The sequence below is a fragment of the Thalia democratica genome, chromosome 3 (assembly GCF_965202585.1).
Source record: "Thalia democratica chromosome 3, ktThaDemo2.hap1.1, whole genome shotgun sequence".
NCBI classification, from domain to species: Eukaryota; Metazoa; Chordata; class Thaliacea; order Salpida; family Salpidae; genus Thalia; species Thalia democratica.
Window position 1 is genome coordinate 31,959,242 of NC_139167.1, and position 72,089 is coordinate 32,031,330.

Below are 72,089 nucleotides of genomic sequence, written 5' to 3' on the forward strand. Positions count from 1 at the left end.
ATAATCCAACAAAGAGTTGTGATAATCGGGGTATTCTTTCAACATACAATGTTGCAAAAGCTAGAGTTGGGATATTTGTTAACTTTGTGTGAAATAAGATCAAACTAAAGTACAATTTTAATAGTTTTTAAATAAGGTGCTAATACGTTTTGTTTGTAGACGTTGTCCTAAGTAAAAAAATCAACAAAACATTATTCTTCCAAAAGATATCTTTGTAACATTTAATGCTTAACACGTTAACTTCACAAGAAGTTCCTGCAATTCGCCAACTGATCTGTACTGGGGTAAATGTACAGATCAGTTTGTACATAGTTCTGTTGTAAATGATCGGGGTGACGGATGGTACTTCTTCAACATACGCTGTTGATTCGTGCAAGAAACGACAAAATTATAAAACAGTTTGTAAAAGAATGTTTTTATGAGGTAACACGATTTAGTTGTATAAATATTTTTAAATAAATCTATTTCCCAAAATTATTTTACACTTAAAAAAATGTAAATGATGCATGACACGCTAACTTTACCGAGGTTACGTATTTCACCAACTGGTTCGTATTGGGGTAATACCCATCATCGCAAATATAATCTTCCTAGGTGTTGTTAGTGATCTATCAACGTACGCAGTTGAAAAAGCTACAGTTTACATTTTACTGTACTCTGAAAATTTTTTTATCTAACTAAAGAACGGGTTGTGAAATTAAACTTTAAAGCGGTAATACGATTTAGTTTTTAAAGTTGAAAGAATCACACTAAATATATTTAATCCAAAATAATACCAACGTAAAATATGATACTCGATACGTTTATTTTCAACGAAATTCCTGCACTTCGCCGACTGTAATCGGGGAATATCAATCATCGCAAACGTAATCAGCTTGGTATTTTTAGTGATCGGGGTGACGGGTGGTATCCTATAAACATACACAAAACCTACAGTTGGGATGTTACTGCACTCTGTGTGGAATACTACTAAATTAAATTACTGATTATGAAAGAGTAATTTTTAAATCTATACGTTTCATCTAAAGTAGTTTTTTTTAAGTAATTTAAAATGCATAAAATATAATTTAAGCAAAAGATATGCTTGTAACAGTTAATTCTTAACACGTCTGATTTGTACTAAAGAGAATAAAAATCTATATTCTAGTACATTCTGTTTTTAAAACGACAAAATTTTAAAACCGGTTGTTAAATAGTGTAGAAGTCCTACACTCCGCCGACTAATTTGTACTTGGGGAATACCCATATTCGCGAACATTATCCACCTGAGTTGATGCAAGTGATCGAGGTGACGGGTCAACCATCAACATACGCTTCTGCAGAAGCTATAGTTGGTATGCTGCTTTACTCTGTGTGAAAAACGAATAAATTAAGAAACCGGTAAAACGATAAACTTACAGATGTAAATGTTAACTATAAAAGTATATTTTTTACTAATAAAATTTTCTAAAGGTAGCGCAGGTGGTTGCTTAGCAACATGTTCTTGCATAGCAACTTGTTGAGAGCTAGCATTTTTTTTCTTGCTTAGGAACTTGCATCTGTCTTGTTGTTGGTTGTTGTAGATCGATCTCTAGTTGTGTTTTCTGTTGTAGTGTAGCAGTTTGTGGTTGATCAGTAGATTATTGTTACCTTGAAGTTTGTGGTTGTCAAGTAGCTTCTTGTTGCCTATCAACTTGTGATTGTCCACTAGCTTGTTTTTGCCTTAGAATTTGTGGTAGTCAAATAGCTTGTTGTTGCCTTGAAGTTTGTGGTTGACCAGAAAAATGAGGTCGTGCAGCTGTTTGTATTTGCATAGTATTATTCTAGAATTGTCATTCTTTATTAGCCTTCTGTCGTCTGACTTTTAGTCTTAGGTTTCTAAACCAATTCTTAAGTTTTTATTATCAAAAATTAAAGAAATTTCTTTTAAATATAACGAGATACATTCACTACTAAAATTTAAATTGAAACAGCGTTTATATTTTATAATCATAGTTTATCATTTAGTTTTTACAAAAATAATCAGTACTTAGTATATGTAATCTTTAGGCTTTTTCAAAATCTACACATATATGTTTTTTGTTTAACTCCGTATTTAAACACTAGGTTGCTAAAGGATTATCTAACCTTGTTTTTCTTAATAAAAATATACTTAACTTAATGTGATGAAAAAACTTAATTAAAAAATAACATTAGTGCAACCTAATAACATCAACATAAGAACAGAATTAATGAACTTTAGCAGACGGGAACGGGTCACTTTTGCACGAGCGTCACTTTTGCACGAAGACACTTTTGCACGAGGGGACACTTTTGCACGGCGACTCTTTTGCACGAGCGACACTTTTGCACGAGGGGACATTTTTGCACGAGGTGAAACTTTTGCACGGAGGGTCACTTTTGCACGAAGTGACACTTTTGCACGAGAAGACACTTTTGCACGGCGACATTTTTTTTTAAATTATTATTTTTTTTTAACTTTAATAATATTCATATTTATTATTTATTTTATATTTATCTTTAATAATATTTTAATAATATTAATAAAGTTGTTTACACTAAATATAATGTGGTAGTTTTTTTAATGAACTTTTAATTTAAAGTTTTTATTTGAAGTTTTACGTAGAATAATATAATAACGTACCACAATTCATTAATTTACATATATTAGCTTAATTTAAATAAACTAGTTGAATACACAATTTTAGTTTTAAATAAAAACAATTTTGAATACATGAAATGAAAACAATCTAAATTTTGTTCTTTTTTAAACAGAAAGATAAACTTAATTTAGTAAGGCTTTAAAACACGAATTTTGAGTATTATATTTACTTATTTTCTTTTGATGTTGTAATTAACATTATATAGCTATTAAAAATATTTTAGATTTATTTGTATTTCAAACAGTTGTTATATTATAAAAGATTTAACTAGTTTATGAAGTGTAAGGTATTTCAGATTTTACCTGATGTTTACTTTTATTTTTTAATTTAGCGTCAGAATAAAAAAAACCAATAAAATAGCGCAATTTCATGGTTTAAACTTAGATTATTTCATTACAATAATGTTGCATGATCATGATAAGCAGAAGAGAGAGTAACATTTGGAAGTTTGAAATTATGTTCATCAAAATTATCAAGAGATGCTTAAACCAGCGTTCGATAATCCTGAAATAAGCCAATGAGAGCCTAACGTTAATGTCCTTGGAGCGTTAGGTTTTTATTTTTTTGTTAGTCAATGGATTTAAATACTTTATGTTGATCGTTCTACATCAAAGCGTAAATAAATATAAGTTTGTGATTAATATTTTGCTTTTTATGATAACCTGTAAATTTTATATCAAATTATGTTTTTATCTTTGTTATAATAAATAAATTATATGTGTTATTTTATTTTTTCTTTATGTGTCTTCCAGTTTAAGTGGTCTAGGTTTTGATGCCTAGGTTCATCATATGAACGATAAACTTGTAACCGTATAGTAAAATATATAAAAGGAATAGTTGTTGATAAATATATTAAAATTCAAAATAAACTAGAACAACTTACTTACACTTAAATTATTTTTGATCCTTTTTTATAAATAAATTAATTTTATTGTTCCTGGTATGAATCTTTTAAAATAGTCGTGGAGGTTTTTAAAAGTTTTAAAGTAACTAGTATACTGTTTTATTCAACTCTGAATTATTTAACCGTCACACGATTCTTTTTCACTCCAATTCGTGTTGCAATATTCCATCTACGAACAATATTTGGATTCGGATTTATCAAGAACTCACGTTCCAAAACATCCCTTTGTAAATAATTAAAGCGCTTCCTTTTATATGGCGTATGCCTTTTTGTGGGTGCTGTTATATTTTTTGGCGACCCTGTAGTCAATAAAATAAGTTTATTACTTCTTGTCATACCTTAAAAGTTTTAGAGCTCAGTAATTAAGACAGAATTGTTTTCATTAGTAGTTAATAAATGTATCAACAGTAAGAACACAGTGGCACTAATAAATTTTTGGTATTAGTATGTCGAAAATAGGAGTTTTGTAATTATAAATAAATATAAATGTAAATATCAAAAAATAACATAACAAACCTTATCAAAACATATTAAACTTTTCTTTTTTTCAAATAGTTATTTTAACTTCAAACTTATGATGTGTTTTCTAATTAAGTTAATTAAACAAACCAGTAATTGGATAATTAGAATGTTGAGAAACAAAATGTTTTTGATTTAGATTTGAACATTGTTGTCCAACATAGTCGGGTGAATTTAAACTCGCTGATGGGTAACCATGTAGGTGACTGATGTTGCTAGGAAGCCCTTGTTGTTGCCAGGAAAATGGATCTAAAGGAATCTGGTGAAAGTTTGGAGAGGTTGTTCGGGGCATTTGATTGAGCCCTGTGTTTGGATTCTGACAAAATTTGTGTTAGTAAGCTACAGATGAATTCTGCATATATAATTAAATAATTATATGACGTTATAGTCTATTAGAATTGCTTACTAATAAAGAAAAGATTTAAACTTCGAAAACAATTAGTCTGCTCAAATAAAAAACAAATAAATTGATCAAAAGTTCACCTGTGGCGTAGTAAAAGTTTGTCCAGCAAGAAAGTTACCGTGGTATTGGGGATTACCCTGATTAAAAGTAGAATTATCCTGGAAACCAGGATTTCTTATAATTTGAGGTCTGGGAGGCCGAAGAGGACTTCCACAAAGTAACATTCTTGGATTTGTTAAGTTGATGTTCTTGTGACAAATGCATTCAAATGGAAAACATTTTTTACAACCTTGTTCTTCCATGCTTTTGATTTTTAATCTCTTTTTTTATATTTATCTATAAAACACTCTGTTAATTGAACTTATTTTAATTTAAAAATACATTAATTTGTTACGTAAAAGCATGAGTAAGTTGTTAAAACAACAACTTTTAAATGGAAAGTAACTTACAAATATTAAAATTTTAACTCTACCAATAGTAAACTTATATGTATTTTGTAGTTTAAACATCTTAAAGGCAGTTTATACTTATCTAATTAATGTTATAGCAGTCTTTGACCTAAACCAATCATAAGTTATTTACTTTTTAACGTAAACTGCTACTAACTAGTTACTTGATTTTTAAACATCTTAAGTTTTGCTAAATATTATAATCATGTTATAAACTTTTCTCCATCTTGTAACTATCAAGTATGATAACAGTTTTGGAACTTATGAATAGCAGTTTTGTATATTATTTTATTATTTTATTATTTTTTATTTTTTTTGTATATCAAAAGTATAAACACTTATATTATTATTTTTAATCTTTTTTTGAAATTGTGCTTAGTAAATGTTTTACGTGAAAGATGATTTGTTATTGAAGCTTTTAAATTATCAAAAAGTATCTGTCATGCTTTTAGACTTGCAAATTTGTTACTTAAAATTATCTATCAATGCTATATAAATTAGTAAAAAAAATGTAGATGAGATATATTTATTTAAAATGTTTTTGTTATATATTTAAACGGTACTAAAATTTGTTTAAAACTATTATGAAACACTTCGATTTAGTTCTAAAAAAATTAAAAGATTAGAATACTTATAGTACACATAAAAAACACTGAGGAAACTTATATCATTTAAACTTATAAGACAAATGTATAAAGTTAAGCAAACTGTAAACTCGCTACTTTTTGAAATTTACTGATTTAAAGTATTTTTTTTTTGTCGCACAACTTTTTGTACTTTTTCAATTAATTATTGTTTTGCTTTTCGTTAAAACATTTTATTTTGATTTGTGTTTATAAAATTAAAATATTTAAAATAAAAAAAACAAACATTTTTATTTACTTTAAAGTAAATAAAAATATAACTCATTATCTTGGTAACGAAAATCGTTAAATGAATATAGTTTCGTTTTTTCGTAAACTTATTATTGGTAGGTATTCTCAGGTCAAGCTAAAATATTCAGACTCCGCGTTTAATTTTTCACAATAACAATTAGCATGTTCTATGACGTAACAGTTCAGGCGTAAGAAAATCAGAAAGACCACAGATTTTTTCGGTACGTTCTTTAACATCAGGGTTTTCACAATTTCATATTATTCTTCGTGCTACTTTTAATTAACTTTTTTTTTAATACAAATTTGCTGTTAATCATGATTTAAGTGTGCTCTTTTTAATCTTTAATTTTTAATCGTGTTTTTTCAATAAATAACAAATGTACGTGTTGTCAGACTGCTGCATCTTAAAATTTAATTAACATTTATAGTAGTGATCTACCGAGTCCAAAAATTTCGGATTCGGCCGAATCCGAATCTTATTTTCAAATTAGGATTCGGCTTAGTCCAAATCTGAATCTCAATTTTGAAATTTGGATTCGGCGGTATCCGAGTCCGAATCCGAGTAATAATTTTTTTATAAACTTTAGTTGCTTTTGTCTCAGAGTTTTATAGACTTATAATAATCAAGGCTAGTTTGTCTGACAGTTTCAAGCTTTATTTTCCTCGGAGGTTTGGGTGCAGTACAACTTCTACCTTTGTCTAAAGATTCACTTTGAGATTTTTTGTAACTCTCGCTGTGTTGAGTTTTTAAATGCTCCTGCATGGAAGAGGTAGTACAGACTTGGGCTTGCTACTTCCTCTTTTTATCTTTGCTCCGTAGATACTGCACACTGCGATGGAGTTATCTTCCTAACTTATTGTAAAATATTGCTAGACTGTTGAAGACATTATTAATACTGTAAAACAAAATCGACTATAGAATAATAATATGATAATATTTCAAAATTGAAATTCACTAAGTCTCAATTCTAAAAAGTAATTTAGTTTTTTTGTTGTGTAAACTATACTTTAATAAAGCTGTTAATATAGGTCGTAACAGTTTTGTTCTTAAATTATGTTTTCATTTAAATAAAACATTTTATGGATACAAAACAACTGTATTTTAAACTACAATGCAAAACATGATACTATAAAATACAAACCAATATATCTTCAAATAATTATTAAGCTAATGCTATTAGAAATGCTCAAGATTTATTTATACTGACCTTGTGAGTCAAACTTATTTCATAAAGTTAACAATTCAATTACAATATATTTTAGCATTTGTATGTATTAACATTTCTAACAGAATAAAAAATTAAATATAAGCATCATTATATAGAGCTAAAAATTTGCAAAAAACTGCTTCAATATAATTTATTTTTCTTATTTTAAGGAATAAATTTATTTATTTTGGCATAAATGTTTGACATTAAGTAAAAAACTCAAGTATAAATAAAATTTTTCTAAAATCTACTAACAGAATCTCAAAAATATAAAAATTAACAAAATAAGCTTTATAAAAAAGTGAGAATATATAAAAATATATTCATCATAAACAAAATACCAACAATAGCTACATTATTCAGGGTTGTCACTCTTTAAGTCTAAAAATCTGACCTGAGTTACCTTAAATTGTCCTGAGTCACCTCGAAATTTTTCAAATCCTTAGAAAAAAATTAACATCTTTTCGACATCAATAAAAATCAAGTTTTTAACAAATTTGGTAATAAAACAAAGCATTCAAACTAATTCAACTAAGTCTCATTTAATATATATGAATACTAGCCTAAAATTTGAAAGTCTTAAAACTACCCTGATGTATTTATTAAAAATTAAAACTACCCTGAGTATCCCAGAACCTCCTAGAGATTTTCAAAACTATTAGAATACCCTATGTTTCCTTGAGTACCCTGAGTGTTTGGCGACACTTGATTGCTGTAATTAATAAAAGATAAGAAACAAACCATTTAAAAATATATGGTTTTTGTAATCTATACTTCTGCACTAAAAAAAGTAAAAAATTAGCAAAATTATTTATATAAAGCTGTTGTCTTTAGAGATATATAACAAATAAAGGTCTCTACTTATTGCTAAAGACAGGGTTGCTAAATGTTTTTGGAAAATTTTCTCCAGGTTTTCTAAAATTCCTCCAGATTTTCGAAAGTACATGTTTTTGGGTCTATTCTTAGTTTAAAGTTTATTTTGAGAAAAACTAAGTTAAATTGTATGGAAACATTCAAAAAATACTGTAAAGCTACTTTAAAACTTTTTTTTATAAACAAAATTTCGATGATGCTAAAAAAATATCTATATGATAGATATAATTGTGTCAAATCAAAATTTTATTACTAAACATCTAAATATTGTTTAAATTCCAGGTTTTTATTAGTTTCACAAATTCAAGTTTTTTGCAGGTTTTCAAAGTCTAAATTGTCAAATTCCTGGGTTTCAGGTTTTTTGGCAACCGTGTAAAGAGAATGATACAACTATGATTATAATAAGATTTTGTTTTCATAACAATGTTTTACTCCAGAAAATAGAACATCAAATAAAAAAAATATGAACAGTTTTTGAGCTATGGATGTTGGTGGACCAACATCTAAAGTCTCAGATGGGTCTGGTTGACTGTCTGTGGGAAGATTGTCAACCTGGTCTTTTTGCCCATATTTTTCCTGCAGACTTGGTGACTTCCTAGCACGTTTGTGCTTAGGTCCCTCTTCGGGAAATTTCGTATTTATATTGTTTAAATTAGACGTAATAAAAACAAAATGCTTTTATACTAACTTATTATAATGTATCAGTGAATTTTATCTATCAATACTTAAGACTATCCTAGACTACTTTATACAAATTAGGCAATATAGTATAGGTGAAGTATCTATTATACAAAAGAACCACGCAACAATTTTATAAAACTTCTCAATCAAAAAATATAAACAACTTTTAAAACTCACATAAATCACTAGGCAAATGTTTTTCATCATTGATTTTAAGCCTTATTTCTCATAACTGCAGCAAGCTCTAAATATTCTTTTAATATTCAGAGTTCAACAATGAATAATGAAATTAGTTGCAGCAGTTCATTGCAAATAAATTAATTTTCTACTGTTAACATATTTTTTTTTACTTTTAGAACATTGTTTTATAATAAATTTAAAAATGTTTGAAGTTATAGCATACATATCATAAAAACTAAAATTATCAGTAAAATAAAATATATAATTTTAACAAAAAACGCATAGATAAAAGTATTTAAGTATCTTCTTTAATGTTTCTTATTTAAGTAGCATTTTTTTTCTTTCTTTAAACAATGCAGCAATTCATAGAACGAGCAAACATAAAAATACTAAACATATGATGAATAAATAAGAGCGGTTATCCATAAAGCTGAGATTAAACGCCTTAATTGTTTACTTAATTTTGTTTAAGAGTCTAACAAAAATAATATATCATAGTTTTTATACTGTGTGCGAAACTCTATATCAAAACTGATAATGCTTTTATAAGTGAGATAACCCATTTTCTTATCCATTAAAGCGTGAAATCATTAACTAGTTTTAAATTTCATTTAACTTTGACTAACAATTAAGTAAAATTCAAAAAGTTCAAAGTGGTCTACCGCAGACTTGTTAAAATGCTAACAATTACTATGGTAATTCAGCAATGAAGCGTATAAACTTTGGTTTGTTTTAAGTTAGTAATTTCACGCTCGAGTAAACAAAGCAGAGCTTTTTAACATGTCTGGTCTACCGAGTCCGAAACTTCGGAAATTATTTTGAAGTTAGGATTTAGCCGAATCCGAATCCAAGTCCGAATCTTGGATTCGGTAGATCACTAATTTATAGCGTACTTTTCTTATTTTTTATCTTGTATTATAACTACAGTTTTGTCAAATTTATGAGTTTTTTTAACTCTTACTACTTGTTGAAAAAAAAAAACAAAACAAATTAAAATTTATCCAAAATACATAAATATATATCAATTAACACACTACAACAAAAATATAGAAAAATAATAGTAATGAATAAAAACTTTTCTTTGTAAAATAAAACAAGCTTTTTAAGTATTATATATAAATATTTTCTTTTAATTAACGAATTTCTGAAAAATATAAATTTTACTTGAAACTGTATAAACAAGTAATAGATGTAGGCGATAAACATAAATAAAATTTAATAGGAATTTATGGTTATAAAAGAAACTTTAACTTATATTTTATACTTTTTACTTTAGTCATTATAAAGTAGGAAAAGAAAATTATAACTTTATTTACTTAAAATCAATCCTTATAACTAACTTCAGTAAAACTAAAATATTAGTTTTTTCTAAAAACTGTACAGTTATCTTAGAATTATGTGAATTAATTTAATATTTAATTAAATATATGAAAAACTAATTACGTAGTGCTTTACTACGTAATAAGTCTTAATATAACTGCTATAAAAAACGTTAATTTAAATTTGCACTGATTGAAGTTAAATTTAAGGTTTAGTAACTAACTATTTATATCGTTTTCCTACAAAAGAGAATACTTAATCGTAAGAAAGTATAGAAAAAAAAATACTGGTTTCAATTGCAATACAAACGTATAATTATATTATAGAACATATAACTAAATTAGTAATTGCACAGCGATTTACACTTCATATAACAGACATACCGACATTTAACCTACTTTTTAACTGCATTATGTAAAGTGTAAGTTTGATCGAATTATGTCAACATTTATCTGTAATTATATGAAATTGTTTAAACAATACACTTATTATATTGTTTAAAATGTTGTAATTTATAAGGTTTCTGAAAAGTGTAAAAAGAAATCAAAATAAAATTTGTCGATAAAAAACTATTAAATTCTAGGTTTATCTAATTATAATAAAACTAATATTCTTTATAATTGAAAAAAAAATTATAATTAACAGTGTTTTTTAATTTGAAAATAATTGCTCATAACAACAAATAGTTGTATAAATTTCTAAGAGTATATAGTAGTAATTACAAAATTTTAAACAGAGGTGTTAAAAATAAATAAATAAACTCAAGCGTAAAGTTAATCAATATGTAATAAAGAAAAACTTAAATTTTAAATTAAAAAACATTCTTATTTATATATTATAGCAAAAAGTTTAATACAAAAGAGTTGAGTATGTATAGCTAATAAAAAATTTTTAAATTATATTTAAATGTCATACAAACTTAAAATGTTAAATTTATATACAGTTTGGTCTTTTTGATTTTACTGCATTTAGAATTTTTTTAGACAAAAAAGTAATAGTTACTGACGCAATAGAAAAAACAAAAACAAAACGTCATTCCAAAAACAGACAAATCAAACTCAAATTTTCATAAATTTGATTTTAATGGGCAATACAACTGTTAATTTAATTATTTCATTTTAAAAATCAATAGTAAAGTAATTAAATGGAATAAGAAACACAAAAACCAAAAACTAGGTCAAAAGTAAATTTTTATCTGTGTGAAAATTTTCATGTGTAATAGTTGTTTATTTCAAAACTGCTTTTTTTTATTTGTACTCTTTTTTTATTTATATTTTATTCACAGACACATACATTGTTTATTAAAGTTATTTTTTTTGATTATTTCACGGACTTAAACTTAATTCTTTTTATTTATTTTATTTGTATTAGGTATTTATTTTTTAGAAAGTTGTGCTTTCTTTTTTTAAATTAATGAAATTAACAAGTTAAATAATATTTAGTCACGTTAGTTTTTAATAATTTAGAGTTTACTTTAAAAACAAAAAAGTTCAAGATTTTATAGTTTTTGTTCTTTGATTTTTATAAACCTATAATTATTAGTTTTTCACAATAGGCGAATTCTTTATATGTTCCTTATTGTTAACTAATTTCAAGTAGCTAAATATATATTTAAATTGTAAGTTGTTATATAATAAAGTTTTAAAATATTTTAAATTCACTTAAATACTTTACTTTTAATTTTTTTAGAACATTTATTTCTTGTTTTCTTTACATTTTATATTATACAGACTACATTATCTTGAACAATATTTTAAAATTTTATCTTAAAAGCGTAAATTTATACTAATAAAAAGTTATACAAGTTATTTAACAAAAATAAAATCACTTTAAGCTTTTCTGTATTGAAAGTATATGCTGAAAAAGTAGTTAATTAATTGAAAATAATCATGAAGTTCACATGCTAAGTTTAAAGGTTTAAAACATACTCACTTTTTTATAAGGTTTATCGATAAAATACGAACTGTTTCTAACTGTGTGGTCTATTAAAATACAATAAATAATTTATAAAAGTGTTATAATCAATTTTCTTTTCTATATAAATCGTAATATAATTTATTAGCGGTTAACCAGTCTAAACTAAAATCGGAAAACTTAATTATGATAAAAAAGGAAAAATATAGGAAAGCTTTAATTCGCATATTTTAAGTTCTAAAAATTTTTCTAATACGGTTTTAAATAATAATTGTTTTGCCTAAATAGATTGTTTGAAAATAAAATCGTTATTTGATTTTTGATTAACAAATTATCTTTAGTTGTATTTTAGTATGTGATTTAAAATTTATAAACTTTAAGTAAAACTTATTTTTAAATCTTTTTTAGAATGTTATTTGGAAAAAAAGTATTAAACTTTTGTATATATTTCGATGCCGTTAGTCATTATAAATGGTTGCATTTCTTGAATTTATCAAACTACAATAATAAAGTCGCATTTTTATATAGATTTTAAAGTTTTTAGATATATACTTTTCTGATTTTATATAATGTCTTAGCATTGTTAACATCTAGTATTCCGTATAAATTCTGCTAATAAATTTAAAAACACTTATTAAATATTTAAAAAAAGTTTACACTTATAGGACTTTTACCTTAATTTTGTTTAATATTACACATGAACTTTTTACAGTTAAGTAGTGTAATAGTATTTTTTGTCTAAGAACTACTGCAGAATAAAAAACAAGAAATCTTAAGCAAGTTTTAAAACTTAACCAGCCTTAAAACTGGTTAACCCTTGAAACTAACTCACAAACTCGGATAATTACGAAACTTTAAAAACTATACGTTGATTTTAGTAAAAGTAACTAAAAAAAATAGTGTAATAAGTCTGTTAATCTATAGCAATAATCAAGTCATAATTGTTTTCTAAGATTTTAAAGTAGAAGCTTAGAAGTAGTTCACAACCATAAAACTAGGTGAAAGGTGATTTATACATCTGTTTTGTGTGTAATTTGTCTGTACACCAGACTTAATTTTTCATTTAAATTCTTTGCGTTTTCAGTGACTTTTTTCGTTGTTTTCAGTAAACTTAAAAGTTTGTCTTTGTTGTTTTATTATTCGGATTTCGGAAAGTAAGAAAGCTTAGCAACTTTTAATATACTACAGCAGTTGAATTCTAATAAAAGTTCAAATTTCTTAAAGTTATTTACGAAATAGATTTTGTTTATTTTAGTTTTTAAGTATAGTTGTTTAACTTTGAAGTAAAGATATTCATCTAAAGAAAAAAAATTAACTTATTTATCAGTTAAAATTTTACTTTTATAAGTTACAGCGTGATTTAAAACTTTTTCAGTATTTGAGGTGGTAAATTTAGAAAAGTATGTTTTCAAAATTAATTAAACTTTGACCAAAATTTGCATAACAGTTTATTTTGAAAAATATGTTAGAAAACGTTTGAAAACCTTTTAAGGTAAAATCCATTTTTAAAATTTGGTTTAAGATTTTAGGTTCTCTTTCATTTTTTTTTCAAATTAATATTTGTTGTAACACAAGTTTAAATATTTTTTTGAGCTTTTAACCGATAATATAGAATACCTTTTATTTAATTTGAAACATATATATTGTAACTTTTCTTATTCTACAAACGACATCTTACAATAAACTATTATATGTAGTACTTCTGTCTTTTAAAAAAAACCTTTTATAAATATATTAAAATTTAAAAAAAGAGTTATTAGGTTAATTTGTAAAAAAGTTTCGTTAAGTTGTTATTACTTAATTACTTAATAAAAGTTTTAGAGATTAAATAAAAAATAAACTAAGCTATACTTAATATTTATTATTCAAGCTATAGTTAAAAACTTTATCGTTGTTTGATTCTTTTAGAACATATAAATAACCTTACATAATTGATTGAACATTTATCACAAAAAGCTTGGTCATAGTTTGGATTTTTCCTACAATTGTCAATCTTAAATGTTCTTTTAAAGGTTTGTTAATGTTTTTATTCAGTTCAGTTAACAATATTAATATAAACAAAAATTTACCTTACAATATGTATTTGTAAGTACAAAGTTTTATTTGGGCCCAATAAAACCTAAAATATATGTAAAATGGTTTTGATTTAGTGCTAGATTATCAATTTGTTCATCATGTACAAAAACAAGATTTGTTTTGTTAATTGTATAAAACGTGTTTGAATTTAAAATTTTTGGTTAACCGCGGAAATTGAAGTTTAATTACCATACAAATATTGCTCTGTACTATAAATAACAAAAAAGCTTTTTTGTTTTCTAAGAACAGTGTATAAAGTTTTTCTGAAGAAAGTAGATTCCCTCGAGTAAAAACATACTTAGCTGAACGAGTTTAAACATATGAAAAAAAGTAATTTTATATTTACTTTACTAACTTTGTCAATAGTTTTTTGTTAACTGTGTTAAAGTACAATCTCTCTTCTATACTATTTATAGAATAGAATTTATTTATATCTTTAATGATTTTTTCAAACATTACTCCTGTTACTGGTACTACTATAATTATATCGCTGTATTAATATAAGTTAAGTTAAAAACTTATGGGAAAAAAACCTTATAAGACTAAAGTTCTTAGGATAATCTGTATGAAATGATAGTTTATTGTTTAGACAACTGTTGAAAAATAATCTCACTTGAAAGCTATTCATAAAAGTTGTAAATAGAATATATACGAAAGAAACTCTAAATATGTAAAATTTGAACTGTTATTATTTAAAATAAGGTTAAAGTGTATGAATAAAATTGTTTATGTTTTTTTTTTTTTTAAATAAAGTAAATTTTTTTTAAGCAAAAAGGTAAAATCAAATAAATAGTTTTAAATGTGTATTGTTTTATTGTTGAAACTATTTGTAAATAAACGGATATAATTTCAACTTGTAGAAATACTTTAAATTATGAGCTTATAATTATATTTAAGCGCTTGCCTAAAATAAAAGAAAATGTATCATGAACATAAAAGTTGTAAAAAATAAGTAAACTTGTGGAAGAAAAACTTTTGCAGAAAGTTATTTACGTTGACATCTTTCGTAGAAACTTTTCATATTCTCCTTTGTAGTAGCTGTTTTCATTTTTAAGTGAATAATTTTCACTCTTCAGCTTCTTCATTTCTTTGTTTTCTACCTTCTCTTTATACTTTGAACTCAGCATAAGCATAACTCCAACAAAAGCTACCGTAAAAGCTCCCCAGACATTCAAAATGTTAGAGCTTGGATTGTTCATAACTCCCTTTTCAATAATAGAGTCTGCTGTTGAGCTATTTGTGTTTGGTTTTAAACAAATGAATCTTAGTTTATCACTCATGCCATAATCCGTAACTATAAAAAGCTTTTCAAAGTAAGGAGTATATGTGGCTCTGTTCGTGTCTTCCGACTTGTTTCCGTGCCACCTGTACAAATCACCATGCAGGGTCTTGTTCCAAACAACATTGTTGCTAAAAATTCGATGTATTCTCTTTCCGCATTTTTTAATATCAAGCCCTATATGGTACTTTCTATAACCCCAATGAAATTTACACGAGGGGTCCTCAATCTTTGCGATGCTCCTTAGAGCGTCGCGGTCCCGTGCGTTTGTAATAGGGGCCAATATCTGGCCCCTATTCGCACATTCTACCTTTGCCTGGCATGGAGTGACTGCTTTGCTGAAATACGTAAATGTTCCAGTTGGAGTTGTAATACTAGTACCACATGTAGGATTCTTATACCTCATTGGAAATATTTTGATGACTTAAAATAACACTGCTAAAATAAAAAAAATCTTATTAAATTATTAAATATCGTATAAAGCGTTTTTAAGTTTATAACTAAGGTAATTTCACAGACTAACTGCTATATTAAGTTATAACAAGTATTTATTTTCAGAGCTGCGAAACAGAGGAAACTTAGAATGGACGGAACTACAAAATGTATTATCTTTCTAATAATGTTACACGTTCTTTGTTCTAATGCAAAAAGTTAGTTTATTTGTTGTATTGTATTATATCCAAATTTAACATCAAGGTTTTTTTGTAACAAAAGCTGAATAAGATAACGTTAAAAATGCTTCATATTTAGCTGCACTTTTGTATAAAACATAAGTTTCAAAACTAACAATTTTTCTTACTTAATTATTTAAGTTGTCAAAAGGTGATAAAATAGTTTGAACATTTAATGATGAAATTATTATTAAAATAATTTTTAAAATACTTTTCAAAAATAAAACAGCCCAAGAATTAAAACTAGAATACTGTAACACTCAAATTGGTGACAAACATGTATTTTTAACTTATACCGAGGATGGTCATGGGAAAAACTGTCCAGAAAACACCCACCTTTCTGACATTGGACGACATGATATTTTAAATGTTTTAAAGTGTATTAAACGTATAGCAGCTACACAAAAAATTAAAAGTATAGAAGTTTTACCAGATAATAATAAGTGCGAAGAAAAATGCTTGCAAAAAAGCTGTAAACTTTATTACGACCTTAACATCCAAGGTTACATAGCAAGCTGCAAACCAAAAATATTGCAACAAAAAAGTTTTAGTCTTTGTACAAGAAAAGTTACGGACTCAAAAAGCAATGTTTTTGTTATTAGTGTGGTAAGTGTGATAGCCCTTTCAACACTAGTTGGCGCTCTGACATACATCTATCGAAGGCATAAAACTACAAATAGATTTGAAACGGTAAGTAAAATATTAACAACTATTTGTTTTACCACTGTTTTGGTTCATTTAGATTTTTAAATACAAATTTTTGAAAACTTTTTATTTTGTTACAGGCAACTGAAGAAGAAAGAAAAACTTTTATAATAGATAATGAAGAAACAGTTTTTGGTAATTTAGAAGGTGTGGCTTTGCTAAATAAAATGACTGACACATTTTTAGTGAAAGAAGATTCACCTAGTACATCAACTTTTAACTCAGGCCCACAACAAGTTAAACATAGAAATGTTAAAAATCAAATGAAGTCTAAAAATATCGTCAACTATGATAAACGTAAGTAATTTTTAACATAAAGTGACAAAAATTATAAAACTTGAAGCTGGTGTATAAATTAAATGAAAAATAAATTAAGTTTAACAACAAAAAAATAATAAACAACTTTTTGTATTTAAACAGCGTCTACTTCCGATTACACCTCAATGACATTACAAAAGTTTTTATCAATGAATGACTACTTTTTCCTATCGTATCATATCGTTTATCAGGTCAGAATTTTTTAAATTGTTTTTTTTTTTGCAACATTTTGTGACTTTAGATAATAAAACAATAAACCGTAGTTTTTGAAATTAATATGAGAGTAGAAGACGTAGATAAAGACTTTAGTCTGCAAAAAAATGTTAACAATCAAATTGATTTTATAGTTAAAATTACTCTATCGAAAATTCACAAATTTTTATCTATAAAACTACATTTTTCAAATGCAACATAAAACTAAAAAGTAAAAGTATGTTATTTTTTTTTACAGATAATCAAAAAAGTAAAAAAATGCCACAATAAACTTGTAATTTTGGGAACAAAACTCAATGTGAACAACATTAATTTGAAAATTAGGAAAAACCCGTTAAGAAATTCAAACTTTATTATCATTAGCTTCAGAAAGACAAAAAGTAATTACATGAATTTATTTAATAATTAATTAGACTATTTTCAGTATATGAAATTTTTGAAGATAATATAGTGTTATTTTGCAAAATCTTAAATTAAGTAATTTTAGAAAAAAAAATAAAATTCAACACGTTAAAGACAATCGATGAAAACAAAATACAAACAGATCCTAAGAAAAAGCTGACTAAAACGCTTAAAAATAAAAACAATCAGCTAAATTCAGTAAGTAAAAAACTAATATATTATTCATTGGAGCCTTTTGTTAATACAGTTATTTTTCTAAATAAATAGCTGGAATTATTCTACAGTAACCTCTCGCTTATTTACGCACATTGTGTCCACAGAAAAAGTGCGTAAAGATATGAGAGATCGTAAAGAAACGAGAGGTACCAAATATACTCACTATAATGGCTGTTTTTTAATATTGCTTCTAGTTAAAAGCAGACTGGGCACTTTTAACTATTTATTTATTTTCTTATAAATATGAAAACAACAGATAAAACTATACATATACTAAAAAAAAAAGGATTTGATTTGAATTTATATAAAATAATAAAACGACTAGAAATAATTTTACTATTTTAATAATAAGAAGAAATTATTTTTATTTATATGTGACATTTATATTCTATCCTACTTAGCAAATTCAATTTATAATTAAGTATTTCTTTACAATTATAAAATGGTGTTTATTAATATATAGCGCAAGACTGCTGTATTATTTCTTTGTGTTTTAAACTCTCATTATTTCATTATACTTTTATTATTTAACACAGTCATGTTTATTTCAGAATTTTGATTTAATCTCTTATTGTTAACAAAATTTCTGATATACTGAGGTATAACTAAATGTTTATCAATTAGTCAAGGAACATAAATTTACAAAGTCTAAAGATATAGAGAGGTGTGTTAGCATTCATAAACATATTTTAATTAAAAAATATACATTAAACCTAATTTGTACAATATTATAAAAAAATTAAAATTTTTATTTTCTGAATTTTATAGAATTCTGAAATACGTAACTAAACGAGAGTGCGTAACGTCACGAGTGCGTAAAGATCCGAGAGGTTACTGTATTTACAAAATAAGTTAAGTGTGTGTTTGAATCTTCTTAAGAGTTTTCAAACTAAATTATATTAAAAATATACAGCCAAAACTAACTTGAATTATTTTATAGTCCGAGAATTCCATCAAGCAAAACGATATATACTTACTGTCAAAACTTGTCTTAGACGTATTCTTGAATTACGTCAAGATAAAGTTTTCCATTGCTGACCCTGATTATTGTGCTAAGCAGAAAGAACTGTTGGAAGGAGAGGGCCTGTTTTGGCAAAAAGTCCCGAAGGAGTTACTACATTTAGTGGAAGGTGTTGAAATTTGGTTGACTGTTAGTTTATATTTTTGTGGTTTTTAATCAAAGTTCTGCTTAAAATAAAAGTTTCAAAAGTTAATTAAAGTTTTTATTGAGAAAAACGATTAAAATTTACATAATTTTTTTTTTTCACACCATAGTTTTCTTTGCGCTGTTGTTAAAAATTTCTTTTGTTCAAATAAAACGTTTGTTAGATGATTCTGATAATGGAAGGTTGTAGCGAGAAACCAAGTGAGAGGCCAGACATAAAAGAATTCGAAAAAAGATACGAAATGTTACAAGTAGAACTAAAAACACTCATTGAAGAGGGTCATAACAAATTCGAAAATAGCTTTCAGTGAAAATAAAACTCGATGGTTAAATGTTACTTTGTAAATGAGCTTAATTTTAAATAAGAAGTTGGAAAACCGTAAAAAAACCGTATTAGTTATAAACTTTTTTGTTTTGCTTAAGATACGTGCTTATGACATTTTTAAAATACATTTATTTTTATTCTTTTGGCTTTGGATGATATTCTGTTTTTGTATTTTAACTAGTAATTTTTATTTGTTTTAGTTGTTTTAAAACTAATAAAATACTTTATAATATACTAATGCATGCTCAAACTTATAAAATAATATTTAACTTAAGTTTTTTTTTTTTTACTTCAAGTTTTATACAACTTTTAAGTGTAAAATAACATTTAACGTTTGTATTTACAGTTTAAGTTTAAACAATAATTTTAGGCTAACTTTTTCTTTTTGTGCTATTTAATTCGCCAGAAAAGTTATTTCACACCATATTTACTACTATATTAATTTTTCTTTCTTCTTTGTTTATTAATAAAAGCTCAAAAGTTCAGTAATATATTTTAGTTTTTATTATTAAATAATCAATTTAATCTATAAATATTTCAAAATGGTGAGCTTAAAAAATTTTCAAATAAAATCAATAAACTTGACAAACTGAAAAAAAACTTTAACTATAAAGTTAGTAAATATTAAAAACTTATTTTATAAACACAGCTAAACTAAAATAAAGTTATACTACTATTTTTACTTATTGTTTATGTCATTATTATAAAATTTTTATTACGTTTAGTTACAAGTTTATTTTAAAATTTTTATGCTTAGTTTAATACTGAGTCAGCTTAATGTTTTAAAACCACTAACAGCTTACCACAGAAAAACTTTCTTTTATTTAAAATTGTAACGGTAGTAAATTTTGAGAACATCTATTAAGTAGTAAGAGAAAAAATATTTACTTATGAGAGAAAAAAAAGTAAAGCGGTAATAAGTTTTACGTACATAGACCTGTCACAATTTTTGTACAAGTGATAAAATAAAAAAAAACTCTTAAAATTTTGGTTTAAACTAACTGATTGAAACAAACGTTTGTTATTTTTGAATTTTATTAGAATAAGTTACATTTCTTTATTTTAGATAATACTTTTCTAGAGTAAAAATCAAGAATATTCTTCAAAATACAAACTCTCTTTAACTTAAAAATACAGTTTAAAGTTAAAACAGTTTAAGAAGATGCGCCTAAAAAATCTAAAATGCTACAAATTATTTTCATTATATCCTTGAAATATATCAATTTCTATATAACACTTAGATTATGGGTTAAACTAAACAAAATATATTGTAATGACAGCTAAATTTAAAAGAAAATGAAGACTAATTGATGCCTTTTTGTACTTGTATGGTTTTATTTTTATGTAAATGTCTAAAAAACTTTAAGAATTTGCATCAAAAAAGATAATTTAATACTATTTTCAAAATACTTTTATAAAAACTATAAGTAAAAACAAAACTGCAAAATTAATGTTAAACCTAACAATTTACCTACTGTTATTTCTCTTAAACTAATAATTTACTTAAAACTAGTTGAACTTTTTAACCTATAAAAGATAGTTACAATCAGTTTTTCAATCGTCCAAGTAAAATAAAATGATTAATGAAATTCGATATAAAAAAATCTCTATAACCATACACATATATCTTGTGTTAAATAGTTTACTAGTCTCATCTAGCTTTACTAAGTATTTTAGTGAATTAATAAAATACCTTATAAACTTTTAAGTAATTGAAACTATTAATATAAAGTTAGTTGGACTATTGTAATAATAAGAAGAGATTATCGTAGAAAAATGAATATTCAAAAAATAATCAAAAATTACTTTGTGATATTATAAATGAAAAAATCAAACAAAAACAATAGCTTTTATAATTTTCCATTTATTGTGCTCACTGTTTAACAAGATTAAACTAACATCACTGTTTAGTAGGCAATATCATTCTAAAGTTTAAAAGTGTATAAAATAACGGTACTAAATCTATGGTAATAGTTGCTTCTTACTATAATACGTTTTTATTGTATATTAGTAAGAGATAAACTTATAGTTTAAATTGATGTATTTAATAATATATCTTTTAATGTGAACAGCAATTTTCCTTTCATATACTTTTATAGTTTATATTTACAAAACCACAAGCAAATCTTATTTTTGATGACAAAAGTATAATAAAAATTTTCATTAAGACCGAAACAAATAAATTGAAAGTAATATACAAAACATAAAAAGTTAATTTTGATATGCAGTAAACTATCGCCTAAAAAAATCAAATTATTAAAATTACATTTGAAACAAGCAATTGAATAACAAATTATACTATAAATTTCTCAGCAATTTATTTTTCACGTAGCAGACATATCGACATTTAAGCTTCTTATATACTGCATTATGTAAAGTGTAAGTTTGATCGAGTTATGTCAACATTTATCTGTAAATTTGTAAGATTGTTTGAACAATACGTTATAATCTTATTTGCATTGTTGTAATTTCAACAGGTTTCTGGACAGTGTAAAAATAAATTTGAAACCAGAAGCTGAAAAAAATTAAAGTTTAAAAAAACTTGTAGAAACTCAAATGTTAAAAACTTATAAAAAAATATTTTTATTTTTGACTGAATTAATTACTAAGTAAGAATTGTTAACTAATAATGACTGCTCAAAACAACTTAAAGTGCTTGTGTTTATTTATTTCTATAAAAAGCAAAGAACGTCATTTTAATAACAGGGAAATCAAAGTTAAAGTTCCGTAAATTATATAAGAATGACCAACTGCTACTTTAGATACTTCAGTTCACTTAATTAGCAAAGCAGTTAAATGAAATAAGAAATAAAAAAGTTTCAAAATTAGGTCAAAAGTAAGCTATTTATATGTGTGAAATTTTTGAGTGTAACTCCTGATTTTTTTAGAGCTACTTTTTATGCTATGAATATATTCACTTTTTATACGATCTATCGACAAAATACAGATAGTTTTAACCTTGTGGTCTATTAAAAAAAAATTAATCATTTATACATGCATTATAATCAAATTCTTTAACTTTTTTTAACACATCGTAAAATAATTTATTAGCGGTTAACTAGTCTAAAGTAAAATCGAATAACTAAATTCTAATAAACTTATAAAAGTTAAAGAAAGCTTTAATTTAACGCAAATTAAGTTAAATTTTTTTTTAAATTTTATAGTTAAAAATGTTTTGCTTGAACAGATTTTTTCAAATAAATTTATAATTTGTCAACTAAAAAACAAGTTTACTTAATTATTAAGCAGTTTTCTATTCTGTAAAATTTAACTTTAAGTAAAATTTGTTTTTGAAGTTTGAAAGAAAAATAGTATTTTAAATAACTAACTTTATGAAACAAACACATTTTTGTACATATTTCGGTACTGTAGTTAATAGGTAAAACATAACAATTTATTTTATAAATAATTAGATTGTTATAATATACTTAGTTTTTATAATCAAATTCTAGAAATTACTTATATATATGCTTATGTAACCTTAGATATCGTATTAACCATAAAGTTTTATTTTGAACTTATAAAATGTTGTTCTTTTATTTTATATGAAGTCTACCAACAAGTAGAAAATAATACTAAAAAATACAAATTATATTTTTGAAACAGTTTTACTATAAGACGATATTGCTTTAATTTTGTTCTATAACTATTCTAGCTTTTTAACGTTAATAATTAAAAAGTTATTCTTTCTATATAAAAAATACTGTATTTTAATATTTACCATATCTAAAGCAACTTTTTAACTTTATCAACCACATGACCTGACAATCTTAATACTAATGTTTTTTCAATTTAGTTTATTAATCTATAATAATCAACATCTTGCAAAGTTTTCTAGAATTATAATGCAAAACTCAGAAATAGGTGAAAGGTGGCTTGAGAGGTTATTTGTAATTTGTCGGTACACCAGACTTAATTTTTCATTTAAACTGCTTTCGTTTTCAGTTGTAATGAATACGTGCATTATTCATTATTCAAAGTTGAGCTCAGAGAATATTTTGAGTTTGACACGCTTCATTGCACTAACCAATGAGAATCATCTGACGTGTTTCAAACTATTTCTGATGCAACTAAATATCAGAAAATGACAGTCAGTGTATTTGTAAGCAGTTGGTTGTTATTGTGCAGCTGGAACTACCTTGTATTGAATTCTTATTGTGTATTGTAAGATTGTTTTGTATTAAAAGTAAACATTTTAACTGGTATTTAATTGTTTTAATATTTAAGCCAGGTTTATAGTTAATAATTTATTCTTTTACAGTTTCTTCTTTACTAAAAGTTTTATTTAATTTTTAGTTTATTGTTTAAAGTCTTTTAAAGAAGTTTAAATAGATTGTAGTTTCTAAAAAGTTTGTCATAGTAATTTATAGTTTTGTATATGCTATTATTTCTTGTTTTGTTTTATATAAAGAGTCATCACTTAAAACTGTCTTGTCTGATTTATATAAAGTAGTCTAGAGTAGCTTTAAGTGTTTTATATATATTTTCCACTGATAATTACAAATTAGCCTTTATAAATAAGTTATAGTACTATGTCCCACTTAGAGAATATTAATGATAAGTTGCCTGCAGCGGGTCCTGAAAATAAGCCTGTTAGAAGGTCACCCCGCTTGCAGGAAAAGTCTGAACAAAAAGGTCAGGTTGACTATCTGCCCACAGTAAGTCACCCTGACCAAACTGAGGCTTTAGATGTTGGGTCACCAACATCGATAGCCCACAATGGCGTCCTTTTAAGTAGTGAGAACTACCAATCTTTGAACCAACAGTTAAATAAGTTAGAATTTGAAAAAAATAATCAACATTCTTATATGGGTAATTACAGTCAGCACACTATACATGAAAATGTGCAGGCCAATAGACAGAAGCAGTCTTTAGATTATGAAAGTTCACTAGAGGTGGAAAACTTGGATATAGAGGAGCTTACAAAACTAGTAGCCCAAGCTAGAATTTTAGAAAAGAAGGCCACCTTAAAAAGGGAATTGAATTCAATTTATAATAGATTAGATAAAGGTCAAAATAAATCACAAAGTAAGATAAGTTACAGTAAATTACAAAGTAAAATAATTAGTCCTGTATATACTTCTTCCATTACTGTAGGGGCTACACATAACATCAGTCTGAAACAAAGGACTTTAGAGAACTGCAAACTTTTTCCCCAGATTGAAGCCATAAGGGACCCTGTTATTGAGTTAAGATTTTTTGAGGATAGGTGTAGTACTTATGGCATTACTGATGATACAGAAAAGTTTGAAATTCTTCAAAGAATCTGGCCGCGTGCTGACATAATAGACTTTGTTGAAGCTTATGATGAGGACAGAACATACTACAATTTGTTTAAATTTTTAGAAGGCAAAGGCAGTAAGTTGCCTCGAATCTTAGGTGTGAGCCCATCATGGTCAGGACCAGTAAAATTTCAAAACTTGTTTCTGTCAGCCAAACAATGGGCAAGAGCAGCTGAGGAAGACAGAATTAAATATTTTATGTATGTACATGCCCCAGATAATCTGAAAAAGAAAATTAAAGAATGTTTTGGGCTTGGTTATAATGAGTTCTTAAGACGGGCTGAATCAATATGCAACATAGAAGAACAGAGAGTTGTTGAGCAATTCAAAAATATTTCATATGAACCTCACAAACCATACTATGGTAGGTACAGAAGTAAGGTTCACAATAATGTAGGTTGGCAGCAAAATCAAAAATTTTTTTATAATAACCACAGTAGTAACCACCCTAATCAAGAGTACTATAAGCTGGGAGATATCCAATGTACAAATAATGACAGAGACCACTATAACAACAAACAAAATGAAGGCTATCAAAACCAAAATACTTCACCACATGAAGGTAATAACAGAACAGTAAAACACTGTAAGTTTGCAATGACTAAAATTAATTCAGTACATTCAACCAGAAAGGCACAAAAATTTAAACCTAAAGCTCCCAGAAAAATTACAGCATATGGAGTAACAGGCCGAGTTGTGTGGTTTAATGTTAAAAAGGGCTATGGATTCATTCATTGTGATAATAAGGACCTTGATGTTTTTGTTCATCACACTGAAATTAGTAAAAACAACCCGAACAAGTTTATAAGATCACTTGCGCAAGGTGAGGCTGTTCAATTTAATGTTGTAATGAGTAAAAGAAATTTACCACAGGCTGTGAATGTAACAGGTCCTAATAACAAACCAGTTAAAGGTTCCAAATATGCCCAAGACAGGTGGCCAAGCTATAACCAGAGGTTTAACAGGCAACAGAGGCCTCAACAAAAATGTTATTTTGTCAGTGATTGTAAAGTAAGAGACAAACAGCAGAGAGAAGAGCAAAACAGTTGTAAGGTAAAACACAACCACCAATTAACCCATCAGGTTGAAGTAACTGATGATAGACAATTTGCAAAAGAAAGCACCCATACTAATTCTCCAAATGATTTATTAAAAGTTAGCTCTACAGGCTATCAACCTAATAGCAATCAAAAAGAACAGGTTAAAACTCAGAGTGAGATTCTGAAATTAATTTCAGAAAAAGATGAGTTGATTAAAGAAGGTCTAAAAATTGAAGAAAATGTTGAAAATATTAAACTTAAAATTGACAAATTAAGAAATAAAGTTTTAGAAAGGCTGACTTAAAATTCTTTGTATTCTAGGGTTAAGTTAGGCATGACAGTTGAGTAATGATTCTATATGACTAAAAAAAAATTATTTTTTATTTTTTTTTGTGAAAAAATTTTGATTTTAATACCAATTGATACTATATTGCAAAAGATTTTTTTTTTTTTTTTTTTGAGTTTAATATTTTGATTAAGAGTTGTTTATCTATTTATAGTAAAAATATTATTTGGAATTGTAACCGTAAATTTATTGATATTTCATTTTATTTGTTGTGCAAATACTATTATGTTGATACCATTTTTTTTTACCATGTTGTCTAAGATTTTTTTTACTGAGTTAGTTATTCTGATAAAATTTATGTTATTATATAAATTTTTTTTATTATGTGAAAACCAAATACTTAATTTTTCTCTCTCCTATTTAATTCTACTTAAGTTTGATTTTTAAATTAGTTCATGACTATTTTGAATTTATTTGTTCTTTACACTGTTCCTTTTATTTTGTTTTTTTGCTGTTTACCAATTAGATTTAGGTGAACATCACCTTAGAATTCTTCTAGCAGGAGGCAAGCAGAGGATAGAGTGATAATCCTCTTCAAAAAAAAAGGACTAGAGAAGATAGTGTAATGAATACGTGCATTATTCATTATTCAAAGTTGAGCTCAGAGAATATTTTGAGTTTGACACGCTTCATTGCACTAACCAATGAGAATCATCTGACGTGTTTCAAACTATTTCTGATGCAACTAAATATCAGAAAATGACAGTCAGTGTATTTGTAAGCAGTTGGTTGTTATTGTGCAGCTGGAACTACCTTGTATTGAATTCTTATTGTGTATTGTAAGATTGTTTTGTATTAAAAGTAAACATTTTAACTGGTATTTAATTGTTTTAATATTTAAGCCAGGTTTATAGTTAATAATTTATTCTTTTACAGTTTCTTCTTTACTAAAAGTTTTATTTAATTTTTAGTTTATTGTTTAAAGTCTTTTAAAGAAGTTTAAATAGATTGTAGTTTCTAAAAAGTTTGTCATAGTAATTTATAGTTTTGTATATGCTATTATTTCTTGTTTTGTTTTATATAAAGAGTCATCACTTAAAACTGTCTTGTCTGATTTATATAAAGTAGTCTAGAGTAGCTTTAAGTGTTTTATATATATTTTCCACTGATAATTACAAATTAGCCTTTATAAATAAGTTATAGTACTATGTCCCACTTAGAGAATATTAATGATAAGTTGCCTGCAGCGGGTCCTGAAAATAAGCCTGTTAGAAGGTCACCCCGCTTGCAGGAAAAGTCTGAACAAAAAGGTCAGGTTGACTATCTGCCCACAGTAAGTCACCCTGACCAAACTGAGGCTTTAGATGTTGGGTCACCAACATCGATAGCCCACACAGTGACTTTTTCTAGTGTTTTCAGTAAACTTAAACTTCATTGATATTTTTAGTATATTTAACAAGGTTGCAATTTTTTGGCCACCGAAACCAAATACTTAAATACTTAAATCTGCACTAATACTAATAGAAAATAAGTAATATAACGTTTATTTCAACATTTGATTTTGAATCTAAGGCTTTTATTAATTTTTATTTTATAATTATTTTGATGTGAACAGCAATTTTCTTTTGATATAATTTGATTGTTTATATTTACAATACCACAAACAAGTCATACTTTTGATGACAAAAATATAATAACGATTTCTGTTAAGACCAAAACTGTTAATGACATGACAAAAATCTTATATCTATAAAACATATTTTTCCTTTCAAATCAAATACTTACTAGTTATCATGTATAAGTTGTTTAAAAATCCGGATTTTTTAGAAATTTTGTTAAAAACTTCATTTTTTTCAAGTTATTAAAAAAAAATTTTTTTAATTTTGGATTTTTCAGGATTCAAGGTAAAGTGGTCACCCTGAAATTTTGGCCTCATGGTTTCCCCTTTTATAGCTTGTGGCTATTTAAATTTCTGAAAATTTCATATAGTATAACTTTTAAAGTTACGTTAAAATACACTTAAGACCCATTACTTTTTGATCTTCACCTTGAACTCCAGATAATCTTGAATAAGTTTTTAATTATGGCCTTATGGCCTCTGTGGTATTTTTACTACTTATGGATTTTTCTTTAACCCCTTTGCTGCTTATGGCTCCCTAAATTTTTGTAATTGCTCCTAAATAAGGTGTTTGGCTCACTTTGGAAAGCCCTGACATAAATACTTAAATGTAGTCTTGTCATTTACACAAGGTAGTGAATATAGTGAATACAATTACTTTGTACTTGCAACGTTTTGAAATTAATAACACTTTAACTTTATTAGCTAAAGCAGTAAGCTTGGAACAATGCAACAGATAAGATATAAAAAATTGTATTTAGTATATAATGAAGGAAATCAAGAAAAAAAGTTGGAAAAATAAAAACCCAAAACTTGCTTTTCTAGAAAAGAAAACAGTTTCTGTTATTGCAAAATGCCTTCAAAGCGTAAACAAAAGGAAATATGTACCGCTTCTTGAAGTGGAAGCAGAAAAAAATTATTGTGAAAAAAAACTTCTTTAACCAATTATGCAGGACTTTTTACGAAATATATTATCAGCGCTACAGAACAAAATGTAATCCAATAAATTTACCAAAGTTTAGTATATGTCAAAAAATTGTCACACATTCAAACAATAACGAATAAAACTATGCTGTAGTTGTTGGGATTTTGGCCGTATTTGCAGTACTTGTTGCTTTCCTGACGTATTTCTATAAAAAACATAAAGTTACGAGTATACCTGACGTGATTAGTTAAATAAAAATTAACATTTGTTTAGTTATTTAAGTGCAATAGTTTAGACAATTTTGTTACAGGCAGATGATGCCGAAGCAACAGCTTTTCTACAAAATGACGAATGTGCAAATTCAAATGTTGAGAAAGTAGTTTTAAAAGTTGAAAAATAAAATAGTATAAGTGATAGCAGCTTAATAAGGACAAAAAATGAATTTGTTGATGAGTTACCAAGCATTAATTACATACCAAACATACATCAACAAAACAATGAAAATATGCGAAATCTTAAAGGTATTAAAGCAGTTCATACAAACACAGTTAGCGGTAAGTAAATTTGAACTTTTAAACTTGAGTTCTTCAGTAACAGAAAATAATTGAAGTGTTATAAAACTGATTGCTAACATTTAGTAAGGTTTTCAGTAACATTCAAACAAGGTAGATTTGACAGAACAATTTGTTTTATCTTATTGTTGATGTCATCGTGTAACTATCATTAAATATAACAACTTTTAAGTTTGTATTCAAATCCTTGATAAGTGAGAATAGTTTAACTAGCTGTCGGTCAAAGCTAATACGTCATAATATTTCTCTTTCAAAGCTATAGTCACTATAGTATAGTGTGTAGTAAATTCCGAAAATTCCTATCAAGCGGAAAAAAATGAGAGAAAAGACTATGTTTGTAAAAAGGAAAAAAGTGTGGTACTTTGCTATACCTTCAACAATTATTTAATTACAACTTAGCAACTGTTTACACTGCCGGAAGTTTATATTCAATCTTCTTTCTTATTAGTTTAAAAAGAATATTTGACTTGGTATATTTTAAACTTTTATATAGGAAAAACAATTAATTGTCTTATTCTTCCAAGTATCATAGTAAATTTTACTAAAAATAACTACCAAAACAAATTCTTTGATAGTCACTTTAAAGTAAAAATATTTTAAATTTAGTAATACTATAATGATTATAAATATGTAGTAAAAATAATATAGTTTATATTTTCTAGGTATTTTAAATTTCTATATTTTATGATTAACTTTTTGAAAGCCAAAACACAAATCTTCATATTTTGGTTTCTAAAAACTATAACTTATACTCTTGATATTAATTTAAAACAACAAACGTATTTTTAAAATTTGAAAAACCAAAAAAAAAATCATGTTTTATATACAGACTTATCGTTTTTATAACTGTCAAATTTTAAGCTAAACTTTTATTAGGCGCCAACAAAAATTTATGCTATAATTTATAAAAACAAAGTCCTTTTTCCCTAACTCAAAAAAAACTTTTTGTACGACTATTGTATATATTCAGTTATAAACTCGAATTTTGCCTTCAAAAAACAATTTTAATATAAAGCTGTCTATATTCAAAAATGTTAATACCTTAAATTAGCGTTATACTAATTTTTTTAAATGTTATTAGTAGAATTACAAACTAATCTATTTGTTTAAACTTTATGTAGTGTTTAGATGCACTAAAAATTATTTTATTATAAACCAACTAATAATTTCAACTAGTTATATTTAAAACTTTATCATTGTTTGCATTGAAATAGATTAAAATATAATCCACCAACATTTAAGTTACTATAACATAAGTTAAAAATATCGAAACAGTAGTTAACTTAAATCTAATGACTGTTGTGCTTATTATAAAAAGATTAAAGTACATCAATTATTAAATTAATTACTGTTATAGTAAGCATTTTGTTTTCATAAAATCTCAAGCATTTGCTCTTCTTATTCAAGTTATACTCTTAATCAACATAATTGATGTATTTATAAATATAACTCGAAAAAGAACAACGTATGTTTGAGGTTTTATAAAAACGTTAATAAGAAATATTGCTTTTACTAACAATTATTTGGATAATGCAGCTTCAATGAAAAACTTTAAAATTATATAAAAAAAATTAGTAAATTATAGTTTATTATGTTTTCGACAATTTATTTGAAAACAACACTTGTTACTAAATTAATAACCAGCTCATTTTAAAAATTGATGATTATTAAAACTATACTAGTAAATTTAGTCAAGTTTCTTAAAATTGTGTGGAAGTTTTAATTAGTTATGTACAAATAAAATTTAAATTGTTACATGCATATGTTAAAGCAAAAGAAATAGTTTAGCTGTAGTTATTCTAGGGCTAAATTTATGCTTAATAGTTTTACAAACACTGTACTATAGACTTATAGAGCATTATAGTAACAAAGTTTTTAAATAGTTTTTATAATATTTCTAAAAATAACATTTTAACTTATAAAAATAGGTTTTTAATGATAGAGTTTAACAACATTTTAAATGCCTCAACTCAAAAATATTTAGGTTTTAAAAAATATTGAAAAACTAAGCTTTGTTTTATATTTAAAAAACCATGCAAAAAAATATAAGAGATATTCTAATTTTGATTAAAAAAATAAATTTAATTGTTATTTTAGTTTGAAATTTTACTTGTTTATGAAGTAAGACTAAAGTTGAATTATTAAAAGATATAACTGATTAAAGTTAGTCATGTTTAAAAACATATTACGTTAAATATTTAATTTAAAAACTCATGCAGCGAAAATATGCACTAAAAACAAACGCTTAGGTTTTAAAATATCTAATCTTTCAGTCAGTCTGAGTATTGTTTTTGCCCTTTGTAACATGTATTAAAGCTGTTATAATCTTTAATAAACTCATTTGTAAAATAAAAAAAGAAATCTAATAATATTAGGCATGAATATACTGTTTTTGTATATAAGTAACCTATTCAACAAACTGGCTATTACAATAACTAAATAAAAGCTTTGTTCTAAGTTTTATATTTTAAACATTTTTAGTTTTTTGTGCAATAATTGGAAGTTGCTACTTCTCAGCTAAAAAAAACATTTAAAAAACAAAATTTTTGTGAATAAAAATTAAAACTAGGCTTTAAACCTAAAAATTTTGGACTTTTAAAGGTTGTATTATAGTTATTTTGTTAAACTTGTTGTACAAAAAAGTAATTTTTATTTTCTTCTATATATACTTGAAACAAATTTTGCTAGCTAAGAATTTTTTATGTGTAGTACGGTCAGCGAGCATCTTTTTATTTGAATATTTTTCTTGAGACTTGTTATTCACTAACTAGACTTGTTAATATCATTTGAATTATTTCAACTATTTTCCACTACCCTTTAGTTTAGGAGCTTTTACCAAACTTTAGGTTTTAAACTCAAAATTTTTTGTGAAGTGTTTTAGTTGCACTATGAGTTTAATTTAAATTCTAAATAAAACTTTAACACATTTAAGCTAACAAAAAGTTTTACTTTTTCTTTACTTTATTACCCTTTTTAAGTAAAAATAGATTATTGTTATTTTAAAGTTGATTAAAAACAATCGGTACTTTCTAATGCTAGTTAAATTGTACAATTTTAATAGTATTTAATTTTTCAGGTTTTGTTTTATCACTAAATTTGAAAACTATGAAATTATAATTAAAAACTAATACACTATCAAACATAATCTAAAACATATTTTAAAAATAAAACAGCAATTATATTTGATTAAAAGCATTCAGTTTAATTTGAAAAGAATAACTAATAAAATATTTAGTTATATTAAGAACTTTTAGCTTATTTTAATTTAAAAAAACAAAATAAAAAGATAGTACCGTTACATAAGGCTATTTATTTTAATAGTATACAAAACTGTATAAAAATTAGTTAAAATATTAAGTAATATAAACTTATTGATATAATGTTTACAGTGTATAAAACAATTCAAAATTAAATGATTTTTGTTTTATAAAATTAATATTTAACTAAGATAGTTTCAGTTTATTTTAGATAAATTATTTTTAATATATGTTTAATTGTTAGATATGTTTGACTAATTAGCCTAGTTTATATAAATTATATAAATAAGTTATATAAAATAAATAAAAACTAAAAGTATCATAAACGTAGAGAAAATTCATTGAAACGTTATTGACGTCAGTTATAGTCTTTAATTAAAGCTAGAATATAAAACTAAAATATTATCATTAAACCGTTTTAAAACAATAAACGCGATACTAAATTTCTAATTTCACAGCAGTTTACACTTCACGTACCAACCGACATTTAGCGATTATTAAAATTTCACTTGAAATGCAAAGCTTTAATTACATTTAAAACAAACAATTGAATCATAATTTTCACAACGATTACACTTCAAGCAGCATACATATCGAGATTTAACTTAATAATTTACTGCAGTAAGTAAAGTGTAAGTTTGATCCTATTAAGTCAACAGTTATCTGTAAATATATGAAATAATTTAAACAATAAGTTTTATGTTAAGAAAAAAGTTATAATTATGTTAGGCGTCTGGTAGGTGGAAAATGTAAAATCAAACTTCTGCTTAAAAGTTTTAGAAATATTGCAAAACTGTATATAATAACAGGTTGAACAGGAATTAAAATTTTAAAGTAAACATATTAATTCAACAATAAATGAATTAAATTTCATGTAATTAATAAGTATAAAAAGCCTAGCATTTATACTGCCTAGCATTATAAAATTAAAATAGTGTTAAACAAAAAACTAAACTATAATAAGCATTATTTTAATCAAATTGTTGTACTATACTTAAAATTTCTTGTTTTTCGTAAATTTGCGTCTTAGGCAGAAATATACAGTATTATTAAGGTTATTAAAACCGTGTAATAAAATTCATTTGATTTTATGATGCAAGTGAACAAACTTCTTTATTTAAACTTTATTGTATGTCTTTTACGGATTATAATAGTAGTAGACATTTGAAAGACTTTAGATATTATTGAATCATTTTGTTTTTGCAGTTCAAAAATATTTTTTAATAATACAGTATAAAGATTTATAATTGCAAAAATAATAAAAGAAAAAGCAAAAACGTCACTCAAATAGCAAACAAATCGAAATCAAATTTCCTTAAATCTGATTTTAATAGGTAATACAACTGCTAGTTTAATGTGTCAGTTTACAAATCAATAGTAAACTAATTAGATTACAAATACAAAAATAAAAAAAAAAACTACGTCAAAAGTGAATTGTTTTTTTGTGTGAAAATATCGTATGTAATTACTGTTTAGTTTAAAACAAGTTTTCTTTTATTTAAGTTATTTTTAATTAGATTTTCATAAAGTTTATATTATCACAGACACGAAAATTGTGTTATAAAGTTTAGATTGTTTTGTTTATTTCACAAAACTAACTTGTTTTTTTTATGGTTTTACTTTATATCAGCTATCTTTTTTTTCAGAAAGTTGTGTTTTGTTGTTTTAAAATATTAACTTTAAATAACGTAATTTCTTTATAAAATATTTAAAACGTACTTAAATACTATACTTAATAATTTAAAGAAATATTTATTTCTTGTGTTTATGAAATTTGTATACTTATATTAGTTAGAATAGGTAAATTTAGAGTTTAAATGAAACCCATTAGAAAAATACTCTTTAAATGTACCAGCAACTTTCCTTTAATAAAGTTTTTAAACGTTTAGTAACTTTTCATAATTTATATTTAAAAAACAAAAAAAAATCTATTTGTTGCGCAATGAAAAAGATGTATAAGTTTTTTTTGTTTAAAATAAAAAACATTGCAAATAAACTACAAAACATAGGTTAGTTAATTTTGAAATGTAAGAAAGTTTCGGCTATAAAAAAAGCAAACTGCTAAAATTTCATTTGAAATGGAAACCTTTATTACATTTGAAACGAACAATTAAGTTACCAATTTCACAACAAATTAATCTTCACGCAGCACATATACCGACATTTAACCTACTTATTTACTGCATTATGTAAAGTGTAAGTTTGATTGAATTATGTCAACACTTATCTGTAAATATATGGAATATAAAAAAACACAATTATTATCTTATTTGAATTGTTGTAATTTTGTTAGTTTTCTGGAAAGTGTAAAATAAATTTCGAAACAAAAGCTTCAAAAACATTAAATTTTTATGTAATTTAGAGAAATTTTAATGTTAAATACTTGTAAAATTCTAATTCAAAATTTAATAATTTAATATTTAGTAAAGTTTATTAACTTAATAATGACTGCTTGCTCATACCTAGAAAATTTTGGTTTGTTTATTTAATTGAACAAAATACTTAAAAACAAGGCTGTTATTAATAAATATTAAGACAGACGTCGAACTGATAAAAAACAAAAATAAGCATTAAGTTATTTGATATATAGTACAAAAATAATTAAATTTAAGTATAAAAAAGTTAAAACTATATTTAATGCTAAGTTAAAAGCACAATTTTAAATACATAAAAACTTAAATAGATCATAAAAGAAATAAAATAATTTTTATTGACATTTCTGAATTTCAAAATTATGCTTAAAAGTAAAAGTTTCAACGACTCTACATGTTAGTAAATACAGTTGCTTTCATAGTTTTAAAAACAGTATTTCTAGATTATATTTAGACTAGTTATTTACGCAACTGAACCATAAAATTTAAAAACGTCATTCAAAAAACAGACATACCAAAGTCAAAATTTTATAAATTGGATTATAATGGCCAATACAACTGATAATTAAATTATATCAGTATAAAAACCAATAGCAAAGTATTTAAACAAAATAAGAAAAACAAAAGTTTAAAAAGTGTTTGTAGTGGTATTGTAACTTAGAATAAAGATTTTCTTGTTTAGATTAAGTTATTTTTTTTGTTAGATGACATTAGTATTTTTCTTAAAATATGAAGTTTTTTGAAAACTTTTTAGCATTTATAACGTTATAATTTAAAAGGAAGAAGTTCCTATAATCAGTTACATTTTAACAAAAATCTTTATTTTTTTTGTTTTACGAAATTATGCTAAAAAAAGTTGAAAACATTATTAGATTTAAACATATTTTAGAACTTAGTTTTATGTTTATGATTTCCTTATTTATTAATTTTAATTCATTATTTGTTGTAACACAAGAATAATTAACTTATATGAGCTATTAATCTATTATAGAAAGGTAGTCGTTGTATTTCACTCGGTACATATTCATTATAATTTACTCTTTTTACCAATTACAGCTTAAATTTAACTTGGTTTATGTGATACTTATTTGGAACTTTTTCAAAGATACTATAAGAACCTGCGTAAAATAAAAAGATTTAATTTACTTCTAGTTTAAACAAAAGTTAATAATCACAGTAATATCTGAAAAGCGAAAAATATAGTATCTTATTTGTTGTAATATGATATATGTGAGCTATACTCGATAAAGACTCATTAAAATTGAAATGTAATTTTATTTTCTCATAAACAATAATAAATTGCAAAAAAAAACTTCATCTCAAATGATAATAAATCAGGCAATAAAATAACAAAAATTAATTTATTGAAGAATATTTAGAAGTACCTTGGTCATAATTTGATTATTTTACTACAACTGCCATATACTTGTGCCCATACTCATTTGCATAATGTTATGAATGTAGAAAGTTCTGAAACATTACACGTCACTGTTAATGCTACTGTTTAAAAGTGTACACCATGAAGACCACTACTATATATGTGTGTAAAAAATCACAACATAAACCATAATTTCGCAAATATGACTAACTAACCCTGACCTAGGTAAAAAATAGATAAAACATATGATTATGTGTATACTTGCAATAACTTCTTAAAAAGCATGAAACATCACTTAACACATAAAAACTATCAGTAAGTTAGTAAATTACATGTAGTATATTTTATATGTATGTAATAATTATAAATTGCGGTTATTAATTCGTTTGTATTTTAAACAATCAGCTATTGTAAAATTAAACTATTTATAAAAATCTGAAACTTATTACAAAACAAAACCTCAAACAACAGTTTAGCTACAAACAATGGTTACAAAAGTTTATGACTAATTTTTTATTTCCGTTGGTTTCGAGCACTAAATAAAATGCTGTATTAACATTAAACGCTTAACTTATAATCTAGACTGTTGTTAAAAAAAAATTATTTGACTTATCTAAATATATTAAGTTGCAGATAGTGAGTAAAATAAAAAAGAGTTTCTAAGTAATATTCAGATAAAAGCTTAGTAATTTTGGAAATTGGAACAGAATGATATTGGTTAGAAAAAAATTAAATTATGTTTTCTCGAATATTAGACATTCAGGTTAAAAAAATTCAAACATTTACAGAGAACTTATAGTTGTCATTCTAATTTTTTTTTATTATTATTTTTTAGATTGTACAATGTGTTTTGTAGATAAACTTTTAGTATTCATGCTTATATTTTGATTTTTGTTCAATATTTTATACAGACTTTTTACAAAATTTTCTAAAGTTGTATTAAAAAAAATAATTTAAACGTTTAAATAATTCATTTTATCAAAAAAATTAAATACTTCAGAAAAATAAGTAAGTTTAAAATAAAAATATTTGTGTTTTACTGTTTTAAACCAAATTTTTACATTCCTTGAAATGTTTATAAAAACTTAAAAACAATGTTTAGTTATTACAAAATTTAAAAACGTTTTCATTTGGTAGTAAAGGAAATGAAGCATCCTGTTTGCAAGTTAGTTGTAGATGTGATAACTATTTAAAATTGTTTTCTCATTTCAGTAAATATTCTAAAATTTTAAATAAGTTAGAAATCAATAAATAAAATAGTAATTTGTTGTGGTAAATTTTTGAGCTTTTAAGTATGTTATAAAAATACTTAGGACTAAAAAAATATTCGAATTGACTTAAGCTTCTCTTAAAGTTGCTCAAGCAAAGCGCATCGAATTCTTTTGTAAAATTTTAATCTTAACTTTTTTATTGCAAAGTATGATGAAAATTAAACAAATAATAGTAATAACTTAATTGTGCATTTTTAAAAGTTTTAAAGCTATAAATTTTTTTTAGCCTAAGTTCACAACAAAACTCGATTTTGAGCTTCAAAAATATCAACTATTATGTAAAAGGTAAGCATTTTTAGCTAAAGTTACATAGATTGTTTTATTATTTTTGGTATTTATAGTAACTTTATATATATATCTTAGCATATGTTATAAATTAAAGTTTAAGCTTTTATTTCTTCATTTAAAATTTTTAAATTTTATATTTATATTATATTTAGCAAACTTCTAGGATTTATATAAAATAAAATTAACTTAAATGTCGCCAACTAAAAGAATAAAAAAAAAACTTTAATATGCATGTGCTTGGTAATCGGATTTCTAATATTTAACGCAAAACGCTTTTTTGATTAATTTTACCTAAATGCTTACTGTATCGAACTAATTTTAAGTTTTGCTTTTAAGCTTTACAAAAACTTTAGACAAACAATCGAGTAACAAGAAAGAAAAGCACGTGCTCAAAGATTTGAGGTGAAAAATATAATTTATTGTATTCAAACATTTACTGCTATACAACTCTACAAACTAAACTTTAAGATTTCACACAAGATCTTTAGTAGTAAATTTACAACTTTTCACAAGAAATTGTTTTGATACAGGGGAATAATGAAGTCAGGATTGAACGCCATCGTAGGGCCGACCGGATCGGGAAAAACCTCGTTAGTTTGTGTTTCGCAACCAGTTAGTTCATGAAAAATAATTTTGGGAGCAAAACGAATGCTACTTAAACTGCTAAATTTTAGAATTGTTTCGTTTACTTGTCACTTTAAAAGTTTCTGTCATCAACTGCCAAAGACTTTATGTTTGAGTGGTTGTTTTTGCAAGAAATCGTGAAAACAAAATAAAGTAAATTTGTTAGTGGTTGTAGGTTCTACGTTTAGGCTCTTTTTTATGAAACAATTGGTAGAAAGATTAAAATTGTTCAAACCACAGTGATTCTTAGTTTAAACATAACTACAAACTTAAAATTTCAATGATGTTAGAAGTTTTATTAGGAATAATTCATTCTAATAAAAAATTGTTTTCTTAAACGACTCAGACTGATATGTTTGTAGTTTTAAGCAACTTTTATTTTCAAATCTGATTTTTTTTGATTTAAGTAAAATAAAGTTCGATTAGTACAAAGATGTTTAGTGTTCAGTTATAATATAAAATTTGTTGTTATTTTAAACAAGCATTAGTGATTGCTGTTCTTAGCTTTTGAATTAAGTAAAATAATGTAAGTGTACTTTTTTTTGGTAGCTGTCAAATTTGTACGAGCATACAAATTGTGAGAGTGGACAAAGTTTCACGATTGCACAGTTTTGCGCAGAGACATTTTTGCACGGGTTGAATTTTTTTTAAATTTTAGTTATTTTTCACTTTTTTTTTCTCTCACGGTTACCCGTAACCGTTACTCTCGGTCTGTAGCTTATTTATTTTTTTAATACCACTGTTATCCCTAACCCTTACCCTAAACATTTTTATTTTATTTTTCTTTTTTTATTAATTTACATTTAAGTTTCTATTTTCTGTTTTTTTTTTCTTCCTGTTAAATTTACTTTCGTGCAAAACCGTAAATTGCAACCGTAAATTGCAATTTTGCAACCCTCGGTGCAAAATTGTCTTCGTGAAATTTTGTTCCCTCGTGCAATTTTGTGCCCTCGTGCCAAAGTATCATCGTGCAATTTAGTAACCTCCTGCAACTTTGTCTTCGTGCAACTTTGACCTGTTTCTTTTTTTTTCATAATTTTTTTTTATAAAATCTTCTATTCTCAAATTAATTCATAACTACGATTTACAGTTTATTAGTTTTCCTAGCCATGAAAATTTTAATGGTAAAATTACACTAAGTTTAAAGTCAAAAATTAAAATTTATACTTAACTTAAGTTTGGTACCAACAGTGTGTTTTAGCTGTAATAAAAAGTAGTTCTAAAGTAAATATCAACGTCTGTGTGAAAAAAAAAATGTGGCTTAAATTAAATTGCACTAACATTTTACAAAACTCAATACTCAAACGGTATTAATCTTTTACAATTAAATTTTGACTTAAATTTACTAATAACTATTATTTACAGTCTTTTAGATGTCTTAGCTAGCCGTAAAAATCTGGAAAACGTCAGCGGCGAGGTAAAATTGAATGGAAACTTTTTACCTGAAAATTTTAAAAGAATTAGCGGGTATGTGGTTCAGGTTTGCTGAATTGTTGGTGTTGATAAAATAAATTGAGGAATTTTGTTTTGATAAAAGAAACTGAGAAACTTTTGTTTTATTAAAATGCTACAAAATTTTATTTTGCAAAAAGCAGATTGTTTTTAAATTAAAATGTTACTTTAATCAAAAAAGATTCATGGTAACAAATAAAAATTAGTGAATTTGTAGTGATTGATACTCTACGTTCTGGCTGGTTTATTCTAATATTTTAAAGCTAAAAACGATCTAAAGATAATTTAAACAGTTTTTATTCATATATGTGTTGCGATGGATAATATTTCATTTTATATGAGTTAGAAATGTAATTAATTCAAATTATGTCTGTAAAATAAAAGTTTTGCTAACCAACATCAAAACTAATCACCATCAAGACTGAATTCCCCCAAACAGAATGACAACTTGATGGGACTGCTGACGGTGAGGGAAAACCTGATGTTCTACGCCAGCTTGCGGTTATCCGCCAAAATTTCGCTTGTTGAGAAGAAGAAGCTGGTCGATCGAGTCCTCGAAGATCTGACAATATGCCATTGCGCCGACACGAGAGTTTGTTTGAAAACTAATACTTCTAAGAAAAATTGAATATATTTCATTGAAAGTTTTTGAAAAGTTTTTAAATTACCATGTTTAATGCTATATAACTTTATGTAAAAATAAAAAAAACGTGTTAATTTAAATTTTACGTATTATTTGTTCTACTTATAAAGTTTTAAGTATGGATTTAAAATGGAGATTATCCTAAGATCACCTTTTAATAAATACAAACTATAAACTCCACAATTACAAGGTAGAAATGTATATCCTCATTTATTTATAAAGTTAAAAAGTAGGCGGCTACAGTTGTGAGTGAACATTTTTAGTATGGATATATAAATGATTTAAACACTACGGTTTTTTGATACACTTATTACAGTTTTGTGTCTGATAAATTTAATCCTCAAAGATATCGCACTCTTCCATTGCGCAGACACAAGAGTTTGTTTTAAAATTTATACATCATTAAAGAAAACACTGTAATAAAAAGATTAAATGTGTAAAACAAGAGTATGTTAACAAACTTAATAAAATCTAATTTATATTTATAATTTATAGTTATTAAGTATAATTTAGGTCGAAAATTTAAAACTTAATTTAGCTTAATATGTTTTACTCCAAGACAATCTTAAGTTTGAATGAAAAAATAAAAGAAAACGAGCCATTGTAGAATTATCATAAATGTTAGTTAACTTATAAAACTTCAATTTTTGAATAAAAGCCTCACTTACTTACTTCAAAATAAAACAAACGAAATTTTTAAGAATTTATACAATAATACGTATAAACTTTTTAATTTTTAGCTTTGATAAAAAGCGTTTAAACCTGTCGTTTAATACAATCCAGAAACTCTACAACTATGAAATTTACATCTTTTATACAAACCTTTTTTACAAATATAAAAAAATCATTCATATTTTTTACAAACAAATAGATATTCATGTACACACGGATTTATACTCATTAAAATCTCCAAGGTAGGAGACAACAACCTGCGGGGGATCAGCAGCGGGGAGATGAAGAGAGGTGCATCGCGGTTGAGCTGATCACGAGACCTTCGATCATCTTCCTCGACGAACCAACCGTTGGGCTGGACAGCGCCACCGCCTGTGACGTCATCACGCTACTGCACGAGTCAGTTGTGACGTCATAATTGCTTACTTAGGACTAAAACATGTAATGTGAGGAGCTTATATACACTAAAATCTTTTATAGCTATGTAGGATATAAAATATTCTTTGATTAAAGTATTACAATTAGTCTAAAGCCGCGCAAGTCAGTCATGACGTCATATTTATTTTGTGAGAAATTATTGTTGGAGCTAACACATAAAGTTATAAGGTTTGTTTTTTTAAATTTTGTAACATAGGTTTTACGGAAATATGAAGATAGTGACTTTTTAAAAACAAATTTAACGATAACAAAGCAAGTTGTTGATGTTTTATTTTTTTTTTATAAATTACTTATCTTATTTACTTTTGTAGTAATAAAAAATTATAAGTTTGTAATAACTTGCTGGATTCAATAATAAGGAAACTAGATTTATATAATGGTAACTTTCTTTACGCAAACGTATTTTTTCTTCTAAAAATGTTAGTTGTTATTTTTGAATATTATCGCAACCTACAATTTTAGTTGTAAATTACTTTTAGTTTCTGTATCATCTTGTTTGTAACTAATAACAAAACGATTTATATCACTGTTAAATGTTAGCCGAAAAAGAAGTTTATTACTTAAAGTTATCAACTTAGAGTACAGATATTTGATTTTCATTCATATCATCATGTAACCGTCATCAATAAAAGATTGGTTGGGTTTTGATAAGGTTAATGATTAATATGCTCTTTAGTAATACTAATAATGCTAGTTACTTAAAGTATTTCAAACGTTTAAATGGAACGCCGGCATAATTTAATATACTAGTATTTACTATAAGCTGGATATCAAGCTGGTTATTAGTGCACGTCATTTAGATTCTCTCAAATTTACTTCAGGCTTCTCTTTCTACAATTCTTTTGAAATGATTTAATATAACGAAACAGTAAATGTAATGAGTGGTTTTGTTACAATAACTTTTACCTATTAATTTTTCCAGTTTATCGAAGCAGGGCAGAACGATAATATTATCAATACATCAGCCGAGATATCATGTATTCAGTTTGTTCGACACGATGACGTTGCTGGCTAAAGGTAGAATTGTTTACCATGGGCCAAAGACGCAAGCCTTACCCCATTTCACTTCGCTAGGTAAGACAAAATAGTTGTTCATAAATGTTAGTGCAATGCATTTTATTAGGATATTTTAAATTATATCTAGTGATTTACCGGATTCTTTATCTAAGATCAGGCCGGTTCCTGTTTTTATAATAGTTTAGGATCCGGCCGGTTTCGGATCTATTTTTAAATTAAGATCCGGCCGGTTCCGGATCGTAAGTGTTTAAAGTTTTATAAAGTTTTAACAGAGAAAAACCTATATAGTTGATTTATTATAATATCATTATCTATTATCATTAAAAAAAAAATTGTTAAATACAAATATTGTGTTTAAACCAACACAATGTTATTGTCTAAATGTTTTATTTGAACACCAGGAAAAAGATTGTTGCTAAAAAAAATATACTTATACAAAATCTCAGTTTAAATGTTAAATGTTAAATGTCAAGCTACTCATACGACAAACTTTGAATTTTGTACTTGTATGATGTAAAAAAAATTTAACTTAATGTTAAAATGCTTTAGAAAATAACAAAAATTATTTATGAAAGGCTTTACATTAGACTAATACTTACAATAACTTTTTAGCAACTGTTTACGTATACAAAAGTATTTAATTTAGTAAATAACATCAACTCATATCAACGCCATTAAGCAACCGATTCATGTTTTTCAAGTTGTAATAAAAAAAAAATTGCCGGTTTTGGAAGTAATCGATTCCACTCTTGTTCATACGAGTTATTAGCTTCAAAAATTATTTTTCAGAATAAACAGAAGATGGTGGTGCCGAAAGATACTTTCTTTCAAACCTGGCAAAATGTCCGTATCTTTTTTTATTGAGTTCCAAGAAGACAAGACTTCAGCTCCTTTAACTTCTTCAGCAGATAAATTTTCTTCAGCCAAAAATGCCTTGGTTTCTGTCTTAATTTCCTGATCAACTGAATCTTGTTGCTTATTTTCGTGAGTATTTGCACTTCTTTCTGATTTAAATGTAAAATAGAAAAACAAAAATTTTGGGGACATCATTTGTAGGTATTTTAGGTTTATTAGGCGGTACTAGAGGAACTTGACCTTTTTGACCAGTCTCACGACAACTATGACCTTTTACTTGTGATTTCAGTAGCCTTATAACCTTCTGTTTTAGATTAGCAGGGAAAAAGGTAAGTCGATACCGTGGATCAACAGTTGTTTTGAGTGAAAACAAGTCTTTATCATGAAGTCGTTTATTTGTGTGTTGTTATTATTAGTATAAAACCTTCTTTCGAAATCCTCTTCTATATTTTGTGCCAAGGTTGTACAACTTTTTGACCTAGACCTGGTGGACTAATAGCTTTATGATTAAAAATCTTTTTTAGTTTGCTGCATGCGGCATTACACTTGACAGCAAAGCGTTGTTTTCACTACACTTCTGCGTTACTATATTAAAGGTTCGAGCAGCTCAGTTAGAAGGATAAAAATTTTCCATTCATCAGCTTTAAGAATATTTTCGGCTTTTAATTTGTTGTTAGCCACGCAGTTCTGGACACCTGTTTTTAATTTTTCTAATCTTTTCAGCATTGTGTAAGTTGAGTTCCATCTTGTTTCAACATCTTTCAAAAATAACAAGACTATTTGCATTGATACTGTCGAACCTAAAGTGACCTGGATTTTTTTAGTTTCTAGCATGCTGTAGAAGAAAGGTTGAAGTGGCCAATAGTTTGACCAGCTTTAAGTATACACTTATGTAACTTTCTGAAAACAGCGAGTCTTTAATTGTCAGTTTAAGCATGTGAATGAAAAAGGTGCTAAAGAGGATTCTAATATTAACATACCGGACTTGAGGTTAAATGCATTGTTGCGCGGAAAAATGTGAATGCGATTCATATTAATACAACAATTTTCAAACATCTCCTTAATGCTTTCACAAATATAAAAGCCAGTGTGAGAACATTCTTACCCCTTACATTGCAAAGCTCGGTGTTTGTACTCATAGATTTCATTTAACCAATGCGCTGTTAAAGTAAGATATGATTTCTTTGTCTTCAAATTTGCCCATATGTCACTGTAAATGACAAAACAAAGCTTCTGATAACTCAGTTTGTATTTTTATCTTCAAACTTTCACAATTCTGAGTAAATATTGTATCAGTGAAGTACTTAGTGATCGGAATTAAGTAACGTAAAATAAATTATTTTAGCTAATTATTTTAGTCGTACAAAATTTACCCTGTGTGCAAAAGTGACGACCGTGCAAAAGTGTCCCCTTGTGCAAAAGTGACGTCGTGCAAAAGTGTCACCTCATGCTGAAGTGATACTCGTGCAAAAGAGTTGCCGTTCAAAAGTCACCCTGCGAGCAAAAGTGACTCCGTGTAAAAGTTTCCCATCGTGCTAAAGTGACCTTATCCCAAAAAAATATAGACAATTGAAACTATTTACAACAACAACTTGTACAATTACAATAACAACATATAATTATTATTATGTGAAAGGGTACCGATGCGAGAAACACAACAATCCAGCCGACTTCTTTCTTGACATCGTCAATGATGACGCTTCGAAATATGACGTCACAATCGACAAAATTGAACAAAAGAGTAAAACCGATGAGGAGCGTTGTGAAATAGCCAGCACGTTGAACGAAAAGTATTTGAGTTCGGATGCAGGCAAAAAAATTGAAAAAGAATTTGAAGCGGTTGTTAAAAGTTAGTTTATAAGAAACTTTATAAGCTTTTTTCATCAGTCTATAAAAAAATACCTTGTTTTTGGCTAAACTGTTTATGATAAACTATACAAATTTAATACCAACTTTTACAAAAAATATTTTTTTATCTCACTTTTTAAAGTTTAAAACTTATAAAATATGACTTAGTTTTTTCTTTATGTAAGAACATAAAATTAAATAACAATTTAAATTATAGATTGACAATAAAAAAACAGTTCCATAGCACTAGTTATTTTTTTGTTGCATCCAAATTTTTCTGATTTAGACATTTTGACAACAAACGATAGAGTTGAAAGCTCTTCAAAAATTCTAGCTAATTATTTTTTAACGAGAATTAGCATTATTTTTTAAAGTTTGGTATAGGTCCAACTTTTATTTTACCATAAAATATTTTTCGTAAATTCCTTTTATGCTTTCAAAATTAACGAAATTATTTAAGCCGAACTACCTTATTAATAATTTAATTGTTTTGTAAATTAAGTTGAAAATTAAAAGTTTATTTTAAATTTAGTTTAAACAGTAGCAAAGCTTTTTAAAAAAGAAAAAAGTTAAATTCATTTTATAATGTTGTCAATAAACCTAAAACAAAATAGAATGAAAAACGATTAAAAACTGAATTAGGCTTTTTTTGAATGTATAATGTCATACTATTTTGTATAAATAGACTTTATATATTGTTGTTAATAACATAACAAAAACTAAAATTTTACGACAAGACTTCTTTTAAAATAACTTGTTTAATGTTTAATTCTGAAATATTTAAATCAGTTTTATACTTAACTTGTTTTGTTTTAGTTTTAAATTTAACTTGTTTTGTATGCTTATGTCATGCAAAATTAATGTTCATAAAGTTGAACACTGTTCTGTTGCAGGCCAGATAAATGAGAACTTCTTTCACTCAGATGATGACGTCAATCCGTTTCGTCATCAACTGAAGGTTCTTTTTAAAAGGGATTTTCTCAGTCTCGTCAGGAATCGAACTCGTCTTTTTATTAACGTATGTTTATCTAAAAATGAAAAGTATTTCAGCTAATAATGTCATCTAAAACTTATATTTAAAGTTCTGTTGATTGTTTTATTAGTTTATCACTGAAGAAATAGTATTTTTTGTATCTTGTCCAGATAGGTGATCGTTGAATATCATTTAAAAACTCTTTAACAACTAATTTTTTTTTGTTAATTAAACTTAAGTTTTGTTTTCTGTTTATGCTTGAAGTTTTTCAACAATTACATTCTAGCTAGTTATAAATCTTTAAATTATTCTTTTTAATTGTCTTAAAAATCATAAATTTTATCACGTTTATGATGGTAGTTATTTATTATTATCACGCTAAATAAAACTTAAATAACTAAATTAAACAAAAAAGTATACATTACTATTTTTAGTTTTAAAACTTTTGATGGTCACTCGTGAAAACTTTATAAGTAGAAAACCAGTTGAAACAACCTAACATCATTTTACTTTACAAATGTGATAGTATACTATTATAAAAAATACTTAATTTTTTTTATTAACTTTTGTATAATGACAAAACTATCTTATGTTGTTAATTTTGTTTAAAAAACTAACCATAAAAAAAACTGTAAATAAACTTTATTTGCTTTATGTCAAATTTGGTAAAATCATTCAAGTTAATAAAGTTTGTTTATAAAAAGATGTTTTAAAAAAACAATTTTTAATATTTTAATTACCCTTTTAATAAAACAATTTTTTTAATTTTTGTTTATCTCAACCAATGTAAAACAACTAAAAACAATTTTTACAACTAGAACACCGTTTACTTATTTTATGACAAGTTATTCTGAGTAAAAATAATATTGTATTTGGTTTCTTTTAACTTTTTTTTTCTACTTGAATATTTTGTTTTAGTAAAATTACAAGTTCTAAAATGTAAATATATAAAGTGTTTAACAAACTTTAACAAAAATACAAATTTCAGATAGGATTGAACATTTTAAGCGGGTTCTTTTACGGTATTTTATTCTTCCAATTAGGGCACAAAATAGTCCCAGATTTGCAAAACAGGTGGGTCAATTTTCTGTTTATATCTCTAAAAATACTTAAATCTGATAGAAATTTCATTGTTTTATATTTTTAAGGGATATTGTTCGTTTAGATTTTTATAAAATTTTAGAATTTTTTAATGTTTTCAAGTTTGAAAACAAGTAATTTAGAAACTTGTATGTAAATGAATGTAATTATTTTTTTTAAGTGATAAAAATCACTACAACTTTTTTAATTTCAACAGGATCGGAATTTTGTTTAATTTTGTTCTCTATTTATTTTTTGGCTCGCCAAGCGCCATGGAAGTCTTTCATAAAAAAAAAGACTTTTTGTGTGAGTTTTCAGCTACTACAATAAAATTTCAAATATCTTATGAAGTCAAATGTCTAACACTGATTGTTTAAGGTTTTAAAAATCAAGCATAAGATAAATATGAAAATGAAAAATTAGTTCGATCTTTAAAATAAATTTTTATGAAAATTTCTATAAAATGAGATTGATGAAAACTAAAAAAACAGCTTAACTTTCTATTAAGCTTTTTTACTATTAAGTACACTAAAAAAATTTTGTTTGTAAAATAACTTTGTATTTAAATTACTAATTTATCATATTACCATAATTTTTCAGACATTTTTTATTATTATAATGAATAATAAAAATACTAAACTAATTTCGAGCTAATACTTTTAAGGTTAAAATTTTAAGTTTTAAATGAAACCGATAACAAATTTTAGGTAGTTTTTATTAAAGTAAACTAATATTTTTTTTTCATTCTACGTAGTCTTTTGATCAGATTCAATTTACTTAAGACACGAACATGCTTTGGGCTACTACAGGGTACATGCCTATTTTATATCTAAACTTCTGGTCAACTTAATTCCCTTCCATTCTTTCGGACCGCTATTATGCTCAGGTGTGACGTACTGGATGGTAGGTAGGTTGTTACGTCATAACTAAGATTATTTTATCAGTAGTTGAATAAAGTTCTTGTCAATGATTAAAAATAAGCTGATAAAAAAAACTTATTGGTTTGTAATTTGTCTTTATCAGTAGACCTTTATCACACTACTTTTTTTTTAAACTATTTTTTTATTAGCATATACATTTTTTCTAGTGTTTGTTTAAAACTTTAAAGCAGTTTTTAATTTTTTTATTTACGTTTTTTGTGTTTTTTTGTTGCATTAACTCCGAAGATATATACATATATATATGTCTTTTTTTATACAAACATTGACTCTGATGGGTTTTTCCATTAGAGGCGGTATCGCCCTCTTTTGACGATTTTGGTAAGTTGGGAGACAATAACCAGTTAAGCGATGACTTTAAAGTTTTCTTATAGTTTTACTATTTAGCTTGCTACTTTTAAAATTTCAGCTTCTTTGTTTTACCCTGAGGTAACGTTTGAAACAAAAAAGTTAATTTTTTTCTAGTAAAAAAAAATTAAGCGTTTATCACAGAGTTTCCCAAAGTAGGTGGTACTGCGGTATTTCATAAATTTTTTCTATGAGGGGGCAATAAATAGTAAGGCAAAAGTATAAACGTGTAGTTAACTATTGAAGAGGTAGTATCGAATAATAAGTACGACTATTTTTAAAGTTTCTTCAAAAGAAAACGTTTTTTAGAAAAAGTTTAGAAAACTCTGTTTAACATTTATAAGGTAAGTTCAAACTTTGTAAATTTTAACTTTCTAACATCTTTTACTACTACATTCAAACATTACACACTAGAATTAAAAGTAAAATGTGCGTGTGTTAATACAGCTTTCAATCGTTATTTACTCCGTCAATACTCTACGTCTTGCATGTTTCAGGGTTCAAAATTGGAATCTCGGAATTCGTAAAGTTCCTGTCCATCCTGATGTCAGTGGCGTCTTGCTCCCTGGGCGTGACAGTTTTCATCACCACCTACTTTTCGTCGTTCCTGGCTGTGAGCAACGTCGTCAGGCTGTGGTACGCGTTCAATGTGGTCAGTTTACCATTGCACTGTGTGTACGCTTAGTTCACACTATTTGCATTCTTAGCTTACAAATAGTAAAATAACTTCATTTTTGAATGCAATGTTGCGGAAATATTTACCTTATAAATAAAGTTATAAAACATAAAAATTTCTCAAACAGATGTTTGCGGGGTTCATTGTGAATCTGGATAGCGTGCCAGCCTGGTTGTCATGGTTACAACACATCAGTATCGCCAAGTACGCCTTCAAAGTAGGTCACGTGGTTTTTTATATTCATAATTTTTCTAACATTCTCAGAAGATACATTTTGCTTTAATTAAAGTTTATTATACTTTAACATTTTGAAAAAGAGTTTCAAGACCTCATATTTATTGTCGTTCCCTTGGCCGAAATTTAAAAAGTAATCATCATATTTAACCAGGGAACAGAAGACACTTTTCATTCACAGGAAATTAACAAAAAAAAAAGATATTTTCGCAGTTTGTAGTTGTAATAACAATGTGACTTTTTTACTCTTTATATGAAACTTAAGAATATTTTTGTAAGTTTCATATTTCAATGAATTATTCCACAGTCTTTTTTTTTACTTCTTATTACAAACTTCATAATATCTATCGTAAGTAGTTTGATTACCAATAACCTTTTTTTGCTTTCTAATTGTTAGGTTTCTAGTTCTTTTTAGCAAACTAAAATTAATTAAATGCAAATAAAAAGTAAAAACTCTGTGACCGCAGTAAAATTTTATAACGCTCTACTCATAATCTTCCCACTTCGGTAGTCAATCCTCAAAACTTGCAAAATTTGCCCAAAGTGGGCGATATAGTCCTTGTCGAGAAACCCTAATTTTAAAAACCACTATGTTTTAAAACTTATAAAAACTTTCTTTTTAAACTAGTTTTTAAAAACTTAAACTGACCATAGTAGCATACGTGTATAACATTAATACATTTTTCATTAAATTACACTAAACAACCTTAAAGTTTTTAATTATTTTTAGTAAAAATGTTGGCTTTAAAAATAATCATTTGTTTCACATTATTTTGTTTAACCTGCTTACTTTACAAAAAAATAAGTTTGTCTATTTTCTATATACCTTAATCAACTTAGATACTATTTTATTTAGTTTTTATATAAATAAGCATACCAGAGTATAATTTTTTGATGTTGAAGTTAATTTATGGTCTAATTTTAAATAAAACATCTAAACCAGGGTTTCCCAAAGTGGGCGATATCGCCCCCCTGGGGGCGATTTTAGTAAGTCGGGGGGCGATAATTAATTAGGGGGCGAAAGGGTGGGCGATAACTAGTAAAGGGGCGAAAAGGGGGCGATTTCAAAATCTGGGAAAAAGGGGCGATTTAATATTTTTTTTTTATCTTGCTTCTTTACTAGTTTTAGCTTGCTGTTAAATATTTGACCCTGAGGTAAAACTTAAACAAGAAAGTTTATTTTGTTTATGTAAAATTTAAAGAAAGTTCAAGTACTTATGACTTCTACTTTTAAGTAAATTACATATTTTCATTTATATATTTTCCTAACTAACAATTTCGTAGATCATAGACGATCGGAATCCTTCTCACCATTTTATAACCTGTCATATATGTTATTTGGGATCATAAATGGCTTGTAAGATCTATGTTATCTATTTTTAACTATTACCTCATGATACTTCCAATTGTTTTTTTAAAAGTCACTACGTTAGACTAAGAAATAAAGCTAAACAGGGTTGCCAATTTATCTAGAAACCTGTAAGAACCTGGAATTTTTCAATTTAGGCAAAAAAAAGACCTGCAATAAAATCTGCAATTTTTAACAGTTTCAACCTATTAAGTAGTAAAATTTCAATTTGAAAGTTTTTAGACTCAACAAAAACTAAGGCAAAAGTATCCAATCATTTGAGAGGAACTTAGATTGTTGTTTATAATTTTTCCTTCTAGCTATGTTGTTGAGTAAGCTTTTAGTTTAGTTATCAACATCTTTAGCAAAAGATTTTATCTAGATATTTGTAAAGGAGGCTTTATTTTACTGATTAAGAATCAGATTAGAAAAACTTGCAATCCGTCATGAACCTCATACTTCACATTATATTAGACTTCAGTAGAAGACATTATTTTATGAAAGATTTTTTTGTTTTACTTGATCTTTTAAAGTATTTCTTATTAAATTGGTTTGTTTGTATTTAAGTAGTCTTTTTATAATAAAAATTTTACTAAGTTATTTATTGTACATCAGGTTTGCATAATGCCTAATAAATATTAATTACGGTAGACTTCCTCTTGAGTTCGCACTTTTTACCCAAAAATAAGTGCAAGTTTATATTTTCTTAAATTTAGCTTAAATAAAGTCTATTACTAACTAAGTACTAATAAAACAAAAAAACATAATATTTAATAGCTTGTAAATTTAGTTGAATGTTTTAATAAATGTTTTAGTTGATTTCATGTTTATTCATAAGGTTATTGCATATAAAATATTTAAACTTATCATTTTGTAAAAAAAAATGGTGATAATTTTTGAGTTTGCACCTTTTGATTTTGTTCAAAGAGCAAACTCAAGCGGAAGTCTACTGTATTTATTAAATAGTTAACGTTTTAAATCTGATTATAGTTTTATTTTGAACTGGTTAATTTTGTAGTTTATACTTGTCGTTTTACATTACAATAAAAGTATTTATAACATAGTGATTAAAGTATTTCTTTGAAAGAAATTTGTTGACATATTTTGCTACTACTTGTATAAATATAAAAATTTTGATAATCAATAAAGTTTTTGTTTCAGATTTTTTTTTTGGTAATTAAAGAGTATACATTTGAGGTCTCTATTTGAAATTACTTCAAACTTTTCATTTAAAAGATTCACAAACTCAATTTTATTTTCTAACTTGATTTATTACTGTTAAAAAATCTATATATATATTAAGGAATTTTAAGCTATTAATACAACTGTGTTTTGTTTTATGTTAATTTTCAATATATTTGCAATTAGAATTTGTTGTTTATTTAAATAGTTCAACACTAGATTTTAGTTTTTCACTATTTTCTTTTGGTAAATTATTATAGGCTAATAACTAGAGAAAAAATAAATTTAAACAGTATCAAATAAGCCATCAAAAAGACTGATAAAGTTACAAAACAAAATTTTAACCTAATTAAAAAAAATTAAATTGATTACTTTCTGTTCACAGAATTAACTGTAAAACATTAGATTTTTGTTTTGAATTTAAATTAAGAAAAATGAATTTTAAAATTAAGGTTTAGTTTCCTAAAGGATATTCCAAGTCAAATACTATTTATCGGTATTCTACTACAAAACATATAATTTAAAAAGATAAAAATTAAATATTAACTTTACAAATAACTTGCTTATAATATATTTTAGCATTGAAATTAATAATTTTACTGCTTTAACTGAAGCTGTTGTTGAAAAAACTTTTCATGTGAAATATTTAACCAGTCAGTCAAACTTACTCAAACTAGATCAGAAATTATGTTTTAATATTTGTTTTTTTATGTGTAAAATAAACTGTTCATTGTTTTATAGGTTTTTAATCTCTAGTATAGTAATTTTAGAATATGCCTATTTATAAAATAATTTAAGTATTTTGTGCGGCTTAAATAAGTTACTTCTGAATTAACTTCTGAATGTCCGAAATTCGTTACATGAGAGATTATTATAATGTCCGGTTTCGGTTAAGATTTCAGATGGTTAACCTACGGTTAAGATCAAATCAAATTTAGACCGGCTAAGTAACTTGAAAACTACTTGTGTAAAATAAACAAAATTTAGTTTTTTGATACTTATTATTTTAAAATACACCTTCAATTTGGTTTTCAGTTCACAATAGTATTTCCTAGATCACAATAATATTAAATCATTTTGTTACTATTTTGCTTGAGTTTTTTAATTTTCTTATATATATTTTTTAAATTATGCAGTCCGCAATTACATTTTTTTAACGAGTTGAAACTAGAAAAGTATTTTTAGTAAATATGAATTGCTGACTACAAAAGTTGTCCACCACTACCCTAAAAGTTTCATTAGTTTCAAAGCATTTATATTTAAACAGGATGATTGCAGATTACACAAGGCTTTTTAATAACCAAGTATTTTAATACACTTTACTGAGCTTATAAAAAACAACAGTAACTTATTTTCTCAAGCCCTGTAAACAACTTTGAAACAGCCCAAAAGTGCGTGCATAAGAAGTACAGGACTAAATTACATTTCGAACACAACTTTTTTAGCTCAAAAGTTTGTACTCAAGGGAAAAACTACTTTGTAAAATCTTGGGGGGCAATTATTTTTCAAATTTATGAAAAGGGGGCGATTTAGTAAATGAGTTTGGGAAACCCTGATCTAAACGTTTAGTAATTATAAAATTAAATCTCTTAAAATATTTTTTAGTTTTACTAAACGAAATAGATTAAACTCTAATGTATAATACTTTTTTACATTATGTAGCAATTGTAAAAATTAAACTGCTGTAGCGCAGAAAATAGCATATTATAACTAGCTTTTTGTTTTATAAACGTTGCATTGAAAGTGCACCTTTTCTTTTTTGAATTTTTCGGACTTTACCCACAAACGGTCGCTTCAGTACTTCGTACTTAGCCCGCTTGGTTAGATCACAACACCGGTTTATCTCGACTATTCCTGCCTGATGAGTCCTAATTAGGACGAATCTGGTTTTAGAATTGTCTTGGATGCTGTTGTTGTTGATCGTGCGGTAAAGTTCATTATTTATTATTATTGTTTGAATTAAGACAAACTAAAAAATAAAAAAAAAATTAAAGATAGATTAGTACTTTAGAGCAGAAGTCTTCAACCTTTTTAAATGCTGTGTAAAGTAAACAACTGTAAAGTAAATCCTGTGTACACTAGACTATAAAAGCGTCAAACTTTTTTGTGCACATTTAAATAATTTCTATGCACACTACTGTACACAGTTGCACTCTGTGAAGACTGGGTAACGTTAAAGTTTACAGTTTCACAATTTAAATTTAAATTTTTGGGTAGCTATCAAATTTGCACAATCGATCGAAATTGCAAGAGGGCACAAAATTGCACGGAGACATTTTGCACAAAGATACTTTTGCACGAAGACATTTTTGCACGAGCAGTAAATTTTCATGGAGACATTTTTGCACGGTCTGATTTGTTTATTAACTTTATTTATAATACTTTTATTAATTTTAATTTTTTTTTACTATCAATGATACCCCTTACCCTTACTTTCAGTTGGTAATCTATTTTTTTTTATAAATTAAATTTTTGTTAACTTATACTGTTTTTCTGATAAATTTTATTAGTTATTTTTTTTTATTTTCACTATCACTGTTACCCCAACCCTTACCCTCGGTCAGCAACTCTTTTTTTTAAATTTATCTTTTGGTATTTTTTTTTTACTCTCGTGGAAAAATGATCCTTCTTGCAAAGTTGACCCTTGGTGAAAATTTGACTTCGTGGAATTTTGTTAATGCAATTTAGTCCCCTCGTGCAAATATTTCTAGTGAAAAAGTATCTTGGGCAATTTTGTATTCATGCTTTTTGACCCGTTATCAAATTTACAGTATACTTAATTCGATATTTCGAAATTTTCAGGCGCTCGCAATCAACGAATTTACCGAAAGTTCCTTCACCGAGTGCGTGGAACCCAACCAGTTACCATCGAAAAGAAGTCCAGTTGTCATGCACAATTTACACTGTACTGAAATAATCCAGCAAAACGAAATGACCTGGTGCGTTTTGCTTTAAAAGACAAAGTTTACTTATATAATGAAATTTTAACATTTTTTTTACCTTTAATATTATTTATAATTTATTATCCAATCTTTACGGAAATTTTTTTTTATATTAGTAAAATTGTAAGAAATATATTTTTTCTATTTATAACTTTTTTGAAATATTAATTAACAGATCACTGCTAATCTTTATTTTTATTTTCTTTCCATCATCCAATCAAATTTCAGCGTTCGCACGACGGGCGAGTGTTTCCTCCAATCGCAGCTCGACATCGGCGACGGAATCTCGGTGGACGGAAATTTGGTGTATTATTACGTCACAATAGTGTTTTCCGTCGGCGTTGTGTTTTTGTTTATGACGTACGTGAGGCTTGCTCGCACCAAAGTTTACAGATGATGGAACATTTTGAAAAACTACTTAAATTATTTATTGTAAATTAGTGTATTTATAAAATTAAAAATAGCTATCTATTTGGTTTTGTTTTACCTTATCTAAGGGAAAAGATTAAACAATTAGATAAAAACAAAAATAATAATAAAAGAAATTAAAATGTCTGGTATCACTCAAAACTACAATCCTTTATAGTAGTTTTAGTGATTCTTTATAGTCACACAACGTATTAACTGTAAATATTAGAAACTACTCTAATTACTCAAGCAAAAAAAAGTTAGTGCTATATACAGTGTTGTTTTATAATAATATTTATAATATTTACCGTTGCAAAGAGTAAAGTTTAAGACTGATATTTATTTTTTTATATTAAATAAAAGTTAATAAAAGTTTTCCTAAAACGAAAGGTAAAAGATCACCGTAATATTTATTTCTATTTAAGCAATTTAAAGAACTTTATATATGTTTTTAACTTATGAATAATTTTGTTACATGTTTTGTATCTCCAAAATCTAAATTTTCATTTGTTTAAATAATTAAATTATTTCTTAACTCAACATTCACTAATTACTTTCATTAAGCATGAGAAAACTTTCAAATTGTTTCCATATTACGATTATCCAGAAAAAAAAATAAGGTTAAAGAAAATAATGTTAACTTCATTTTGAAAACAACATGTTTTGGAATCCTGGAATCACCAGGAATTGGATAATTTTGGCAAAAATATCCTGTTAAAAAATCTTTAGATTTTTTCAGACTAAAAGGTTCGCCTTAATCAGTAATTTCCCTTTTTGGGCGATTTTGGTGAGTCGGTGCAACAACCATAGAAGAGGGAATGGGCACTTTGAAGTCTTGAGCAGACGAAGAACTTTCGCGTTTTTGCTTGCTTTTTAATACCTTACACTTGTTATATTTTAATCAGGGTTTCTTTAATTAGGCAAGGGGAAATAAAGTTTAAGGGGGCGAAGGTTGAACTAGTGAGCATTAAACAAACAAAATGATTTTTTGCTTATGAGGTGATTATGAAAATGAATCTGGTAAACGCTTATTTGAGGCAAAAGCTTTTATTTTCTGAGTACAGAAACCTCGCCTTCACTTAATCACGCATTCTTGTTTAGTAACGCAATTTAAACTCTTAAATACTACAAAAAAATATTAAAAATAGTTTTACTTATGTAAACTCATTGTATGTATCCAGCTAAAAACATATTTAACTTTTTATATATAACTTTGATTGCTAAATCTTTATTATGCTTGTTTAGATTTTGTTTGAATATGTTCCTTTACGGTTGGGTGAACATCTAACTGTGCCTCAGTACCATAAATTTTAAGAGCTAACAACAGTTATAAAAAAAAGTTTAAAACCTAACAACTAAAAGATTATTTCAGACAAGGTACAATGTTTAACTTCTAGCGATATTTATGGCATAAAGTTTCATTTGGTCTCAATAAATCTCTTATTTTAGCTAGCTTGTTCCTTGCTCTCCTAATATTAAAATTACCTTGCATGTATTAGAGTCATTTATTCTCTAATACCATGCAAGACAAGTTTCATCTTAGATATGGAAGGAACAGAGTAGAAAAAATATTTTCACTACACATAGACATTTTTTATTCAAGAAACAATCTTTCACTTGAACAAGAGCTTGAATAAAAAGTATTTTTTAGCTGAGAAATTTAAAAATCTTAAAACCGTATTTAATTGAATGAAATATAATAAACCAAGTAATACAGTAGGCATATTTGCAACCTCATGTTTGGTTACGCATTTGTGCTGTGGACACATTAAGCGTAGATCGCAAGATGTGACTATAATAACAATTTCAGCGATAAGTTACTATAAATACAGCAATTTAAATATAATTTTTAATAGTCAAATAAAAAGTGCACACTACGTCTAAAACTACGAAATTAAACAACAGATGTTAACTGTTCTGATACAAGTACAAACCAAATATTATTAAAAAGTTTTTCAAGAGTAGAAACTTTGATCCTCTTCACGGACAGTGGACAGCTGCGCAAGCTAAATTGAGAGCCGTAAAAAGAAATTCTCAACGATTGACGAGATCCAACTTGATATCAGTTGAATTGCAAAAGCAAAAGCAACTGTCAGATTCAACGTAGCAGTCGACTCGAACGCTTTTTTATTACTAGCAACGATTTTAAAACAAACGCCGATATACAATATATGCGTTCAACTATTTTTACTCCTTCTTCAAGTAACAAGAAATTTTGTTTACTTTTCTCACAATGTATGAAGTCCCACGCCAACAAAGCTGCGAAATACATACTTTCTAAAAACTACAAAGTTATTAGATTTATCGTTACAACGTAATAAAATTTTGTTCTCCGATTATGTTTTAAACACATTCAATAAAATGTGTAAGTTGTATTGATGGCACTTAGCTTTTGTCGCATAGGTTAGAGGTCAGAAAACTGCGGCCTGCAATACACTATCCAGTTTCAAGCATAACTTAAAAAATGTTTTTGTTTAAATACAACATCTGGGCTCTAAACTTAAACAACATAAATCACAAAACCTGTATTACCGCTGTAATTTTATCATAACTTTGATTCTTAACAAATGAATAAAACCGATTTAAACATTGAAAACTTCAATAAATGATTAAAGCTTTGAATATTAATTTGGTTAATTGTTACATTAGAGAGCTTTGTTTTTAAGCTGTAGTATCAATGTTGATAATTAATAAATTTCAAGTTATCAATATATTACACTACGATTATAAAACAGAATAATTTATAATTCAATAAAAACTTAAAACTAACTTAGTTTAAACTGATATACATTCATTCAATACTACATAAAATTTTTTAAAACTAATTTTGAACTGGAAATTTAAAAAAAATTGAAAGCGTTATAACTGTTAATAAGCACATTATAAATAACTCAAACTAAACTATAAAAAGCGGAAAAATTAATACATAGCTAAAATTAAACTTGCAAACTGCCAGATTTAATTTTAAAATTGTTTACACTCATCTAAAATCAATAAAAATTGATAATACTACACTAAATAAAAATTATGATGTTTTTATGTTATTTGAACTATAAATTATTCTACTTTTCTTTAAGAAAATTGTTAGCAAAATTTTTGTACTTTATGCTCAGGTTGAATATTGATTTGACATTGAAATACAGTTCACCAAAGCTTATATTAAAAACATTTTGGATAATTTAGTTTGTTTTTTTAAACTTATAAAAAAAACTTAACAACTTGTCATTCAAGTTTACATTTAATAAACAGTCTATTAATTATCTAGCTGCGACTTATCATTAACAATAAAACCACAGTTGTTTGGTTTTTTTCAACTTTAATTTGATTGTACAAAGTAATAACTACTTAACACATACATATTTATTTTGCTTAATATTATAGCCGTTATTTTATTTTTCATTATTTAAAAGTTATAGTTTGTACTTTATGCTCAAAAAAAGTAACTAATTGTTTTTAATAATTATATTTTGAAGAGATAAGTTTTAAATTGAAACTATATGAAAATATACACATTTAAGATTTCATTTAAATATTTTTTATATCGTATAGTTAAAAACGCATTTATTTCTGATTTGGTCTGTGTAATTCACAATCTGCATTTAATATTTTTAAAAATATCCTTTATATTATTACATATATTTTGTTTATTTATATTTGTAATAGAAATTAATATAGTAAACAAAATATTTCAAAAATTCTCTATATATTTAATTACACAAATAGCATTGATTTTTAGTTTCTAAAAGTTTATTAACCAAAGTTACAACAACAAAAAACGAAAAATTATATTTTATAAAAACTAACACAATTATAATTGTAAAAGCGGTCAGCAGCTTAAAGTTTGAAAAACATATAAGATATAAAAAAAATAAATCCAAGTTATAAATAAAATTCTGTGATTTAGCTTTTAGTTGTCGTCAAGATTCGAAGATCATAGTTACAAGAAATCCTCCTCACTTAGGTAGCGCAGGTGGTTGCTTAACAACATGTTCTTGCATAGCAACTTGTAGTGGACTAGCATTTTTTTGCTTAGGAACTTGCATCTGCCTGTAAATCGATCTCTAGTTGTATTTTCCGTTTTTGTGTAGCAGCTTATTGTTAAAAGTTTGTGATTGATCAGTAGATTGTTGTTGCCTACGAATTTGTGGTTGTTTCATTTGCACAGTAGTATTTTTGAGTTGCCAGTGTTTTTTAGGTTTCTCTCGTCTGTCTTTTGCTTTTTAGTTTCGAAATCAATTTTAAAGTTTTTATAATTAAAATTTAAAGTTGTTTCTTTTAAAATTAACGGAATACATACACTATTATAATTTCAATTAAAACAACGTTTATATTTTGTAATCATAATTTTCACATTTAGTTATTACAAAAAGAATCAGTATTTAGTATATGTAACTTTTAGGCCTTGCAAAATCTACAATCTTTTTTTTTTTGTTTAGTTCCGTATTTAGACACTAGGTTGTTAAAGGATGATCTGAAGTTGTTTTTCGTAGTAAAAATATACTCACCTTCCTGTGATGTAGAATTTATTTAAATAATAACTTTTTTGCAACCTAATAGCATCAACAAAAGAACAGAATTAATGAACTCTTGCAGACACAGAAACAATTTTTTATTATAACTAGAAAGTATATAAAACTAGTACACAATACATTTGGACTTTTCATTGATTTTTGACTTTTGTTAATATTTTGTTGAAACTTGCTTTCAAATCAAACTTTTAGATAGTTTTAAAGTACTATTAGATATAATTTTAGTTCATTTCTTAAACAGTTACCTACTACATTTATATTTTCGACGCGTTACATCAATTTAATTTCTTTTATTTCAAAATTAGCAAAAGTTTCACCTAATTATAAACTTTTAATTTTGAAAATGGAACCTTATACATGAAAAAAATTAAATAACATTTAAGATAAATAACATTGTTGAACGATATTTTCTTTTTTATTATACTTATGTATTCATAATCATTATTTGCTACTAGAATGTGGTAATTAATAAACTATTTAGTTTGCGCTTACTTTATTGTTATAACAATAATATAAAAACGTTTGAAATAAAAACGTAGTTTTTGAATTTTCTAATAATTAACAAAAACAACTTAAACAAAGTAGCGTAAAGAATTTATTTTCTACACTAATACAATTATGAATGTATATGCGGCCAGCAGCTTATACTTACAACGAATTATATTAGATAAATAAGAAAATACACAAGTTTTAAACTATTATCCGAAAAATAGCTCTTAAATATTTACCACATTCAGAAATCCTAGTTACGAGTAATCCTCCTCACTTTGAGTAATATTGAGTCGCCGAAGTGGTTGCCTAGCAACTTGTTGAGGTCTAGCAACTTGTGATTGTCCACTAGCTTGTTGCTGCCAAGGAATTAGTGGTTTTGCAGTAACATGTTGTTGCCAAGGAATACCTTGTTGTCTAGAAACTTGTTGTTGTCTAAGAACTTGTGGATATACAGTAGCTTGTTGTTGCCAAGGAATTTGTGGTTGCGAAGTAACTTGTTGTTGTCTAGAAATTTGTGGATATACAGTAGCTTGTTGTTGCCTAAGAACTTGTGGTTGATCAGAAAGTTGAGTTTGTGCAGATGTTTTTGTTTGCTTATTAGTATTTTGAAGTTGTTGTTGTACTTTCTCTTCGATTCTTTTTCTTCGGTTTCGAAACCATCTCTACAGTTTTAAAGATTAAAGTTTTAAGCAATAGCTTTTAAATTAAAATATTTTAAAATTCTAGACCTATAATAACTTTTTATAAAACTATACACTTGACAACTAAAATTCCTTTCTTTTAAAATTGCTGTTAACAGTCGTGGAGGCTTTAAAAAGTTTTAAAGTTCTAGTATACTGTTTTATACTGAAATAATTAACCGACACACGTATCCTTTTCGCACCAATTTGGTATGCAATATTCCATCTATGATAAACAGTCGGATTCGGATTCATCAAGAACTCACGTTCCAAAACACCCCTCTGGAAATCATCAAGGCGCTGCATTTTTTTGTAGGGCTGGTACCTTGCTGATGTTGGGATATTATTTGGCGACCCTGTCAACAACAAAATTTGTTTATAATGAAGAACTCCTTATCAAAGTTTTAATAATATTATGCTTGTCACAATAACATCTTACTTAGTATTTAAGTTAGATTTGTATTTATCAATAGTTGATAAACATAATAAAAATAATAATTCAGTGGCAGTTATAATAATTAAACCTATATAATTTCAAAAATTATAATAAGAGGTTTTAGAAAGTTTAATAAACATCAAAAATTAGTAAAACAATGTTTTATTGAAAAACATTAAATATTATTTTTTTTGAATATAGTTGTTTTAACTTCCAAATTTTATCATGTAGTATATAATCCAAATGATTTAACAAACCAGTAGTTTGATAATTAGAATTTTGAGAAACAAAATTGTTTGCATTTGAATTCGGACGTTGCTGTATAACATAGACTGGTGAAGTTAATTCCGCTGATGGGTAACCATATAGGTGACTGCTGTTGCTAGGAAACCCTTGTTGTTGCCAGGGTACTATATTTAAATGAGTCTGGTGAAACTGAGGAGAGGTTGTTGGGGGCATTTGATTGAACACTCTGTTTTGATTCTGTCAAAAATTGTGTTTTTAAGCTATAGATGAATTCTGCATAACTAACTTAATAATGATATGACGCAGTAGTCTATTAGAATTGCTTATATAAAAAAGATTAAACTTTGAAAATGACTAATCCGCACAATAAAAAAAAATTAATCAAAAGTAAACCTGTGTTGTAGTAAAAGCCTTAAAAGGTCCACTTCCAGCAGGAAAGTTAACTTGGTATTGGGGATTACCCTGATTAAAACTAGAGTTTTCCTGAAAACCTGGATTTTCTCTAATTTGAGGTGTGGCAGGCCTAGGGGGACTTCCACAATGTAGCACTCTTTGGTTTGTTAAGTTGTTGTTCTTGTGACAACTGCATTCAAATGAAATACCGAAAAATTAATATAATACAACATTTATATTTTCGACGCGTTACATCAATTTAATTTCTTTTATTTCAAAATTAGCAAAAGTTTCACCTAATTATAAACTTTTAATTTTGAAAATGGAACCTTATACATGAAAAAAATTAAATAACATTTAAGATAAATAACATTGTTGAACGATATTTTCTTTTTTATTATACTTATGTATTCATAATCATTATTTGCTACTAGAATGTGGTAATTAATAAACTATTTAGTTTGCGCTTACTTTATTGTTATAACAATAATATAAAAACGTTTGAAATAAAAACGTAGTTTTTGAATTTTCTAATAATTAACAAAAACAACTTAAACAAAGTAGCGTAAAGAATTTATTTTCTACACTAATACAATTATGAATGTATATGCGGCCAGCAGCTTATACTTACAACGAATTATATTAGATAAATAAGAAAATACACAAGTTTTAAACTATTATCCGAAAAATAGCTCTTAAATATTTACCACATTCAGAAATCCTAGTTACGAGTAATCCTCCTCACTTTGAGTAATATTGAGTCGCCGAAGTGGTTGCCTAGCAACTTGTTGAGGTCTAGCAACTTGTGATTGTCCACTAGCTTGTTGCTGCCAAGGAATTAGTGGTTTTGCAGTAACATGTTGTTGCCAAGGAATACCTTGTTGTCTAGAAACTTGTTGTTGTCTAAGAACTTGTGGATATACAGTAGCTTGTTGTTGCCAAGGAATTTGTGGTTGCGAAGTAACTTGTTGTTGTCTAGAAATTTGTGGATATACAGTAGCTTGTTGTTGCCTAAGAACTTGTGGTTGATCAGAAAGTTGAGTTTGTGCAGATGTTTTTGTTTGCTTATTAGTATTTTGAAGTTGTTGTTGTACTTTCTCTTCGATTCTTTTTCTTCGGTTTCGAAACCATCTCTACAGTTTTAAAGATTAAAGTTTTAAGCAATAGCTTTTAAATTAAACTATTTTAAAATTCTAGACCTATAATAACTTTTTATAAAACTATACACTTGACAACTAAAATTCCTTTCTTTTAAAATTGCTGTTAACAGTCGTGGAGGCTTTAAAAAGTTTTAAAGTTCTAGTATACTGTTTTATACTGAAATAATTAACCGACACACGTATCCTTTTCGCACCAATTTGGTATGCAATATTCCATCTATGATAAACAGTCGGATTCGGATTCATCAAGAACTCACGTTCCAAAACACCCCTCTGGAAATCATCAAGGCGCTGCATTTTTTTGTAGGGCTGGTACCTTGCTGATGTTGGGATATTATTTGGCGACCCTGTCAACAACAAAATTTGTTTATAATGAAGAACTCCTTATCAAAGTTTTAATAATATTATGCTTGTCACAATAACATCTTACTTAGTATTTAAGTTAGATTTGTATTTATCAATAGTTGATAAACATAATAAAAATAATAATTCAGTGGCAGTTATAATAATTAAACCTATATAATTTCAAAAATTATAATAAGAGGTTTTAGAAAGTTTAATAAACATCAAAAATTAGTAAAACAATGTTTTATTGAAAAACATTAAATATTATTTTTTTTGAATATAGTTGTTTTAACTTCCAAATTTTATCATGTAGTATATAATCCAAATGATTTAACAAACCAGTAGTTTGATAATTAGAATTTTGAGAAACAAAATTGTTTGCATTTGAATTCGGACGTTGCTGTATAACATAGACTGGTGAAGTTAATTCCGCTGATGGGTAACCATATAGGTGACTGCTGTTGCTAGGAAACCCTTGTTGTTGCCAGGGTACTATATTTAAATGAGTCTGGTGAAACTGAGGAGAGGTTGTTGGGGGCATTTGATTGAACACTCTGTTTTGATTCTGTCAAAAATTGTGTTTTTAAGCTATAGATGAATTCTGCATAACTAACTTAATAATGATATGACGCAGTAGTCTATTAGAATTGCTTATATAAAAAAGATTAAACTTTGAAAATGACTAATCCGCACAATAAAAAAAAATTAATCAAAAGTAAACCTGTGTTGTAGTAAAAGCCTTAAAAGGTCCACTTCCAGCAGGAAAGTTAACTTGGTATTGGGGATTACCCTGATTAAAACTAGAGTTTTCCTGAAAACCTGGATTTTCTCTAATTTGAGGTGTGGCAGGCCTAGGGGGACTTCCACAATGTAGCACTCTTTGGTTTGTTAAGTTGTTGTTCTTGTGACAACTGCATTCAAATGAAATACCGAAAAATTAATATAATACAACATTTATATTTTCGACGCGTTACATCAATTTAATTTCTTTTATTTCAAAATTAGCAAAAGTTTCACCTAATTATAAACTTTTAATTTTGAAAATGGAACCTTATACATGAAAAAAATTAAATAACATTTAAGATAAATAACATTGTTGAACGATATTTTCTTTTTTATTATACTTATGTATTCATAATCATTATTTGCTACTAGAATGTGGTAATTAATAAACTATTTAGTTTGCGCTTACTTTATTGTTATAACAATAATATAAAAACGTTTGAAATAAAAACGTAGTTTTTGAATTTTCTAATAATTAACAAAAACAACTTAAACAAAGTAGCGTAAAGAATTTATTTTCTACACTAATACAATTATGAATGTATATGCGGCCAGCAGCTTATACTTACAACGAATTATATTAGATAAATAAGAAAATACACAAGTTTTAAACTATTATCCGAAAAATAGCTCTTAAATATTTACCACATTCAGAAATCCTAGTTACGAGTAATCCTCCTCACTTTGAGTAATATTGAGTCACCGAAGTGGTTGCCTAGCAACTTGTTGAGGTCTAGCAACTTGTGATTGTCCACTAGCTTGTTGCTGCCAAGGAATTAGTGGTTTTGCAGTAACATGTTGTTGCCAAGGAATACCTTGTTGTCTAGAAACTTGTTGTTGTCTAAGAACTTGTGGATATACAGTAGCTTGTTGTTGCCAAGGAATTTGTGGTTGCGAAGTAACTTGTTGTTGTCTAGAAATTTGTGGATATACAGTAGCTTGTTGTTGCCTAAGAACTTGTGGTTGATCAGAAAGTTGAGTTTGTGCAGATGTTTTTGTTTGCTTATTAGTATTTTGAAGTTGTTGTTGTACTTTCTCTTCGATTCTTTTTCTTCGGTTTCGAAACCATCTCTACAGTTTTAAAGATTAAAGTTTTAAGCAATAGCTTTTAAATTAAACTATTTTAAAATTCTAGACCTATAATAACTTTTTATAAAACTATACACTTGACAACTAAAATTCCTTTCTTTTAAAATTGCTGTTAACAGTCGTGGAGGCTTTAAAAAGTTTTAAAGTTCTAGTATACTGTTTTATACTGAAATAATTAACCGACACACGTATCCTTTTCGCACCAATTTGGTATGCAATATTCCATCTATGATAAACAGTCGGATTCGGATTCATCAAGAACTCACGTTCCAAAACACCCCTCTGGAAATCATCAAGGCGCTGCATTTTTTTGTAGGGCTGGTACCTTGCTGATGTTGGGATATTATTTGGCGACCCTGTCAACAACAAAATTTGTTTATAATGAAGAACTCCTTATCAAAGTTTTAATAATATTATGCTTGTCACAATAACATCTTACTTAGTATTTAAGTTAGATTTGTATTTATCAATAGTTGATAAACATAATAAAAATAATAATTCAGTGGCAGTTATAATAATTAAACCTATATAATTTCAAAAATTATAATAAGAGGTTTTAGAAAGTTTAATAAACATCAAAAATTAGTAAAACAATGTTTTATTGAAAAACATTAAATATTATTTTTTTTGAATATAGTTGTTTTAACTTCCAAATTTTATCATGTAGTATATAATCCAAATGATTTAACAAACCAGTAGTTTGATAATTAGAATTTTGAGAAACAAAATTGTTTGCATTTGAATTCGGACGTTGCTGTATAACATAGACTGGTGAAGTTAATTCCGCTGATGGGTAACCATATAGGTGACTGCTGTTGCTAGGAAACCCTTGTTGTTGCCAGGGTACTATATTTAAATGAGTCTGGTGAAACTGAGGAGAGGTTGTTGGGGGCATTTGATTGAACACTCTGTTTTGATTCTGTCAAAAATTGTGTTTTTAAGCTATAGATGAATTCTGCATAACTAACTTAATAATGATATGACGCAGTAGTCTATTAGAATTGCTTATATAAAAAAGATTAAACTTTGAAAATGACTAATCCGCACAATAAAAAAAAATTAATCAAAAGTAAACCTGTGTTGTAGTAAAAGCCTTAAAAGGTCCACTTCCAGCAGGAAAGTTAACTTGGTATTGGGGATTACCCTGATTAAAACTAGAGTTTTCCTGAAAACCTGGATTTTCTCTAATTTGAGGTGTGGCAGGCCTAGGGGGACTTCCACAATGTAGCACTCTTTGGTTTGTTAAGTTGTTGTTCTTGTGACAACTGCATTCAAATGAAAAACATTTTTTACAACCTGGTTCTTGCATGGTTTTAAACTATTAATCTCTGTTTTAACTTTATTTATAAAACACTTTGTTAATTGAACTTATTTTAATTTAAAAATACGTCAATTTGTTACGTAGCAGCATGAGTAAGTTGTTAAATAAACAACTTTTAAATGGAAAGTAACTTACTAATATTGGTATTTAGCTCTACCAATAGTAAGCTTACATGTATTTCGTAGTTTAAACATCTTAAATGCAATTTATACTTATCTAATTAATGTATAGCAGTGTTTAACCTAAACAATCATAGATATTTACTTTTTAACGTAAACTACTAACTAACTACTATCTTGATTTCTAAGCATCTTAAGTTTTACTAAATTTTATAATCATGTTATAAACTTTTCCCAATCTTGTAACTGTCAAGTATGATAACAATTTTGGAACTTATGAATAGCAGTTTTGTATATTTTTTCTAAGTTAATATCAAAAGTATAAACACTTATATTTTTATTTTTAATCTTTTTTTGAAATTGTGCTTAGTAAATGTTTTACGTGAAAGATGATTTGTTATTGAAGCTTTTAAATTATAAAAAAGTAACTGTCATGTTTTTAGACTTGCAAATTTGTTACTTAAAATTTTCTATCAATGTCATATAGATAAATATAAAAAATTATAGTAGAGATATATTTTTTATAAATGTTTTTGTTATAGATTTAAACGGTACTAAAAATTTTTTAAAACTATTATAAACATTTTTTTAGTTTTACACATTTTAATTTAGTTTTATTTTTATTCTGAAAAAATTAAAAGATTAGAATACCTATAGTAAACATAAAAAACATTGAGGAACTTTATATCATTTGGACTCTTAAGACAAATGTATAAAGTTAAGCAAACTGTAAACTCGCTACTTTTTGAAATTTACTGATTTAAAGTAAATTTATTTTCTTGTCGTACAACTTTTTGTACTTTTTCAATTAAGTATTCTTTAGCTTTTAGTAAAACTTTTTTTTTTTTTTTGATTTGTGTTTTTAAAAGTAAACCATTATCATAAAAAAAAAACAAACATTTTTATTTACTTTAAAGTCAATGAAACTATAACTAACATTTTTTGGTAACAAAAATCGTTAAATAAATAGAGTTTTGTTTTTTGTAAACTTATTATTGTTAGGTATTGTCAGGTCAAGCTAAAATATTCAGACTCCGCGTTTAATTTTTTACAATAACAACTAGCATGAACTTTGACGTAGCAGTTCAGGCATAAGAAAAACAGAAAGACCACCACAAGTGGTTCAAATTCAGGTTAGTTTTTTTTGTTAAAATTATCAAATATAGAAATCTTTCAAAATCTCTCGTTTTTACGTTTTAAAGTTTAAATAACCTAGAAAAAGGAGTATTAAATAAAAAATAACAAAATTGTTTGACTAACTCGATTATCAATGGATACAGTTTTTGTTACTAAAAAGGAAAACTAAAAACATATTAAGGGTTTACTTGTATTGTATCAAAAATTATTTAATTACTTAATATTGTAAAAAAGACTTGTAAAAAAGTGCTATATAATAATTCAAAGTTACTAACTGTATTTATTTCAGAAACAACACGAATACTGCTAACAAAATGTTTTAGAATATCTTAATTCGATTTGTTTATATTACAACTTCAGAAAAGTGCTACTAAAAACTAAAAATTCTTTTTGAATATTTTAGACGCTTTTAACGTTTTCATTGTCATTTTTCTATTATTTGTAACGGTACTTTACCATCTAATACTACGGTAGCGCTAAAGAGAAACAGTAAAATAAATCAAGTAGATTTGTAGAACGTAAAAAACGTAAAAGTTTTTTTTTTTGGTACGTTTTTAAACATCAGGGTTTTTATAATTTCCTAATATTTATTGTGTTGTTTTATTTAATAGTTTTTGTAATTTAAATTTGATGTTAATCATGAATAAGGTCTGCTTTTGTTTTAAGTTTAAAATTATCAATCGTTTTTTTTTCATTAAATAACAAACCTTTATTAATTAGCAGTTTCAGCTAGAAAAATAATTAGTTTATACTTTGTGATATAACAAGTTTCTGTGAAATAATTTATCTAACTTTTAGAATATACGTAAGCAGATACATTTTAAACTCTTCCTTAATTAATAAATATAAAAAAGTTCAAAAATAATAAAAAAGAATTAGAAAAGTAAATATAAATGTAGTAAATCGTTTAAAAAAAATAACTAACTATTAAATAATATACTAACATATTTAGTTAAAAATAAAAATATTTAAAAGATTTGAATTTGTTGTAAGCTGCGAGAATAATTATTAGTTATAACCAAACAACATAAATAATGCTGAATAAAACCTATGCTTTTATAAATAAAGTTTTAGCTTAAATTTCATATTCAATGCTATTGCCATAATAAATTCAGAAAGAAAATTTACTTACTTATTGATTTATCTATCTAATTAAATACATTTTAATTTATAAAAATTAAATAAACTTAAACAAAAATATTGATCATTTTCAAAAATTGTAGGGTCTTTTTAAACTTTTTTAATTAAGAATTCTGAAGTTGTTTATTTAAAAACAAAAACTACTAGTTATAAAAAGTTTATACAATTATTAATTTTAGTTAAAGTTTTAGTTTTTGCGTTCGAAAAACATTATGTTATAAATCTTGTAAACTCAAATACTTATATAAGGAAAACTAAAGTATATGTATTGTTTTTACGTACAACAAAATTTATACAACTTTAGAAGAAATCGTTGTAGTTTCGTTCGTTTCTACAAAATTAGAAATGTCTATAAAGTTAAAACATCTGCTAGTCTATAAAGTCTAAACCGTGCTTTATTATGTAACAAGTTTAACTATAACTGCTTTAAAATTTGTAAATTTATTAAGTAAAAATAAAGTTTCTTTGATTAATTAAACAATTTGCTCTAATACCAAACAGAATTTTCATTATACAAATTAGAAAAACAGAAACAGTTTTTGTTGCAATACATAACTTCAAATATATTTTGAAAAACATAATTAAGTTATCAAACTCAAAAAAATTAAATTTTCACGTAGCAGAAATACCGATATTTAACCTACTTATTTACTTCATTATGTAAAGTGTAAGTTTGATCGAACTAAGTCAACACTTATCTGTAAATATATGAAAATGTTTTAACAATATATTTATTATCTTATATAAAATTTTGAAATTTTATCAGGTTTCTGGAAAGTTAAAAAACAAATTAAAAATAAAACTTGTCAATAATAAGTCTTGGAAATATTCAAATTTAATAAGTTATAGAGTAACTAAACAATATATATTTTCAAAAAAATTCAGCTTACAAAACTTTTTAACTTGCAAATAACTGCTTATAACAAATAATAGTTGTACAAAATTTTAAGAAAGTTTAGTAGTAATTATTACGTTAATAAACAGAGGTTTTACAATTGGTTAATAAACTCAAGCGTAAGTTAAAAATATGTAATATTGAAACACGTAATTTGTGAATTACAAAATATTCGTATTTGTATTTAGTAGCAGATAGTTGAATACACAAGAACCTGTAATGCTAATAAAAATAAGTAGAAACTATTTTAAAAAACTTAATAAAAAAATATTTATTAAAACTATATTACATATTATATACATATTATATACAAAACTATATTGATTATGTTTAACAAACTTAAAATGTAAACACTAAATATAGTTTTTTTTTGTTTATATAGTATTTTAAACTTTTTTGTATACAAAAAACGATTAATTGTTGAGAAAATAAAAATAGACAAAACAAAAACGTCATTCAAAAAACAGACAAATCAAATTCAACTTTCCGTAAAACTGAATTTAACGAGCAATAGAACTGCATATCAAATTATTTTAGTTTACAAATTAATAATAAAGTAATTAAATGAAAAAAAAAATACAAAAATAAAAAACTAGGTCAAAAGTAAATTGTTTATCTGTGTGAAAATTTTCTTTTGTAATTACAGTTTATTTCAAAATTGCTTTTTTTATTTGAACACTCTAATAATTATTTTTTATAAAAGTTTTATTATTACTGACTCGATCATTGTTTATTTAGATTTTTTTGTTTATTCTTAGATTTAATTCTGGTTATTTTGTTTTGATTTTATTTTAAATCAGTTATATGTTTTTTAGAAAGTCCTGTTTTTTTTATCATTAACTTTAAATAAAGTAAGTTTTGTCTTAACGTTTTTTATGCTTTAATTTGTTTTTAAAAACAAAAAATACTAAGTTTTATAGTTTTTGTTTTTTAACTTTTTATATTCAAAATTCATTAGTTTTTAACAATAGGCGATTTTTTTAATTACCTAATTGTTAAAAAAAAAATAAGTAGCTAAATTTGTTCTGAAACTGTTAATTCTTATATAACTAATTTTTACTATTTTTTAAATGCCCTTTAGAACTATACTTCAAACTTTAAAATAATATATATATATATCTTTTTTTTATCAATTTTCACATGAAAAACTTCTAAAAAAAAACTATTATAATAACCAATTCTGCATAGTTTAAGTAATGTAGAGATCTTTATATTGAAGATTATAAAAATTTCTCTTTAAAAATGTAAATATTTACCAAAAAAAGTTTTAAAAGTTATTCTAACACTTTAAGGTTTTCTATATTGAAGGTAGATAACAAAACAAATATGTGAAGATAATATTCACAATACTTTAATAATTAACTTTAGTGTAAAACAAACTAACAAAAAAGCAGATTTTTAAAGTTTCAGTTGTAAAACGTACATTTAAATGTATCAAAAACGCATAACTATGTTACCATTTTTTCAAGAATTTAATCTTCACGTAGCAAACATATCGACATTTAACCTACTTATTTACTGCATTATGAAAAGTGTAAGTTTGATCCTATTAAACTAACATATATCTGTAAATATATGGGATTATTTGAACACTGCATTTATTATATTATTTAAGTTGTCGAATTTCATTTGGTTTCCGGAAAGTGAAAAAACAATTTTCATGACAAAGCTGCAAAATGTACAGTTTAATAAAATAAAAATTTCATGCTAAAAACTTGAAAAAAGCTTGTTTTCCATTTAAACTTTACTAATTATTAAGTAAGATTTGTTAACTAAAAATGACTGCTCAAACAGTTTAAAATGTTTCTTGCTTATTTATTTTCATAAAATACTAAAAACGTCATTAAACAATAGATAAATTACATTAATGAAATTGAACAATAAATGTATACCAAATAAAAGAAATAAGAGCATAATTAGTATTTATAAAATTATGAAACAGAGGTCTTACTATTAAATATATAAACTTAATCGTAAAACTAATTGGTATGTAATAAAGAATCACTTAAATTTTGAAAC

The 72,089-nt window shown here is 25.9% G+C and overlaps 1 pseudogene; it reads left to right on the forward strand.

Moving 5' to 3' along the window:
• Nucleotides 1-38,164: 38,164 nt before the first annotated feature.
• LOC145832197 (broad substrate specificity ATP-binding cassette transporter ABCG2-like) lies at nucleotides 38,165-57,412 on the forward strand (annotated as a pseudogene).
• The last annotated feature ends 14,677 nt before the right edge of the window (nucleotides 57,413-72,089 follow it).